The sequence below is a fragment of the Miscanthus floridulus genome, chromosome 18 (genome assembly GCF_019320115.1).
Source record: "Miscanthus floridulus cultivar M001 chromosome 18, ASM1932011v1, whole genome shotgun sequence".
Classification (NCBI taxonomy): domain Eukaryota; kingdom Viridiplantae; phylum Streptophyta; class Magnoliopsida; order Poales; family Poaceae; genus Miscanthus; species Miscanthus floridulus.
The window spans coordinates 75,913,345-75,983,685 of NC_089597.1; the positions used below are offsets into that span (position 1 = coordinate 75,913,345).

A 70,341-nucleotide genomic window follows, 5' to 3' on the forward strand; every position below is an offset into this window, starting at 1 on the left:
CGATAGTTTGTGAATTTCCTGATGTTTTTCATGAGGATTCACCCGGTCTATCACCAGATAGGGATGTTCAGTTTAACATAGAGTTAAAGCCTAGAACAGCTCCAATCTCTCAGAGAGCTTATAGGATGCCTCCCAAGAAATTAGCCGAGTTGAAGACTCAGTTGCAAGAGTTGATTGAGAAAGGATTTATTCAACCTAGTTCATCACCTTGGGGATGCCTTGCAATTTTTGTGAAGAAGAAAGATGAGACCCTGAGGTTATGTGTTGACTATCATCCATTGAATGAAGTGACCATTAAGAATAAGTATCCCTTACCTCGGATAGACTTACTTTTTGATCAACTGGCTGGAGCCAAAGTTTTCTCCAAGATTGATTTAAGGTCAGGCTATCACCAAATCAAGATTAAGCCTAAAGATATTCCCAAAATGGCATTTACCATGAGATATAGATTATATGAATACTTGGTAATGTCTTTTGGTTTGACAAATGCCCTAGCTCATTTTATGTATCTGATGAATTCAGTGTTCATGCCTGAGCTACACAAGTTTATGGTGGTGTTTATTGATGACATCCTAGTTTATTCCAAGAACAAGAAGGAACACGCGGAACATCTCAGAATTGTCCTAACCCACTTAAGAGAACATCAACTATATGCCAAGTTCAGTAAGTGTGACTTCTGGCTTAAGGAAGTACAATTTCTTGGACATGTCTTATCAGCTGAAGGAGTTGCTGTTAATCCAAGCAAAGTTAAGGATGTGCTTGATTGGAAACCGCCAACCACTATCCATCAGGTTCGAAGTTTTCTGGGAATGGCAGGGTATTACCGTTGTTTTATTCTAGATTTCTCTAGAGTATCCAAGTCCATCACTAGGTTGTTGAAGAACCAAGCCAAGTTTGTCTGGTCATCTGAATGTGAAGAAGCTTTCCAGACTTTGAAGAGACTGTTAACCACTGCACCAGTATTAGCCCAACCTAATATCGAGAAGTCATTTGACGTTTATTGTGATGCTTCTGGTATTGGCATTGGATGTGTATTGATGCAAGAAGGCCGAGTCATTGTCTATGCTTCCAGACAACTTAAGCCACATGAAGAGCACTATCCCACTCATGATTTAGAGTTAGCAGTAGTTGTCCATGCTCTGAAGATTTGGCGGCATTACCTGTTTGGTAATACATGCCATATTTACACAGATCACAAGAGTTTAAAGTATATCTTTACTCAATCGGATTTGAACATGTGACAAAGAAGGTGGCTAGAATTGATTAAGGATTATGACTTGGAAGTACATTACCATCCTGGTAAAGCAAATGTAGTTGCAGATGCCCTCAGTCAAAAGAGCCAATGCAATTGACTGACACTAAGAACCATGAGTTTGACTTTATGCCAAGAGATGGAAAAGTTGAGTATAGAGGTAATTCAACAAGGTAGTTTAGCCAATATAACTATTGAAGCCACTATTTGAGATCAGATTATTGCTGCTCAAAAAGAAAACAAGGGTATAGCCCATATCAAAGAAAGAATCAAGAATGGGAAAGCGGAATGCTTCAAAGTAGATGATGAAGGTGTGTTATGGTTCAAGAATCGCTTAGTGGTACCCAAGGTTCCGGAGTTGCGATAGTCAATTCTTGAAGAAGCACATGCTACTAGGCTATCTATTTATCTAGGAAGTAATAAGATGTACCATAACTTGAAACAAAGGTTTTGGTGGACCAAAATGAAGATAGAAATTGCCCAGTATATAGCCAAGTGTGATACTTGTCAAAAGGTCAAAGCTATACATTTGAGATCTGCTGGAGAGTTACAACCATTACCTATTCCAGCTTGGAAGTGGGAGGATATTAGTATGGACTTTATTGTTGGTCTACCCAAGACATCGAAAGGTTTTGATTCAATATGGGTCATTATAGATCGACTAACCAAGTCAGCACATTTTCTTCTAGTCCGGAGTATATATCCCACTATCCGATATGCTAAGATGTATCTAGACAGAATTGTGAGTTTACATGGGGTACCAAAGACCATAGTGTCAGATCGAGGTACACAGTTTGTCTCCAGCTTTTGGAAACACTTGCATACTTCGTTAGGTACCAAACTACTGTATAGTACAGCTTATCATCCACAAACTGATGATCATATTGAAAGGGTCAATTAAGTACTTGAAGATATGTTAAGGTGTTGTGTCCTTAACTATTCCAAGAAGTGGGATGAATGTCTACCTTTGGCTGAGTTCTCATACAACAATAGTTATCAGAAGAGCATTAGAATGGCTCCATTTGAAGCACTCTATGGTCGTAGATGCAGAACATCACTGAGTTGGTCTGAGCCTAGGGAGAGAAGATTCTTTGGAGTTGACCTTATGAAAAAAATAGAAGACAAGGTTAAGCAAATACAAAGTAATTTGAAGATAGCTCAGTCCCGACAAAAGAGTTATGCAGATAAACGACGTAGACCATTGGTGTTTAATAGGGGAGATTTTGTATATCTGAAGGTATCACCAATGAAGGGAGTTAACCGTTTTGGTGTAAAAGGCGAGTTGGCACCTTGATATATTGGGCCATTTCAAATTTTAGAGAGGTATGGAAAAGTGGCTTATCGCTTGAAACTACCAGAATATCTCTCAGCCGTGCATGATGTGTTTCATATTTCTCAATTAAAGAAGTGTCTTTGAGTGCCTAAGCAGAATGTTGAGGTTGAAGGAGTGGAACTTGAACCTGATTTGACTTATTCTGAATATCCTATCCGAGTTCTAGATTAGAAAGATCGTGTCACACGAAGAAGGACCATCAAGTTTTACAAGATACAATGGAATCAACATTCTAAAGAAGAAGCTACTTGGGAATCCAAAGATTACTTGTTAGAAAAATTTCCAGAGTTTCTTGCGTCATTATAGAGTAACGTTAGTTGAGCTCGATTATTGCAAGTTGTGTTTTGTAAAGGGACCTTAGCTATTTTATGGATAGATTTTGTATGTGTTCTCACGACACATTTCCTTTTCCATTACTTACCCTATGGCTTTGAATCTCGGGGTGAGATTTCTTTTAGGGGGAAGGATTATAACACCTCAGGTGTTTAAATATTAAAACCTGCCATGTCATCATATGCATACACTAAAACAAGTATATCTTTATGTGGTATGTGTTGAATTGTATTGTTTGATTCAAGTTTGAAATTTGGTTTGGATTTGAATTTTCAAGAAAACCCTGATTTTCAGCATTTAAATCCTACCCTAAAAAATCATTTCAAAATCTAAGCATATTTTGGGGTTGAGCCTAAAAGAAAAAGTGTAGAGCTTGACAAGTTATACAAAGTTTGTTTTTGGAGTTTTCCAAGTTGTTATGAAAATTTTGAAGTAATTTGAAAAGCTGTATTTTGTTAAATGTCCCCTATTTGAATTCAAAAGTTCATTTCAAAATGTAGACTGAATTAGGGGGTGGTTATAAATGCAAAGTTGTAGAACTTTGGATTTTGAGCAACTTTTATTTTTGGAGATTTTTGAGTTGTTATACAAATTTGGGAGTAATTTGAATTTTGAAATTGATGGCAATTCTGTAAATAAGTTGAACAGTGTCACGACCACCGCCCCACCGCCGGCGTTGCTTCTCCGGCCTTCCAGTCATGTCTGTGGCCACTCTCGGCTTCGCGCTAGCATGAGCTGGTCACTATGTGTCGACTCCTCGCTCTCTTGGCCGTGCTATAAAGATCAGACGCCGTCGTCAACCTTCATTTCACTACTCTATTTTTCTCGTTGCCTTGCTCATCTCCAACGAGCCCTCATCGTCAAACTAGCGCCTGTGCCGTCATAGCAAAGTGCTCAATAGTTTCACCTACTCCTTGTGCATCCATCCAGCCAGCTTGGGTCGTCTGATTTCACTGGGAATCGTCGCTAGCCACTTTTCTTCCTCACGGTCGGCAACCTCTCCGTCGTGGCTGCGTTGTCGTGGCCAGCGCCCTTCGGTGAGCCGTTACCCTTGATCAGTGTACCTATGGCTTTGTCTCGATGCCATGGTGCTTAATCCCTTATTGCTTGGTCGTTTTGCCCACTATAGTGCCCAGAACACCGTCACCGACGAGCTTTGCTCCGCCGTGGCCGCTGTCAACGTCGAACCGCATCACCGTTACTTCTCCGGTCTCGCTCTTTGCTCCAACATGTTCGTGGTGAGCTACTAAACCTTCCCATGCCTTTTGTTTCACTGATTTTGGCTACATTTCGCCGGTGTTGTGTCGCCGAGCCACCGCGTCCGCCATGGCGGGCGTTGAGCTAGTATAGGGCCGTAATTGGTGCAAGTAGGGACGTTAGTCAATGCGCCTAGTCATGGTGATTGTTTTGGTACTTTGGTCGTCGCTGTTGGTCTCACCGTTGGCGAGTTTCCGCCGGTCAGTGTCGTCGCCATCGTGGTCAAAGCGGGAGGTTAGGGATGACAGGTGGGACCTGATGTTAGTGACTCATCGTTCAAAATGAATTTTCTGTTTTTCAGAATTGAATGAATAGTATCTATTTTTGTTATTTTTGTGTAGATTTAATTAGAGCTCCAAAAATTATGAAAAGTTTTGTGTGACCTCTCTATGATGAATACTATTTAGGAAAAATATGAAATATTATTTTTCAGCACTTTTGAATGTGATAAAAATTGCTCAATTAATTAATAAATGGATTTCCATGATTTTTCTAGGCTTAATTAATTATCCAAAAATTATGAAAATGGTTTTGCCAGTTAGCTATCATGTGATGAACATTGACAAAAATTTTGAGCTCAATTGGAATAAGTTGATTTATTTCATAATTTTGAATTAAATGATTAATTCATAAAAGCAAATAGTAACCTTTATTCATTTAGGTTTTGTTTGAAATTTTGGATTGAGTGATGACCTTGGGTCATTAGTTGATAATGATCCTTGGAAATTGAATTAGGTGTTACAAAAAGGTTTAGTTAGTTTAACTTGTAACTGTACCGCGAAGGAAAGTTGTATTCGAATTGTTAATTTTGCATACATCATCAAGCATCATGTTTCGTATCCCGCATCGTGTTAAACATGGCATTGTTATTATGTGTAGTGAACGAAGGTGAACATGTGGTAGTTAATCAAGTTATGGAAGGAGTTGATCCGCCTGTTGAGGTCGGGTTGGATAATTGTGGGGTGACTCTGGATCCTAACTTTTTCGTCAACGAAGGCAAGCCCCGGATGCATTTAACCCTACCTTGTGTTTTACAAATTTTATCGCTTTTGCTTTTCTATACTGCATTAAGTGATTAGGAGTCAAGTGGGAACCTAATTGGTGCATTACCAACCTTGTTTTTCCATATCTACCTTGATTACCTGTTTTATTCGTAAATGTCTAGATTTGCTTAGTCATGCTTAGTCAGGTGATTACCTGTCACCTGAGAATTTTAAATGGATCTTTGGTTACTTATGTTATCATGAGTTATGAGCATGGAAGTAATAAATCTAGACCAGGCAGACTCAGTGTGTGAGAGCCACAAGACATGGAGGTCTTATGAGCGGCTTCTTTCCGCCTGTGTCGATTAAGGTCCGTCCGTTGTTGAACTATGTGAGATGAGACTTTGTAGTACTAACCACATACTCCGGTAAGCCTTAACTCGGCTATTCTATTATGAGAATGACTACTCGCACACTAGGAGTGGAGAGATGGCGGGAATAGCGTGTACCCACGTGTCAATGGGCTGGATTGGTGGAGTATTGTATTCTCAAGTGGCGTGGACCTGTTCTTGTTTTAGAAGATCCGAGGGTAGGTTGGTATATGTAGGTCGGGGACCTGCATATGTCGTGTGGTCTGGAATCCCCAGCTAGGTTAATAATCGGTTCGAATCGTCATTGCTCCTCGGTTATGGAGACTCAACTCTCTATTCATCATCATAGTTAATAACTGAAACTTGAGCTGGACTTGAGAAAGAGTTTGATATGAAGTTCATGATCTCATTACGGATCATGGCAAATTCATATATGGTTCTTATGAAGTTTAAATGTTGAAATACTAAAATTTTGTTAAAGAGCTTTTACGCAAAAGAACTTTGAGTATTCCTAGAGCCATACCTTGAATCCTAGAGCCTGCATTCCTGAGTCTTCTCAATTTTATTTCGGTTAAGTCTTGTTGAGTACTTTTGTACTCAGGGTTCATTGACCCTTGTTGCAGGTGAGCCTCATGTGCAGGTCTATTTTGGGCCTTGCTGCATGACTGTTGTTCCTATCGATGATGATAAGTAAATGTGCGATCCTTGGGCAGGATGCTTATTTTGTGTGTTATGTTTATGTTAATTATGCCACTCCACTACTACTATGGTTTGTAATAATTATCGAACTTAGTTTGTAAGGTTTGAAACAACTGGTTTGTAAACTATGTTATTGTAAGACTTTCGCTATTTTACTCTGATGTATATATTTGAATAAATGTTGTAATACTGCAATGACTCTGTAATGTGATCCTTCTCAGAAATTGTGGATGATTCGGGGTTCCCCAAGGACACCCAACAGACTTCTTAAGTTATGAGGAACATATGCATAGTTGTCAAAGGTCGTTGGATAGTGACAAGTGCATGTGGGTCCTATAATTGAGGAGGTTGTGCCACATTCAACCTCAACATTCTGCTCAGGCACTCGGAGACACTTCTTCAATTGAGAAACATGGAACACATCATGTACAGCTAAGAGATGTTTGGGTAATTTCAAGTGATATGCTACTTTTCCATACCTCTCTAAAATTTGAAATGGTCCAATATAACGAGGTGCCAACCTGCCTTTAACACCAAAACGAGTAACTCCCTTCATTGGTGATACCTTAAGATATACAAAATCTCCCTTGTTAAACACCAATGGTCTAAGTCATTTATCTGCATAACTCTTTTGTCGGGACTGAGCTATCTTCAAATTACTTTGTATTTGCTTAACCTTGTCTTCTGTTTCTTTCACAAGGTCAACTCCAAAACCTTCTTTCCCTAGGTTCAGACCAACTCAGCGATGTTCTGCATCTATGACCATAAAGTGCTTCAAACGGAGCCATTCTAATGCTCTCTTGATAACTATTATTATATGAGAACTCAGCCAAAGGCAAACATTCATCCCACTTATTGGAATAGTTAAGAACACATCTTAACATATCTTCAAGTATTTGATTTACTCTTTTAGTCTGACCATCAGTCTGTGGATGATAAGCTGTACTATACAGGAGTTTGGTACCCAACGAAGCATGCAAGTGTTTCCAAAAGCTAGAGACAAATTGTGTACCCCTATCTGACACTATGGTCTTTGGTACCCCATGTAAACTCACAATTCTGGCTAAATACATCTTGGCATATCGGATAGTGAGATATGTACTCTAGACTGGAACAAAATGTGCTGACTTAGTTAGTCGATCTACAATAACCCATATTGAATTAAAACCTTTAGATGTCTTGGGTAGACCAACGATAAAGTCCATACTAATATCCTCCCACTTCCAAGCTAGAATAGGTAATGGCTCTAACTCTCCAGCAGACCTCAAATGTATAGCTTTCACCTTTTGACAAGTATCACACTTTGCTATATACCGGGGAATTTCTATCTTCATTTTGGTCCCCCAAAACCTCTGTTTTAAGTCATGGTGCACCTTATTACTTCCCGGATGAATAGATAACCTAGTAGCATGTGCCTCTTCAAGAATTGACTATCGCAACTCAAGAACCTTTGGTACCACTAAGCGATTCTTGAACCATAACACACCTTCATCATCTACTTTGAAGCATTCCACTTTCCCATTCCTGATTCTTTCTTTGATATGGGCTATACCCTTGTTTTCTTTTTGAGTAGCAATAATCTAGTCTCGAATAGTGGCTTCAACAGTTATATTAGTCAAACTACCTTGTTGAATTACCTCTATACTCAACTTTTCCATCTCTTGGCATAAAGTCAAATCCATTGTTTTTACTACTAGACAATTGCAATGACTCTTTCGACTGAGGGCATCTGCAACCACATTTGCTTTACTAGGATGGTAATGTACCTCCAAGTCATAATCTTTAATCAATTCTAACCATCTTCTCTATCGCTTGTTCAATTCCAATTGAGTAAAGATATACTTTAAACTCTTGTGATCTGTAAAAATATGGCATGTATTACCAAGCAGGTAATGCCGCTAAATCTTCAGAGCATGGACAACTGCTGCTAACTCCAAATCATGAGTTGGATAATGTTCTTCATGTTGCTTGAGTTGTCTAGAAGCATAGGCAATGACTCGGCCCTCTTGCATCAATACACATCCAATACCAATACCAGAAGCATCACAATAAATGTCAAACAACTTCTTGATATCTGGTTGTGCTAATACTGGTGCAGTGGTTAACAATCTCTTCAAAGTCTGGAAAGCTTCTTCACAATCAGATGACCAGACAAACTTGGCTTGGTTCTTCAACAACCCAGTGATGGACTTGGATACTCTAGAGAAATCTAGAATAAAACAACGGTAATACCCCACCATTCCTAGAAAACTCCGAACCTGATGAACAGTGGTTGGCAATTTCTAATCAAGCACATCCTTAACTTTGCTTAGATCAACAGCAACTCCTTTAGCTAACAAGACATGTCCAAGAAACTGTACTTCCTTAAGCCAGAAGTCACACTTATTGAGCTTGGCATATAGTTGATGTTCTCTCAAGCAGGTCAGGACAATTCTGAGATGTTCCGCATGTTCTTTCTTGTTCTTGGAATATACTAGAATGTCATCAATAAACACCACTACAAACTTGTCTAGCTCAGGCATGAATATTGAATTCATCATATACATGAAATGAGCTAGAGCAATTGTCAAACCAAAAGACATTACCAAGTATTCATATAATCCATATCTTGTGCTAAATGCCGTTTTGGGAATATCTTCAGGCTTAATCTTGATTTGGTGATAGCCTGACCTTAAATCAATCTTGGAGAAAACTTTGGCTCCAGCCAGTTGATCGAAAAGCAAGTCTATCCAAGGTAAGGGATACTTATTCTTAATTATCACTTCATTCAATGGATGATAGTCAACACACAACCTCAGGGTCTCATCTTTCTTCTTCACAAAAATTGCAGGACATCCCCAAGGTGATAAACTAGGTTGGATAAATCCTTTATTAATCAACTCTTGCAACTGAGTCTTCAACTTGGCTAATTCCTTGGGAGACATCCTATAAGCTCTCCGAGAGATTGGAGCTATTCTAGGTTTTAACTCTATGTTAAACTGAATATCCCTATCAGGTGGTAGACCGGGTAAATCCTCAGGAAAAACATCAGGGAATTCACAAACTACCAGGATATCTCTAATCTCCTTGATAGAAGTTGCACAAACTCTTTCCACTAATCTTTGCCCTTCTGAGCATTCTGATTGTTGTTCTTGTTCTATGCTTGACTCTGTTGTTGATTGGCAGGAGCCTTCTGAGAATTTGAATTATACTGTTTGGGATACAAACATTCCCTAGAGAAATGACTGGATCTTCCACAATTGTAACATGGATAACTATGACCCTAGGACGTTGGAGCATGGACTCCAGGAGCATTTGTCTATTGTGGATTCTGGTAAGTTGTGGTAGGATAGACATTTGATTGTTGCCTGGCTTGGAACTACGGTGGACGATAAGGAGGACGATAATGATTGACTAGATGATAGATTATCTTTTGCCTCTTTTGATTTCCACCAAAAGATCTAGATGGCACACTCTTTTTCTTCTTGATCTCCTTATGCTGCCGATACTTTTCCTCTGAAGCAATAGCAATATTCACTACCTCATGATAAGTGACATTGGTACAGGTAGTCATCATTGTCTGCAGTTTGGTATTCAGACCTCACATAAACCATTTCTTTTTCTTAGCATCTATGTTGACATGTTCGGATGCATACAGTGACAGATGATTAAACTTTCCCACATACTGCATAACTGTTTGATCCCCTTGCTTCAAAGCAAGGAACTCATTCAGCTTCATGGCCATCACTCCTTCTGGAATATAATGGGCTCAGAAGGCAGTATGGAACTCATCCCAAGTTATTGGAATGCTAGCTGGTTGCATAGCCACTAGGTTTGCCCACCAAGCACCTGTTGCACCTTTAAGTTGTTGGGCGGCAAACACAAGTTTCTGCATCTCCATGCATGGAATAAGATCAAATTTTTTGCTCCATGGTCTAAAGCCAATCATCAGTCTCTAGTGGTTCATCAGCCTTGGTGAACACTGGTGGTCTTGTATCTATAAAATCGACATACATAGCCTCCTGCCTGTTATGATTGCGACCATGGTTTCCTTGCACCATATTCTAATTACTCTAAGCTATCTCCCGAAGCAATCGAGCATTTTCAACAGTCACATTGACAAGGGCGGCGATAGCATCAGCCAGATTTGGTGGAACTGGTGGCGGATTAGGAATACCGTCTTTATCTTGTGAAGTACTAGGAATATGCAAACCCCACGTACGACGCATCTATTCATAACAAACCAAACTTTACTCACAAGCCTTTATTAAATGATAAAAGAGCTTACTACAACGCATTACATTGGTTCACTTATTTAAGCACAAGCCCACACCTAAACAAGACTACTTAGCTTAACTAGATCTCACTATTTTACAACTCTACTCTTCTCCTCGACCACATCAAACCTCGTGATCGGTATCCATTCCGGAAACATTTCTGCCTTCATTATCACTTTCATCGACCATCACTAATTCTTTTGGATCTTCTTCTTCTTCCACTTCAAGTTCATCATTATCAGCAATGATGACACCAGGGTCCATTCCATCTGCTTGAGGTTCATGATTTGGATCCAGGAGATTGCTCAGCCTATGGACTTCTTCATGCAGATTAGTATTATGTTCTTCTAAATCTTTTACATAAAATTCTAGCTCATGCGCCCTAGCTCTAGCTACATCTTCCCTATGCCAAGCCTCATTCCTTCCTTCCACCATACAAACTAACATACGTTCGTAGTTCTTGTGAGCGGTGGTGAGACACCTCAATTTATTCCATAACTCGCCCACATGGATAGCATCCACAGCCCTATCTCTAGTAGCATGTGCTAACTCTATTGTAAGCCTCTGTATCTCTGCCGAGGTATCAGGCCTAGAGCTGCTACTGCTTGCACCGTCATTCCTAGGGGCAAGCTGGTGACGAGGAACTCCTTTGGGTCCAATGGACTTACGGGGCGTTACCTTGGTACGAGCCATACTGTAGGAAGCAAGATTAATCCAAATAAGACAATCTGATACAAGTCTTAACAGCAACTAGGATGAATTACACTATTTAACCTAGACTCACTACTTAACTCCAGACTAAGAGGGAAAGTAAGTAACAAGTGGATTAATCATGATGCATGAATCGTTCTTACGAACAAAAACATCAAAGCTTATAAAGCACATAAACAACAGTTGTTTTTATATAGGGCATAATAAGATTACTAATCCACCACACAAAGCCTTTTTAATCAAATAAGGAATGGTGAGAATGAAATAAGATAAGCCAGAAGCAATTTGGACTAAATTAACAAGTTATATAAATTTGTCCCAAATCATTTTGAAGTTTTTGTAAAACAATACAACAAAGACTTTGTAACGATCGCTCTGATAAAATTCTATGGCAGAACCTCCTAAATTATAGGACCCACATGCACATGTCACTGTCCAACAACCTCTGACGACTATGCATATGTTCCTGGTAACTTAAGAAGACTGTCGGGTGTCCTCGAAGAACCCTGAATCATCCACGATTTCTGAGCAGGATCCCATTATAAAGTCATTGCAGTATTACAATATTTATTCAAATATCTACACCAGAGTAAATTAGCGGAAGTCTTACAATAACTTAGTTTACAAACCAGTTGTTTTTAAACCTTACAAACTAAGTTCAATAATTATTACAAACCATAGTAGTAGTGGAGTGGCATTAGTAACATAATACAAACACACAATATAAGTATCCTGCCCAAGGATCACACATTCACTTATTGTCATCAACCTGAACAACAGTCATGTAGCACGGTCCAAAATAGACCTGCTCATGAGGCTCACCTACAATAAGGGTCAACGAACCCTGAGTAGAAAAGTACTCAACAAGACTTACCCAAAATCAAACTAAGAAGACTCAGGAATGTAGGCTCAGGGATTCAAGGTATGGCGTTAGCAATAAACAAAGTTCTTTTGCGTAAAAGCTCTCTAACAAGATTCTATAAATCAACATTTTTATCATTTTAAAAGATCATATACAAAGCTGATATGATCCGTGATGAGATCATGAAACTTCATATCCAACACTTTCTTACACCTTACTCAAGTTCTAGTTATTAAACTACGATGATGAACAGAGAGTTGAGTCTCCATAACTGAGGAGCAACGACGATTCAAACCGATTAAACACCCAGTTGGGGATTCCAGACCACATGACATATGCAGGTCCCCGACCTACATATACCAACCTACCCTTAGTTCCCCTAAAACAAGAATGGGTCTGCGCCACCCGAGAATACAGTACTCCACCAATCCAGCCCATTGCCACGTGGGTACATGCTATTCCCACCATCTATCCACTCCTAGTGCGCGAGTAGCCATTCTTGTAATAGAATCACCAAGTTAAGGCTTACCGGAGTATGTGGTTAGTACTACAAAGTCTCATCTCACACAATTCAACAACGGACGGTTCTTAATCGACACAGGCAAAAAGAACCCGCTCACAAGACCTCCATGTCTTGTGGCTCTCACACACCGAGTCCGCCCGGTCTAGATTTATTACTCCACATGCTCATAACACATGATAACATAAGTAACCAAACGTAACCAAAGATCCATTTAAAATTCGTAGGTGATAGGTAATCACCCGACTTTTATCAGTCTAAGCATGGCTAAGCATGACTAGGCATTTACAAAGTAAAACTGGTAACAAGGTAGATATGAAAAAATAAGGTTGGTAATGCACCAATTAGGTTTCCACTTGACTCCTAATCACTTAATGCAGTATATAAAAGCAAAAGCGATATAAATTTGTAAAACATCAGGTAGGTTTAAATGCATCCGGGGCTTGCCTTGGTTGGCAGAAAAGTCAGGTTCCGGAGTCGTCCCACAGATATTAGATCTGACCTCAACAGACGGATAAACCTCCTCCGCAACTTGATTAACTACCACGTGCCCACCTTCGTTCACTACACGTAGTAACAATGCCATGTTTAACATGATGCGAGATACAAAAAATATGATGCTCGATGATGGATGCAAAATTAACAACTTGAATACAACTTTCCTTCGCGGTACACTTACAAGTCAAGACTAACTAAACCTTTTTTATAACACTTATTTCAATTGCCAAGGATCATTACCAACTAATGACCCAAGGTCATCACTCAATCCAAAATTTCAAACAAAACCTACATCATTAAAGGTTACTATTTGCTTTTATGAATTAATTCTTTAATTAAAAATTATGAAATAAATCAACTTGTTCCAATTGAGCTCAAAATTTTTGTAAAGGTTCATCACATGATAAATAAGTGGCAAAACAATTTTCATAATTTTTGGATAATTATTTAAGCCTAGAAAAATCATGGAAACTCATTTATTAATTAATTGAGCAATTTTTATCACATTCAAAAAGTATATAAAATCAATAGTTCATATTTTTCTTCAATAATATACATCATAGAGAGGTCACACAAAAATTTTCATAATTTTTGGAGCTCTAATTAATTCTATACAAAAATAACAAAAGCATACACTATTCATTCATTTCTGAAAAAGAAAAATTTCCATTTTGAAACCCACGGTCACTGACAGCGCGACCCCACATGTCATCCCCGACCTCCGCGCTGACCACGGCTATGACGGCGCTGACCGGCGATTTCTCGCCGCCAATGAGACCAACGGCGATGGTAAAGGTACCACTGTGATCACCACGACAAGGCGCATCTACTGGTGTCATAGATTGCATCGATAATAGCTCAAACCGAGCTCGACGCCAGCCATGGTGGCGACGACAGCATGGCTATGCTACATTGGCGAAACAAAGCTAGTAGCAGTTAAACAAAGTGCATGGAAAGGTTCAGCAGCTCACCCCAAACTCGATGGAGCAAAGAGTGGAACCGGAGAAGCAACTGAGACGCCGGTCGTCGGTCACAGCGGCCACGGCGGAGCAAGCAACGATGACGGCGATGTCCCGGTGACTACGGTGGACAAAATGGTCAATCAACCAGGCACGAAGCACCACAGCATCATGGCAAAGCTGAAACAAGGCTTCACAAGGTCAGAGGCTCACCGTAGAGCGCTAGCCACGACGGCGCTCACTTGACGGAGATTCTGCCGGCCACGAGGAAGAAAGGCAGCTAGCAGCGTTCCTCAGCGAAATCAAGCGACCAAGGCTAGTTGGCTGGGTGCGCAAGGAATAGGTGAAGCTAGGATAGGCTTTGCCGAGACGGTAACGGCGCTAGGTCGACGGCGAAAGCTCGACGGAGCGATGGCGGTGGCGACAGGAAAAATAGAGGAAGGAGAAAGAAGAACGGCGACGACGCCTGGGCTTTATAGGGCGGCAAAGACGCAAGGAGACGACATGCAGCAGCCTGCTCATGCCAGCGCGAAGCCAGAGAAGGCCATGGGCGTGCCTGGAAGCCGAAGAAAGGCCGCCGGCGGTGACAGCTGCCCGATGGCACTGTTTGCCATAATTACATAATTGCCACTCGATTTGAATTCCAAATTACTCCCAAATTTACGTAACAACTCAAAAATCTCCAGAAATAAAAGTTGTTCCAAATTCAAAATTCTACAACTTTGCTTTTATAACCATACCCAAATTCGGTCTACATTTTGAAATGCAAGTTTAAGATCAAAAGGGGACACTTTAAATACATTTCGCCTTTTCAAATTACTTCAAAATTTATATAACAACTTTGAAAACTCCAAAAACCAACTTTGTACAACTCGACAAGCTCTACACTTTTGCTTTTAGGCTCAACCCCAAAATGTGCTTAGATTTTGAATTTGGTTTTCAGGGTCGGATTTAACTACTGAAAATCAGGGTTTTCGGAAATTCAATTCAATACAAAGAATTTTTAACTCAATTCAAGCCATACAAGTCAACACATATAACATAAAGGTAAACTTGTTTTAGTGAATGCACATCAAAATTTTCACTAATACGAAATGATGTACAATGCATATAATGACATGGCAGGTTTTAGTATTTAAAACATCCGAGGTGTTACAAACGAAGAAAGAGAAAAAGCAAACAAGCAAGCTCTCCAACACCTACACTAACAAGGTGGACAAGAAGGCCTCCACACCATACTTGTTAAAGAAGAAGAAAAATGACAAGGTGGTGGCCATCAAGGTGAATAAGCAAGCCAACAATGGGGTCAAACACTTTTGGGTGCCAAAGGAAATTATTTCCAACATGAAGAGCACCAAGAAGGTTTAGATCTCGAAAGGGAAGTGAGAAGTCCGATGGTCATCGGGGAATTTGGAGACTTGGCAAAGTATGGGTACATTTCATGGGGTGCATCATGATGGACAAAATCATTGCCAAGTGGGTTAGTGAATACTATGGACCCAAATTCCCCTTCCCATGTTAGGTAACTAGATGTTATTACTTTCAATTGGTACCTCCTTCAAGTGGTATTTCTTACAAATTGGCATCTTGTAGCATCTAGTTACTTTTTATGCCTATGTTTGCATTTGCATGCTTATATCTTTTGTCATGCATACACTAAGTATATCTTATGGTAGGCTTGCTCGGTTTTATTCTTAACCCTTAGAGCAAACCTACATGGTTTAAATTTATTTAGGAGCACGGCACATAGCTTGCATTATAATTGTTCATCTAATATGTGCCAAAGTCCAAATTATAGATAATCTCTCCTGAATATCATCTTCGAAAATGATTCTCACATTCATGTGATGTCATCTTTTAGGTGGTATTATTGATTCTAAATCAATGTGCATGTTTCCTACAAGCATCCCATACTTGTGTGCACAAATTTAGGGGGAGGTTACTCTACAAGTTGGATGCTTTGAGACTAACACCTTTTCAAGCTTGTCATGTGTAGTAGTCTCATTGCAAGGAAAATGGAGTCCCCGGAGTTAAGCATCACACTTCAAATATCCACCACCTATTACAAGTGGTAGAAATCAAATTGGTTTTTACATGTGGTATTTCTAAATCGATATCATCATGTTGATTTCATTTTGATATTTATATGCTTTCTCCATGCATTATATAGATTAAATTCCCTTGAGCAATAATTTGTCAAATATGCATATACTTTGTCTTCTACCATATGTATGCATATATTTAGGGGGAGCTTAATCTATATAATGTGAGAGTCAAATTTTGTGACCTATTCCACTCTACACACAAAGATTCACAAAGTTTAACCCTCCCTTGTGCTACTAATATCTTTCTTTTTGGTGTTTGATTCTAAAGGGGGAGAATTTAGAGGACCAAAAGCAAGCATTAATTTGTAGGGCCATAAGCTAGATAATCTACAAGTGGTAATGGTCCGAGAAAGGGAGGATAGTGGATTATGGATTAGTCTATGTAATGAGAATTTGTAGGAAACAAGGCTTAAATCCATAATACAACATGGGGACATTTTGCAAGGGCAAGATAAGTTTTTATGTAGTATCTTTTAGTTTTACAAGTAGTATCTTTTAGCATCATATAATCTTGCCCCTTGCATTGCATCCTAGCAAATAGGTAGTTTTCAAATTTCAAATTTTTTATTATTTGCTTGCTTTGGTCATGTTGTCATCAGTCACCAAAAAAGGGGAGATCGTAAGGAAAATGGACCCTAGGCCTATTTACTTTGGATTTTGGTGTTTGATGACCAACACAACCAAATTGGACTAATGAATTTGCATGTGATTGTTTTGTAGTTCAATAGGGTGCAAGACATGACTTGGACGATGGCGACGTGATGATCCGATGATCAACACCATAAGCAAGACCTTAGAAGCACAAGAGAAGACCCAAGATAACAAGCAAAGTCCAAGCATGAAGATAGAAACCAAGCCGTACGCAAGATCATGAAGAAACGAGCTCACAGAGGTGACCGGACGATGGACCGGATGCTGGAGGAAAGTGATCGAACACTTCGATCAAGAGGCTCGGCAACAGGCATGATCGGACACTGGCAGCAGATCGACGAACGCAGGACAACAGAGTCCGGTCGAGTACAGAGAGGTTCCAGAGCGGCGAAGACGCTGGCAGCGTCTAATCAGTGGATCGCGGCTCCAACGGTCGGGACGACTGGACGCATCCAGTCAGGACGTGAACAGCATTCAGTCAGTAGCAGAAAAGCGGAATTTTGTCCCCAACGGCTACTTTCTCAGTGGGGCTTATAAATACATCCCCCAACCGGCCAAATGATAAGAGTGGAGCTGAGGAAACATATCAAGGGTGTTGATACACCATTTTAGTGATCTCCACTTGCATAGTGCTTAGTAATTCATTAGGTGATTAGCGTAGGTGCTTTACGAAGTGCTTAGGTTGATTAGACCACCACTTATGCGCTTGCTCTAGGTTTAGACCTAGTGTTTAGTGAGGTTTGCATACCTCTTACCACTCGATGCTTGCGCGCACCATTGTTGTACATTAGAGGGGCTTGTAGTCTTGTGAGATCACACCAACCGCGTTTGTGGTGTGGCCGCCACCGTGTACCAGAGGGAACAAGGCCCACGGCGCCGGAAGCTTGATAGTAAAGACGGCGGGGAGCATCCGGGAGAGGCTTGCCGGAAGGCACATGGGGAAGGTCCGAGGCTATCCACAGAGTTACCCGACCGGGAGCTTGGCCCTTGCGAGGGATTCCTTGCGAGGGGCTCCAACGAGGACTAGGGGAAAGCTTACGTGCTTCTTAATACCTCGGTAAAAATACCGGAGTCGTTGATGGGAGTTTGCATATCTCTACCTTGCTATTTAGCTTCCGCATTTACATTGATCGTATTACTTCTTTTGTGATAGAGATAACAACACACTAGCAAAACCATAGTTGCACATTTAGATAGTTTATCTATTGCATAGGTTTTGGTAGGTTTAGAAAAAGAGGCCATAGTTTAGAGTTAGAATTTTAAGTTGCCTAATTCAACCCCCCCCCCCCCTCTTAGGCGTTACGGCCCCCTTCAATATCAAAGCATGGCACCCAAGTTAATTTGGTTAACCTATTGCAGGGTATTTAGCTTATTGCGAACTAATTAAATTTAGTATCACCAAAGGTACTAGGGCTACTATGGTTTAATTAACATAGCAATCCAACTAACCATAACATTAACCAAGTATTTCACAAGACACATATAGCATAAAGCATTTACCAACAAGTTTGCGCAACTAGAGAGCATGCACAAGTAACATGCAGACAGATGAACAACACAGGTTGCATCAAGCACACATTGAGTTGGCACACATAAATACATCACACAACCAGCAAATTGAAGGTGATTAAGTGTTTTACTTTCATGTTAGACATCTTATGTACACCAAGTCATAACAAGCACAACAAGATTCTTAACAAAAGACACATAGGGATCATGTGGAACAACATGCATGCTAGACCATTTATATTTGTTAATTTATTGAACACATTACATGACAAGCTCATAAGATAGTTCAGGTATATAAGTTACTTCATTGAGGCATGAACTAAAACTAACAAACATTCAAACAAGAGCAAGTTAAGGAAATCAATTTCCAAGCACATGCAATTTCTGGACAGCATCACAACAGTTACTTGTTTAAACCATAACTACACTTCTAGACATCTAATGAAGGTGTTCTTAGACTTTATGGAAAGCTCATCAAATTGCCTACAACTTTGTTATTAAGATTAAAAGCTGATTCACGAGTGTGCAGGGTTGAAAACTACAAGAAAGCAGAACTACACAAACAAGGACAGAAAACTGATATGAACTTCGGAGATACATATTTGGAGTTAGTTTTAATTATTTAATCAAACTAACAAATATGCCGTGCGTTGCAACAGGAGAAAAAACTATCAGATGTTTATGTGAATCGATGACAGAAATGGTACATATCGATATAGGTTCACCCTTTATATGACGGTCTAGCCCCAATCTGTAATCTTCTAGATCTCCTATGGCGCTCACGAGGAGTGTTGTTTATATGAAACTACTCTATCTTAGTTACAATGATGCATAAATCTTTTGCATATTCAAGAAAAATATGTTCACCTTTTTTATAAAATTTAAAAGCTACTTAATAATCAATGTATGTATAGAAACCAAAATATCTTCTAATTTAGGACGAATAGAGTATAACTTACTTTATAATAACTATGACATCATAGTATAAGTTAATGTTGCCAATAATACGACAATATCCTATTAAACCTAATCAAATTAAATACAATCATGATATTTTTTTTGTTCCATTGCAAAGAATAGAAATATTTAGACGTAAATATACTGTAACTTTAATTATCAAACTATCTATGTGCTGCTACGGTTAAATCTCGAGTTTCATTGCTTTCTTTCAGATCGCATAAATATATAGTTTTAACATCTAGTTAAAGTCAGTAAAGAGTTAATTGCTAACATGTCATGAATTGGTCTAATATTTAAACTTGATTAGACAACGAATTGCTCAAGATTTTAGTTTGCGCTTTATTAGTTAGACCATCAACCTGAGCCTTCGCCTCGTCCACATCGATGGGACCATGCCGTGTCGAACCCACCTGCTCTCGTGCCACGCCTCGTTGGACCCAGCCACCGCTGCCACCATCAGCTCTGCTCAACCCATGTGTTTCTAAAGAAAGATCAATGGTTCAAAACATAATTTTATACACATTTGTTTTTAACTTTTATTTATGGAAAAACCACCGGTGCGTAGAGGAGAAACAAAAACAGAAAGAAGGGGGGAAAGAAAATAGAAACGGACAGACGGAAAGGAAAAAAGGATCAAAGAAGAAAAACAGAAAATAGATACACACGTAATGGAAAGAAGAACCAAAAGTGAATAAAAATATAGATGGGAACTGACGGAAAAAAAGGAGAATTAGAGAAACAGAATTGGATTAAAGAAAAAGAAAACGACAGAAACAAAGTAGAAACGGACACAAAATTAGAGAATCGGAAAAAAACGACTAAAGCTAAGTAGAAAAGAAAACTGGACAAACACCAGCAGTGTCCGAGTGGAAAAAGATGACCGGAGTTCAGAACAAAAACAATCAAGTGGGTCCGGGCCAAAAACAAAATGCCAAGATCATCAATTTCTTTTCTTCTTTTCGTGTTTCGTTGGGTTTGGTCTGTTAATACATGCGTCAATTTTCTTTTCTTCCAACCCGTGTTGTGTCCGATTTTCTATTGGCTTCAGAAACAATTTTTCACATCTGATTTCCACCATCCTCGTAAGGAGGGCAGACAAGGAGCATAGGATTAGGGTTCTTTCTCAGGCAAGACTTAAAGGATCTATTTGATAAGGATTTGTATCCGTACCTATCAAGGTTACCTCAACAAGGCCTACGTAGAGAGATGAACAAAAATAGTTTTCATATTTACGGAACTAGTTAAAGAATGCCATACAAAAAATAGGTACTAATGAACGGTGGAAATTTTACCTTTTATTATTAGTATAGATATAGATATAGATATAAATATAGATATAGATATAGACTAGGCTAAGGGTCTTTTTAGATCGCTTCCTCTAAACTTTAGAGCTCTAAAAACTTTGGAGTATTTAGCTCAGTTTTGAGATATAAAGATTTAATGTGAGGTGAGGTAAAGTTTAGAGTTTACTTTAGACTATATATTTGGAGACTTTAGCTATAAAGTTGAGATGAGGTCTAAAGTTTAGAGGAGCGGATTCAAATAGGCGCTAAGTCTCATTGTTCAGGCCTCGAAAACCAGAAAAAAATTTGTATGCGGCGGTGTATAGCTTCCAACATCACATAAGGGCACCCGCAATAACAAGAGCTAGTTGCTAGCTCTAAGTCAACATGTTCAATAATGTTAACTTTTAGTAATGACTCTTAGTATGATTAGGTCCACGTAACATTATCATATGATTTTAAAATGTGGGTAAGAGTCTAGCTCTTGATTAAGAATTAACTTTTTTTCTCTTCTATAAAAAAGAATATTTAGACTAGCTGAAAAGTCAATCGTTGGAGCTGTCCTAATCTTCGTCCACTCCGTGCATATAGGATTGAGCCCATTTACAGTACTTGAAATTGCCTCGCGTTGCCTCCCATTGCCTCCATAAAATATTAATTATCATCATAAAGGGTATGTTGGTCATTTCATGTGTCTATCACTACTCGCCGCGCCCCCTCCCCGATCCGTGCCCGACGCCGTCGTCCCGACTCGCCCTCACACTCGGCATCGCCCGACGCCCCGACCTTGCATGCGCTGTCGCGTTCAACAAAGCCGCCACCGCCGCCGCTGCCGCCCTCGCACGGCGCCGCGCCGGCCTGCCATCGCCCACACTGCCCTGCTCTTACCCTAGCGACCGCTGCCCTGCTCTCTCCCTCCCTCTAGCCGCCGCCGGAGCCTCGTCGCGATGGCGGCCCAGCCGCGCCGCTGCCCCCGCCCCCAGCGCGAGGGCCGCGGTGGTCGCCTCCGTCGCCGCCTTCATCGAGTCCGCCGGATTCCCACGCGCCCTCGCCGCCCTCCAGTCCGAGGCCAGCCTCGAGGTACCAACTCCCCTGTAATCCGATCACATGATGAAACCTCGAATCAATTTGGTTTGTGTTCACTCTGATTCCATTCACTACACTTTGACTAATAATAGAAAGTGTTATATATTACCGAAGTATGTTTCATGATAAATGCAGACATGCAGTAACATCAACCTCATGTTATCAATCTATATAACTATTTGGTCAATGATGGCCAAAGCTAAAAAAAGTTTGACCTTGGACAGAGATAAATGGACTTATATTTGGGATCGGAAGGAGTAAACAATTTTCATAGTCAACAGGGTGCCATGAAACAGTAACTAAGCAGACTTAGAAATAAGAAGCTAACAGGTAACAAGTCAAATGCAAACTTATGTTTCAGCAAGGGAAAATAGTTTGTCTTAGTAAAAGGCGCGTGTGTTTTTCTAAGAGCTTAGGAGTGTGGGTGTGTGTTGTAAGGGCTCTTGCCTCCTTTTCTTCTTAATACAAAGATACGCAGCTCTCCCGCGAGTTCAAGAAAAAAAAATAGACTTTCAGCCAGGGAAAATAGACGGAGTGAGTGACTGACCTTGGAGTGCTTGTAGTATCACCCTAGGATTGATGGAATCAGCTGGAGCATTCAGCCTTTCAATCAGATCTAGACATTTCCTAAACAACACTCTCCCTTTTGCATCCTCACTTAAACGGAATATCTTACAAACAAACTCAAGCTCACGTAACAAGGCATCCCTATCCCAACCAGGAGCACATTGTTGGAAGACATCCTTAACCCAACCAAGAAGCTCTGAGGTTCTCTGGCAAGCCCGGCACCTAAAAAGCATTTTAGCATGACCAATGCTGCTTTTCACTGATTGTCCCATTCCTATCTGGCCGTTGTGAATTGCACAATCTGTATGTGTCCAGTGAGAGCAGAAATCACAACCAATCCAACGGCATGTATTGACCTCAAAATCAAACTTGTTGCAGATCACACACATGCACAGGTTGCAAAAGCCATTCCTGCTAGCACACACATTGCATCTGCACTCCTCAGCTGGGAGAGCACTCTGGCAAGCAATGTTCCGGCACCTCTTGTACAAGAAGACCTCCACCAAGCGATTGTGTGGAATGGTAACGCTGGGGTGCAGAAAGGCCTCTATCCCAGTCTTGATTGCAACAAGGATCTCAAGCTGAACATGGTGCGCCACTGAAAGCATGGATGGTGTCAAATCATCCCTGTCCTGCACAAGCTTCTGCAAGTACAAGAACTCCTCGATGTGGTGAGAACCTCCAGTGCCCTCCAGAATCGACCTGAGCTCATTCTTGACCTCCTCCAGGTGCTCCTCCGGCATCACCTTCATCTTCTCTGCGACCAGATCAACCCTCTCCCGTGCAACCTCCCGCAGAAGCATCCCACCCACACGGGAGGAGGGTCCGCGGATAATCTGCAGCTTGGATACACCATTCGCCACCTCCTTCTCCTTCTCTGCCGCCTTACTCACGACACCACTGGCAACTACCCCACCGTTGCTCTGGTTCGGCTCAGCAGGCCATGTGTCCTTGGAATTGGCGCTCACAGTGGTGGAGTCATGTCCTGGGTCTGAGTTTGAACCAGGCTCCTGCACGTTATGTAATTAGCATAGCTATTGCTTTTCCTCCAGTTGTGGATTCACTTGGTGTTAGTGAAGCTTATTGATGTTTTAGTTATGTGATTATCTTTCCCTCTTGTCGGGGTTGTCTTGTATTATTTTTGGATATAATAGGTCACTGCTCATGCACCTTGGCTAGTTTCTATTACACCTTGGTGGAGCTTGTTTCTGTTACACCTTGGCTGGTTCCAAGTTTCTAAATGCATATAAACATAGGCTGTTGTTTTAGAACATGGCAGGTTGCTGAAATTTGAAACTTCAAGTGCAAAGTGAATTTCAATAATGAAAACCTGTGCATCCTAATGAAAGCTTCATTTTTCAGGAGGAAATGTCGGATGATGATTCTTTGCTGGAGTATAGTGAAATTGTTATGAAGATGTTTGGCAGTGAGGACGACGGATTTGAGTTTTATAACAACTACGCTTATGAGAAAGGATTTAGTGTGAGAAAGGAATACTGCGAATGGGACAACGTCCATAATGAGAGGACCCTTCGGAAGTTTGTTTGCAGCTGTGAAGATTTCCACGCAGAGAAGGAGGTGAGGAGGGAGATCAAGAAGCAGAGGCTGCGGAATATCACTCGTTGTGGATGCCGTGCTCAACTTGTTATTGCACAGGATCCGAACACAGAGCAGTGGTATGTGAAGGATTTCATCGACGAGCACAACCAGTACTGCGAATGGGACAACGTCCATAATGAGAGGACCCTTCGGAAGTTTGTTTACAATATTTATCAGTATTGTATTCGGTGCAAACTTGAAACATGAAAGCACAACATATATGATTTAATTCCCAAAGTTTATCTTTTCGCTTTTCCTGCATGTCCTGAGAAGTAGAACAATAACATGTTGATTAATAGATCAATTGCAGTGTGTAGCATATACAGCTAAAAGCAGCTGTTCATAAGTGTCTCTACCATATAGGGATCATCAATTAGCAAGCAACATTTTCACTAAGACTGAACTGAAGGAGATGAGCTGACTTGAAAACTGTTGTGGTAGTGCCTAAGGTTTTTACGGAACAAGGTAGTGGGCAACAAAAATATATATGATGAACTAATAATAGTTTAATTACCAAATTAATTCCTGAGATGTGTAACATGTTTGCCCATTAGTAGCTTGTTTGAAATTTGAACAAAATCAAATGTTTCTGGAAATTTCAACAAAACATTTCATGGATTGTTCAACAGACATTAGGAAGCAAAAAAGGTACCAGTATTTGTTAAGCAAAAAACCACATCAAAGGACAAATGATGCTTGAGGGATCAAGTAATCATAAGGAAGCTTGCTAGTGAGCCCAGACTCACAATTGCTCTACTGTTCTGCACAGGCTAGCCTACCTATTAGCTAACCTGGACATCAGCACATGTTCTAAAACAACAACCTTATGTTTGTATGCATTTAGGAACTAGGAACCAGCCAAGGTGTGACAGAAACAAGCTCCACCATAGAGATATTATAAACATTTCAGCTTTAGGCAAACTTTATACAACACCTGCAAACCAAATTGCAGAGAGCAACCAATCTTGCAATAGTACAATATACTATGCAAACATTTATTAAAAAATTCAAATAAATTCATTTATAGCTGCAGTGGATCTTCTACGGGAGATCCATTTGATATGTGAATTTAGCAAAATAAGGAACAACCAAATGGGACTGCTGGACAATTGGACATATTGATTGAATAAACCACAGGATCAAAATGGCTATGAACACAAGTGAGTGGACATGTAACACAATGTTCTGGACAATCCCATTACATGAAATTGAAAGAATGTCAATCAACAGATTGCTCACCTCGCAATGAAGGTCGTGGAAGGGTTCTCGTGGCCGGCGACACGGTGAAGGCGGAGATCAGCGGCGGCGGCGGCGGGTCGACCTCCTGGCAGCGGCTATGGTGGCGCGCGGGCTAGGGCTAGGTCTCCTGGCGGTCCCTTTAGGGATGAAAAGTGGCGGCGCGGAGCTCTGAGCCTACTCTTTATAAGGGGCGGGCACGGGGAACCTCGGGGGGCACGTTCGAGGGGATCGGGCGGCGGTGGCTACACCCGGTTGATGTGGCGCGGCGGGGCACGTTCGAAGGAGGGGAGGGGTAGTGGGCTTTGGCCCAGAGGCAAAATAGAGGGGAGTAGGGGAGAACCGCTCTATGTCCATCTCCAGGGAAGGAGGCGACACTGTGCGTGGACCCGCTGACACGCGAGCCCCGCAGGTCAGCGGCAGGGGCGCGGGCACAGGGTGCTGGGCCTGTTATTGCTGATGGGCTGCTGCCTGCTAGGCTTCGGCCCAAGCGAGGGAAAGGGCTTCTGATGAATCAGATTTTGAAATATTCCTAACATTTCTGAGTTTTGAAATACAGCTTTGAACATGATTTTGAAATAAACTTTTAAAAACTCTATTTATTTTATAAATACATCAAAAATTTGATTCGAAGTTACGTCGAATTTTATAAATTCAATTTTCACAACACTAAAAATTTATGCAAAGGCATGAATGCAACATCCCTCAATTTAAAATTTTTAAATTTATTTAAAGTTCCCATTTTGCACATTTTGAAATACTAAACCTCTAACTAAATATTGGAAAATTTTAGTAAATTCAAAAGATCAATTATTTTTTCAATGAAAACTATTCACAACCCAAAATAGAAATTCGACGTCCTATGGTCAATGCGACTTTGATAGGGTATGCTAGACTAGTGGACTCCTTGTCCTTAAACAAAATTTGACTGTACTTTTTGAAAAGCAAAAGTTAGCTTGCACGTACTGACTGAGTGGAGTAAAAGGCCTAACGTGAAAGGAAGTGAATCGATCACTCTCATCTCTCGCCAGAGTGAACCACTAGCCATAATATGCTACGAAACTAAGCCGCCACTGTCACGTGTCGTCCGAGTGGACTAACAGGCTAATAACACATTATCAAAGTCAACCGACCACTCTCATGTATCGTCTGAGTACGTAGACTAGTACTCGTAGCCTATTTTGAGCCTAGTTAGAACTATGTGTTGTCTATTTTGTAATTTGTAATAAGGCCTAACGTAGGGTTGCAATGAAAAGTTAGTTTGCACGTACTGACTGAGTGGAGTAAAAGGCCTAAAGTGAATGGAAGTGAATCAATCACTCTCATGTCTCGACAGAGTGAACCACTAGCCTTAACATGATACAAACTAATCCGTCACTATCACGTGTCATCCGAGTGGACTAACAGGCTAATAGCACGATAACAAAGTCAACCGATCACTCTCATGTCTCCTCTGAGTAGCTAGACTAGTGCTCATAGGACGACAAGTACTGAACCTACATTCTCATGGCTCATTTGATCAGTGGACTAATAGACCGTTAACCTAACATGATAGGAAGTGAACCGATCACTCCTATGTGTCATCCCAGTGCACTTATAGGTTGAACCGATCACTCTATCCACGTGTTTTTTATGTGTGAATCCGAGTTTCTTTATTTTAAGGTCCGGCTTTATATTACAAATCAGTACTAGAAGATACAAAAAAAATTCAATTACAAAATAAATGGTTTGAAAAAAAGGTTTTCAAGAGGGACTTCAATTACAAAATAGATGGTTTGAAAAAAAAATTGGTGCTAAGGGCCAGCAACGGCTAGGTCTAGCTCGACCTCCAAGGGAGCCCAACCAGGCCGCGCCAGCCCAATTAGCACAGGTAACAAACGTTTAAGACCATAGGCAGTGTAGTACAGGTGTTTGAAGTGGCTAGTTTGCCTGCGCTTTTAAGCTGTGCTTTTGATTGATATGCAAGCGAGGTGGGACTAAACCAAGCATGTAGTTGACTTCCTTCTCCACTGCTCTCGCACTCCCCTCTATTTTCGTTCTGGGCCACAGCCCACTACCCGGCCCAGCAAACCAACCGCAGCCCTCCCTCTCTCCTTTCCACTGCCACATGGGGCCGGGTGGTCATTACCTTGTCCGAACTCCCGTTCCTCAGTTGACCGAGCTAGACGCCCTCGTCTAATCCGCCATCGCCGGCGTTACCGAGCTTCTCCCTCCCCGCGTCCACCGCCCCCCCTTAGATGCACTTCCCAGATCCCACACCCACTGGCTGCCAGGCCCAGGCTGCCGCCATCACGGAGGCCCTCCTACCGTCCCCTCCTCCTGCTATGCTGCTTCGCCGCCGCTGCTCCTCGCCTTCGCCCCGTGGGGCTACGTCCCCTTCCCTGCCCTGGTGCGTGCCACCGCCGCCTCCCCAATGATGAACCTGACGCCCATGCAGCCCCGTATCCACACTAGAGAAACCCACATGCCCTCGTGCCTCCGCCTCCGACCAGCGGGAATCAGAAGCACCACCTCCAATCCGAGCTCATGCAGGCAAATCAACGGGGCCCCGAAGCGGGCGAATCGAGCTCTGGAGTCGACGAGCTGGGCGAATCCGGCGGTGGTCGTGGGGAGCTGTGCCACCGCGAGATCTTCCCCGGAGCCAGAGGTGGCGTCTGGAGCTCTTGACATCAAGGGCATTGGTGAGTTCACTGATATTTTTCATGGGTAAAACTGTTTGGTTGTGTATGTCTTGATTTTGGAAGTAGTTAGTAGTAACTGTTTGGTATTGTGCCTGATTTTGGAAGTAGTTAGTAGTAACTGTTTGTGTATGTCTTGATAAGACATGTGGTTTCAGTTCCCTCTAATAATCCACAAATCAAATGTCACATGCCATGATGCAAACACAGAAGCTCCCTTCTATATCCAATCGGCTCATATGTTGTAGGTACACTACAATTTGTAGTGCGCATAGACAGACATCAAGCATCGTGTCTGAAGGTGAGACATTTGGAGAAAAATAAAGCAGGCTAACTTCAGTGACCATGAGTGTTTGGCCATGTTTATCCACCAGTTTGCATTTCTCCAACTGTCACTTTCAGTGCCTGATCTGAGAGCCTCATGAAAACCAACAAAGATGAGTGCAAAGGAAACTAAGTAAGTATCCACGGTTGGGAGACAAGCTGTTGCTTTCAGCAGGAGTGCATAGTATTTCAAAATGAGCAAAATGGGAACTTTAGATAAATTTAAAAATTTTAAATTGAGGGATGTTGCATTCATGCCTTTGCATAAATTTGTATTGTTGTCAAAATTGAATTTATAAAATTCTACGTAAGTTCGAATCAAATTTTTGATCTATTTATAAAATAATTAGATTTTGTTAAATTTTATTTCAAAATCAAGTTCAAAGCTGTATTTCAAAACTCAAAAATTATTAGGAATATTTAAAAACCTGATTCGTCAAAAGCCCTTTCCCTCTCTTGGCCCGAAGCCCAGCAAGCAGTAGCCCATCAGCAACAACAGGCCAGCCCCGCAACAACAGGCGACGTGGCCCAGCGCCCTGTGCCCGCGCCCCTGTCGCTGACCTGCAGGGCCCGCATGTCAGCGGGTCCATGCACAGTGTCGCCTCCTTCCCTGGAGACGGACACAGAGCGGTTCTCCCCTACTCCCCTCTATTTTGCCTCTGGGCCAAAGCCCACTACCCCTCCCCTCCATCGAACGTGCCCCGCCATGCCGCATCAACCGGGCATAGCCACTGCCGCCCGATCCCCTCGATCGTGGCCCCCAAGGTTCCCCGCGCCCACCCCTATAAACAGTATGTCCAGAGCACCGCGCCACCACCTTAGAACCCTAAAGGGGCCGCTCAGAGCCGTAGCCTTAGCCCTAGCCCTAGCCCGCCGCCGGCTGGAGCTCGACGCGCCGCCGCCGCTGATCTCCGCCTTCACTGCGTCTCCGGCCACATCCACGCTGTCTAGAGATGAATCCAGGAAAATCATCGGCTGAGAAGAAGATGAAGATGGGAAAATCCACGGCTCTGAAGAAGAGCGCCGAAAGGTGCTTGGCCCCTGACTGCGTGAACTATGTGAACGGAGTCTCTCCATGCCTCTCCCCGAGAGGGAGAGACGGCTTCAGCTGCTGCAACTGCTGGAACTGGAATCGCGGTCGTCGCAATGCTTGCGTGAACGGAGGATGTGATCTTCCTATCAAAAGGCCCAGGTCACCCAACGAGGTATGTCTGTGGAATGATGAATTTTTAGAGATCTATTTGTAGTTGAATTGGAAACACCTATGCCTGTTTGTTTCTATGCAATCGAGTCCATAGCTCATGCTTGCATATTTCTATGCAAATTTTTTTCAAGTGCTAATGAGTGTTTGGTCTGATTCCACGAGGGATAGATGCATTGGCTCTTTTATATGATCCATTATATTTCAGGTGTGCAATCATGAATTCTGCCCTGACGACGGCCGATGTAATAAGTATTTGTGCCGCAACTGCAAGAACAATGTCTCTCCATGCCTAAATCCTGTCGGTGGCATCGACGACCTGTTGGCATGGTGCTGCAACTGCTGGAGCCATGAGATCCGTAGATGCTTGAATGGGTGTCAGGACTGGAGTGATGAGGAGGACGTGTCAGACCACCAGGTATCTTCTTGCACGGATGCATGTAATTTGTACTACACAACCCACTTCATTTGACATGTATTATTTTTGGCATGTATTATTTTTGACAGATTCCATACTTACACGATGACACAGCCCTTAATTGAAAATTAGTCTTACTGAGTATGGGCTGTCAATAGACAAAAGAAGGTTGATGCCATGAAAAACAGCCTCGAGCACCAAGGAAAGATGATAGACGACATGTCTAAGATTATCGGGGATCTCAGAAGGAAGGTCGAAGCCAACCTTGGCAAGATTTAAAAACCATGCCAATATATTGTAGTTCGAATAGAGTGATTTCTTGAACTATTTTGCCAAGTCAACACTATGTATTTTTTACTTGAATTACCAATGAGATCATATTAGCCTGAGATCGTATCAGCCTGAGATCTTATCAATATCATCTGAAGCTTATGGTCTTCTTTATGTGAATTCAGTGCTAATAATCCTTTGCCAAATTATCTTATGCTTATGGTCTCCTTTATTATGTGAAGAGCTGTAAGAACGTAGAAGTTAAATGAGTAGAGCTCCGGCACTGAATTTTTCTTTCTATTGTTGTTTGAACCGACCATAGACTCGGCCAGTGTGATGTCTGAACTGAATGATGGTTCTGATTCTTCTGAATATCTGCACTTCCTTGCTTCCAGAGTATAGCATTGATGATTTTGGCCCCTAAGCGCAGCACACGAATAGCCAGGGCTGTTTGCATGAGTCACTGATCGGTTCTAGAGTGAAGTTGATAGGGTAAACTAGACCATTAGTGCATTGAAATTGACACGAGCCATGAAATTGAAATTGACGCGTAAATTGATGCCAGGCCACTGCGGCGATACTGGCAATAACAGGAAATATTTGCAATACTGGCAATATCAGGAAATATTTGCTTTTGATACGCCATATGAGTTGTTCACAGCAATGCCAGGTCATCATCCTTAGCTTCCCAAATAGAAATTAGCAACAAAAATGACTTTTACATAAGCATTTTGATTCCTGACCTCAATTCAAGGATAACCTAACATAGTATACATAGAGATAACACAAGTTCAGAAGCCGTTGCTAATTAAAGGATAACATAAGCATCTTGGAGCTCTAACGTTCGCTATCTTTGTAGTCATCTCTCGAGTCGTGAAAAGCGTAGATCAACTACTTCACATCTTCTGCCTCATCACTTTCCAAACCCTTTAGTAGCAAGAGACAGTCAGGCAGTGCTGTCAGCACAAATCAAATATCAGCAGAGATGTTGCAATCCTAAAGAAACAAGATCAGTAAGATCAGTTTAAATAAGTCGACATGCAGTCGCACATATCCACGATCAGTTCAAATGTTTATGTAGATGCAGCCACTATGCACAAGGCAGGATGCAAAGTATCTGAACTAGTTCTGAATATATGAGACACAAACTAGCTTCAAGGTTAATCTCAGAGTCAGAAGCACAAGTAGGATGCACTAAAATGCAGTAGTTACTTATATGCTTTTATAACAAAATTACAGTGGATAGTGGTGTAGTGCAGGGTATACCCATTTTGGCTGCTGAATTGCATATTTGCTCTGATATCTTATCAGAGAATGAAGACGAGACATCTTGAAGCTCCAGCGCCTCGTGGCACTTCTCTCTCCACCACCTTTCAATCCTCAGGCTAACACTCCTAAGCACGCTGAGAGCCTTATCTGGATACCTCCCCATGGTTGACTCACCAGAAAGCATGAGAGCATCTGCACGCTGGCGGACTGCCTCAGAAACATCAGCAACCTCAGCCCTAGTAGGTGTAGGATACTCGATCATTGATTCCAGAAGCTGAGAAGCAACAATGACTGGCTTGTTGAGATGTCTGCACATTCTAACTATTCTCTTCTGTATGGAAGGGACCTGTTCCAGGGGGATTTGTGCCCCCAAGTCCCCTCTGGCTACCATTATTCCATCTGATGCACGGATAATCTCCTCCAGGTTCTTCAGAGCATCAATGCTCTCAATTTTTGCAATGACCCCTATATCACTGGGACAAACAATGAAACAATTACAATTTAGACAACCAAGTAATAACTTGTAAATAAAATTAAAACATCACGTGTATGGTATCTAACTTCTAAGCCATTAAGTGTGATGGTCACTCGGCACATTTAAACCAGGGCATATAGACCTGCTACAGTTTTCAGTGTCCACAACCAAACTGCTAGTATGCAAATTATCAACCAAACCATTTAAAACAAAAAAGGCAGATTCCACACTAACCACACTAATGTACACAAACTCAAGAATTCGTTAAATACATGCACCGATACTTATCAAGTTATCATCCAGAACCAAGCTCATGACTAGTAAAGCACTACCTTTCTGTTTTGGAAAAAAGGATAATCAATATGTTACTATTAAACTCAGCTACATCCTACATGTGACGAGGTGACAACTTTCAAAACATAATCCTACTTACCTTCCACGGCTCCATGCAGAAATGTAACTCTTCAAATGATTAATTACTTCAGCAGACTTGACAAATGATACGGCGATGAAATCAACACCTTCAGCAATTCCAAAATCTATGTCAATCCAATCCTGCAAAGATGAGGTCATAAGTATAATTATTATCTCCAAGTAGTGCCCAAGCCTTTATTAGCTACTGATTGATTGCACTATATAAGAGAAGAATATTTCACTCAATTGTACAGTCACTTCTTATCTTATTCTAGACTAGAAGTCTATAAGATAAAAGTTCCAGAGTGATCCAACCCTTCACATTCTTGAAACTAATTTTAGCCATTAGGAAAAAGATCAGACAACCCAAGGGGTCAATATGGAATGGCATAAATTTACAATTCGGTCTGAGCTGAATATCTACATTGAATGTTGAGCATAAAGTATGAGCAGCAAATTCCAAATCAAAGCAAGTGTTTTTTCACTATATAAATTACCTTTGATGAAATTGTAGGAAGCATAGCGTTCCTCTCTCGCACTAATGTGTTGAATGACATGTCAATCCTGCCCAATGTTACAAATGCTCCAACCAAGCCACCAGAAATTCTGCAAACTATAAAAGTCAAAGTTGAACCGGCTGACATAACTATAGTTGTATTAGTCGCTCTTCATACTTATTTTCACAAAACTCAAAATTACACATGATGGCTGTGTCAAACTAAAAACCTAAGTCCAAGAACATTTAATTCAAGCTCATATCTGCAAATGAGATTTGTCAATAAATAATTCACTAACTAAAGAGAGCATACTTGACAGTTTCTAACCTAGTATACGAAAACCATCAATCCTGTAAGACCATACCCCTTTTGCCAATTGGGAACAAGCACTGTATGCTATGATGAACACACAATTGCAAGTGATTTGTATGAACTACTCTAGTAGTTACAATATTCTCTGAACTAAGAATCAAAAGACATGAACTTGCAGCAGCGAGAAACCAACCTGGGTAACGCCTACGCCGGGTAAAGTGCGCGAGAAGCGCGCAATGAGGTCAGCCGCGAGGGGTGCGCCGCCGCAGTTCACCGCCAAGAGCGTGGCCACGTGGGCGGCAGTGCCCGCGTCCGCTTCCTTGGCGGTGCGCACGATGGCCAGCAGCGCCGGCGGCGCCAGCGCGAGGCGCATGACGCCGAACCTGCCCATCGCAGATAGCACTGCGGCGGTGTCGAACCTGCCCCTAGTCGTGTGCAGCACGCCAGCACTAGCGTCGGTGTCGGCGCCGGCGCCTCCTCCTCATGGCGCGCTTGGATCTAGGTTTCATGGCCCCCATCCTCTCCTACCTCCTCTTGCTCCACCATGGACGAACGCCGAGGGCGGCGCCCGAGCGGAGTACGGCGAGGAGGAGGGCGACGCCCGAGCGGATGACGGCGAGGAGGAACGAGGGGTAGGGGTGGCCCGTTGCCCTACGCCCGGCCTCCTCCCATCGGCGGCGGCGGCGGCTCGCAGGACGGCGGCGGTGGAACCCTAGAAGAAGTAAACGACATATTCATTTAACTAACTATACTAATTGTATTATCCATCCTAACTATATTACTCAAAACATTATTTTTGCATTTATAGAGTTACCGTTTTACCCTTTATCAAAAAAAACTACGAGAATGGAATTACCGCCCAGTCCTAATCCCCACATTTGCGGAGGTAATGGAAGGCGATTTTTGCGCATATAGCCCACCGATCATAGACACAGCAATCACCTCTCGTTGCCTCCATCCCATTGCCTCCCGTTGCCTCCTACCTTTGTTGCCGTCGGATTGGCCGCTCTTGGTCGATGTCAGCCATCGAATTTTTCCTCAATTATTGTAAAAAATTTCTATAGGATTACATGAGCTTAATGGGCTAGGTTTATATAGATGGACAAAAAATAAAGCAGCACCATGATACGAAAGCAATCAGCGGTGCCGCACGCTGGCCTGCGTTGCGACGGTGGCCGCATAATTTTATTTTCCCTCGAAGCCACCCTTCGTCATATAAATCCTTCTGTGTACACGTAGCAGGTCGATAACGAGGAGCGGCGACACGTCGTGAGTCGTGACGGCCGTTTCTTTCGCGCCGTATTCTAGAGATCTCCATCCAGCACTCGCTCTATCTTCTTGCCCCCACGAAGAAAAGGCGGCGAGAGCATAAGCAAAAACCACACAGCTTGCACTTTAGGAGACCGACAGATAGAGAGTAAGGGGAAAGGTTCGCTTCCTCTCATAGCTTGTTTTCTTTGGGTGCCATGGCCGATCCGGCGGAGGAGAACGTTGGCTCGCCGCCAACGACCGCGGCGGCCCCAGCCGAGGGCTCCTCGGACCCGCCCCTGCAGCCTGCTGGTGACGGCGCCTCAACGGAGATGGTGTCTGCCCCGGCGCCGGAGGTAAGGTCCCGGGGATTCAGGCTTCTTGGAGAGGACACCTCCGTGCACAAGGCCCTTGGGGGCGGTAAAAGTACGGATTTCTTTCTTCCTTTTCTCGCTTCTGTGCTGGTTTTCTTTCTGTGCTTCAATTCAATCGTACTGGTGTCGATTCTTCAAAAAAAAAAAAAAAATCAATCGTATGGTGTTAGCTTGGAGTTCTGGTTTCTTATTGACAACAGGAGTTGTGGTTTGTTTCTTTCTGGTTATTGTTGACCACAGATGAGATAACGCACGGGATGAACTTGATTATTTATTCAGAGTTTTTTTTTTGCGAAAATTATTCAAATCAATTTGTGCAGGATATTAGGTGTGTCAAATTTTGTTCAAAAATAATAACGGGTGTGCTATCGATTATTTTATTGTGTTAGATGTCCTGTGCTGCCCTTGGTTTTTTGGAGGTTAGATGCTTAACTGAACTTGTTTTTCTAAGATAAAAGAATTTTATTCGGTCCTCTGCAAGAGTTTTGCACTAGGCGGCTAGAAGATCAAAATTACTCGGCTTCGTGTACAAACGGATTGCTTTGCTTTGATAAAAATATGCTCAGGAAACGTCTCCTCCCCTGAAACCGTCTGCCTTGGGTTTACTTAATTTGTGGACTGGGAAGTGGGAATGGTTGTTCCTTCGTGGTGTTAGCATCCCTTAGATCTAATTCACAGCTGTGGAGCATGCTGTCAGGGTTTAGACTAGTTATTAATAAACTAGTAGCTTATGCATGTTTCAGGCTTCAGCTAAGCTTTCCAGATCAGAAATATGTTCTAAGAAAAGCTAATAATTTGCGACTGCAAAGAAACGTACCTTCAAAATTGCTGATTTAAAGAATATTGATATTAGTTTCACCCCAGGAAAATGCTGCCAAAAATAAAATATGCAACTAGAATCTTTAGATTCATTGTTTATTGGACTCATGTCGTGGGGCAGCCGGGGACCGGCTGCATGCAGCCAGGACGGTATCCCAGGCGGTGCCGGCTGTAATCAATGGCAATTAGAGTCTGGGGAAGAGATTAGAGTTAATGAGATATTAGAGTGGATAGGGAGGATAATCATTGCCAAGAGGAAGGCCGCGCAAAGTCGGCGTGGAGGGAGACTAAGAATATTTGGGGGTAACGCAATGATGGTGAGAAGTATAAAAGCGCAAGTTGGCCTTTTCATTAGAAACGATGCCTTTTGTTTTGTCCATTTTCCCTAGGGACACAATGTTACACTCGAGAAGATGTTAATGGCTTTTGACAGGTGGTTACAGCAATAGAATTGTATAAGTGAATCTACACTTGAATCATATAGCTTCTGACTCCTCTTTTTTAATCATTTACAGTTAAAAATCTAGATAATCTGCTTTGATAACAAATTTTAATTTTTAACATGCTACCATACACAGTGATGTTTGAAAATGTGCTTCTATTTTCTAGTTCTAGTGTAATGATAAGTGAATTCTTTGTGAATGATCACTTGCTATGGTAAATTTTTAGTTTGTTCCTATATAAGAGTATTATATGGCTGAAACTATGGATGCAACGATTAGAACAGGAGCAGGTCAAACTCAGTGTACTGAAGGAGATGCACAATACCAGTTACAAGTGTATCTAGATATTTTTGTGTCATCCTCAGAAATACTATTTTTCTTTCTTTTCATTTGAAAGGGGAAATATATTGGCTGAAGTTTATTGGAACACACGTGGGGCAGGAATGTTTCAATGTCAGGCAGCTGGAAAATGCTCATGAACTGCATACTGAGCTGGGTACCTGAAAACTTGGCACATCATTCTTGTTATTCGTACAGGCATAGGCTTACTAAGGGACCATGTACCTGAAAAAAAACAAAATGGCTGTAGCTAGTGAAGTTCATGATATATCAAGACTAGGACAAGAGGAGGTTAGCCTTATGGTAATGGAAGAGATGGACAATAATAATTTGCTGCGTGACTATGACTTATTGCTAATGTAAAGGGGAAAATGGTATATGGTGCTAAAGATAGGTGGATCAGGAGTGGAACGGGAATGTCGATGCTTGATAGTCATTGGAGAAGAAAAATGAATTTAAGATGGATACTAAAGTTCGAGTGGAAATCTCCACAATTTTATATGCAAGCCTTAATGCCAGGCCAGAAGGTTAATTGTTGTTTGATCAAGAGTTCAAATATTTTCCAACATACAATTTAATTTTTCTCCTTCTGTGCCAGGTGGCCATGGTCATAGTGCAAGATAGATTAATGGGACAAAAAGAGAGGGAAAAACACTTTCAATAAATAATCAATGTAGATTATTTTTTATGTGGATCTTTATGTGTCTTATTAAGTATTCTTCCTCTGACTAATGGTATGAAATTGATGTATGAATACATCTTTAAATCATGAGTCAACCTCAATTGAGTGGAAGACCTGCCATTTAGCTTAGGTCATTGCTGTTATCTTTTTGTTCTAATTCTGCTCCTTGTGGAAAACTTTCTGCAGCTGCTGATGTCCTATTATGGAAAGACAAGAAAACTTCTGCTGTTGTAATAGGGGGTGCAACTGTCATCTGGGTTCTGTTCGAAGTGCTTGATTACCATCTCCTGACTCTGATATCCCATGTACTGATTGGTGTGCTTGCTGTCTTATTCCTCTGGTCCAAAGCTACCACCTTTATCAAGAAGTGAGTATTGAGACATAGGATGATCCTCACATATTCCATTTAAGGCAGAAATCCATCTTATTTATGTCAATGTGTTGCCTCTGCAGGAGTCCACCAGATATTCCAGTAGTGCAGATACCTGAGGATCTTATTGTGAATGTTTCACGAGCATTATGCAATGACATCAACAGAGCACTTCACTTATTCCATGAGATTGCAATGGGGCATGATCTGAAGAAGTTTTTGTTTGTATGTTTATGCTCTTATAACAGCTAAACACTTGATTTTCATCTCATGCTTGTCACTGATTTGAGATTGTTCAACTTCTTTTGCATGTTAACTTAGGTGATCGTGGGGCTGTGGGTTAACTCTGTATTTGGAAGCAGCTGTGACCTCCTCACCTTGATATACATTGGTAACTCTCTTCGAACATACACAGTACTCCTTCTGTTCCAAAACATAAGACGTTTTAGCTTTTCTAGATTGCTTTTAATAATTACCTAGACATAGTGTGTGTACCTAAGTTCATAACAAAAGTTACGTATCTAGAAAAAACAAAACATCTTATAATTTATAATGGAGGGAGTACTTGTTTTGTAATTTCTCATCATACTGTAAGCTGCTAGACTGATCAATTGAATCAAACAGCCGTCCTGTTGCTCCACACGGTGCCAATATTGTACGACAAGTACCAGGACAAGGTGGACCATTTCGCTGGAAGGGCACACACCGAGGCCCTCAAGCAGTATGAGGTGCTGGATGCCAAGGTCCTGAGCAAAATCCCCAGGGGTCCGGTCAAATCCAAGAAGCAGAACTAGGATAAACCGCAGATTATGAATGCTGATATCCTTTTGCGTGAATATCGATCGGGCTTGTGGTTTGCATGGTATATGTAATCTCGGTCTGATGGTTCAGCTTGGTTCTTTTGCTACTTTGTGTTGATTGTGAGTGGATGCTGCTCACTGTCTTCGTGATGCCCGTTGATGTTATTCTAGTCCTATGTATGTCACTGTACGTGACAGAGATGTTGGGATGCTACGTTTATGCTACTGCTGTAGCTTGTAAATTTCAGTGGTAAATAAATAAATCCTTGTTGCTCAGCACCATGCGACCCTTGCTTTTCTGTGGTGCTGGACAAATGATGTACATACTTCATTACGGATGGACTGACGTACCGTTGGCAACACACAACCGGAACGGGAGAGCACGAGCGTATAGGGTGTTCGTCGAATGCCGTTGGAACTTGGAAGATGTGAAGCTTCTCTCGAAAACTAGAAAACCAAACTAGAGAACCAGATGCAAAGTTCTTTTTCTAGCTTGCAATGCATGGGACGTGCTGGACTACGAATCAGGACAACATTTCTTGTTTCCTTTGTGACCAAGGACGGGCGATGGATTGGATAAAAGCGCTGGGAATCATAGGAGCAATTCGTATTGGTTTTAAGCCGAGAAAAAGGGACTATCGGAGGATGTGTCGAGCCGTGGCTAGGGAACAGAATTGGCTTGATCGACCCGGCGTTGGGTAGCTGACTCGATCACAAAAGTAAGGCTAATAAGCCACAATGGTCAGCCTAAGAGTCTATCTCACTTGGTTAGATTCTTTGTGGTGGAACCCTGCTCACTCGGATTTAAAGTTCTCGACTTAGTATGAGTGCTTGTATTTTTTTGGATTTATTCCAGGATTTAACGGCATTGTGCTTTCAGTAGTAGGCGGCATTACCGTCGACAGCGAGGCGTCTGTGGTGTCTTTGTCAATCTCGAGATCATAACAATCTTTAATAAATACAATATCAGGCTGTTGGTTAAGAAGAATTAGAATGTTCTATCACAATTTGATTGAAAGTTGCTCCCTTCATTCGAAATTGTATTCTTTGGTCCTAAATCATACTATAATAATTCTAATTATGTTTTAGTTTAAATTATAGTCCACTTTTGTTTTGTCTTCGAGCTAAACTTTAGTACCTTGGACCAACACTTCAGAAATATATTAACATGTTGTAGTTCAAATAAATACTTCCTGCGTTCTAAATTATAAGACGTTTTGGCTTTTGTAGATTCATAGCTTTTGCTACACTCCTAAATATATATTATGCCTAACATCTTATAATTTGGGACAGAGAAAGTACATGATTAAAATATATTTTATGGAGATTTCATAAAACCGTGTATCTTTTTATTAAAATTTTTAACTAAATACAAAGCTAATATAATCGAGAATTTAGTAAAATTATAAAGATTTCATAAAACCGTGTATCTTTTTATTGAAATTTTTAACTAAATACAAAGCTAATATAATCGAGAATTTAGTAAAATTCTAAGATATATTGACGTGTGATAGTTTTGATAAATACATGATCAAATATATTTTACGAAGAATTTGATGAATTTGTGTGTTTTTAAACAAAATTTTAACTTACTAGTAGAGCTAAGTTGAACTATGGTTCGAAGAATTTGGAACAGAAGAAGTAGTAGTAAAATTGTTATTAAAATTGTTATGAGGTCCTAGTTTGCCTCTGCGAACCAGCATTCGGCGCCGCTGTGACCTGGTCATAGTGCCATGACAATGAGCTGCGGCGTGCTACCGCGCATCCACGGCACTGACTGACCCAGGCCCAGGAAAAAGAGAATGGTTGGTGAAGATTAGAGGGACTGTGTCTAGCCCGCCAGCCATCCTTCTGCTCTAGCCCACCTGCATGGTGGTGTTCCCCTTTGGATTCTCGCTCCCTCTCTTCTGCGTTCGTTTCTTCCCGATCCAACAAGCCTTCTTCACTTGATGCTGTTCGGTCACGGCGGTTGAATTCGCGAGATTCAGGTAAGTGCGTGCTCGTCTTCTTTTGGCTGAGTTCTCCTGAACATGGATTCGAAATCCACGAGAACGCATTTGATTAGAAACAAATATATCCGGCACTTTGTCCGGTGGTGAGCCTAACTGCAGCGCACGCCACCTGTTTGATAGAATGCCTCCTTCGTGATTCCACCTCATCCCTGCTCGTCTGAGTACGTCATTTGTTTCCTAACAGCTATGCCAACGAAGATCTCCACAAGACAGTCTCTGCGGTTTGCTTTGCCTTCAAACAATGGTAATTGGTAAACATTAAACTTTTTCTGATACACGAGTTGTTCAGGCTAGTTTGCCTGCGCTTTTAAGCTGTGCTTTTGATTGATATGCAAGCGAGGTGGGACTAAACCAAGCATGTAGTTGACTTCCTTCTCCACTGCTCTCGCACTCCCCTCTATTTTCGTTCTGGGCCACAGCCCACTACCCGGCCCAGCAAACCAACCGCAGCCCTCCCTCTCTCCTTTCCACTGCCACATGGGGCCGGGTGGTCATTACCTTGTCCGAACTCCCGTTCCTCAGTTGACCGAGCTAGACGCCCTCGTCTAATCCGCCATCGCCGGCGTTACCGAGCTTCTCCCTCCCCGCGTCCACCGCCCCCCCTTAGATGCACTTCCCAGATCCCACACCCACTGGCTGCCAGGCCCAGGCTGCCGCCATCACGGAGGCCCTCCTACCGTCCCCTCCTCCTGCTATGCTGCTTCGCCGCCGCTGCTCCTCGCCTTCGCCCCGTGGGGCTACGTCCCCTTCCCTGCCCTGGTGCGTGCCACCGCCGCCTCCCCAATGATGAACCTGACGCCCATGCAGCCCCGTATCCACACTAGAGAAACCCACATGCCCTCGTGCCTCCGCCTCCGACCAGCGGGAATCAGAAGCACCACCTCCAATCCGAGCTCATGCAGGCAAATCAACGGGGCCCCGAAGCGGGCGAATCGAGCTCTGGAGTCGACGAGCTGGGCGAATCCGGCGGTGGTCGTGGGGAGCTGTGCCACCGCGAGATCTTCCCCGGAGCCAGAGGTGGCGTCTGGAGCTCTTGACATCAAGGGCATTGGTGAGTTCACTGATATTTTTCATGGGTAAAACTGTTTGGTTGTGTATGTCTTGATTTTGGAAGTAGTTAGTAGTAACTGTTTGGTATTGTGCCTGATTTTGGAAGTAGTTAGTAGTAACTGTTTGTGTATGTCTTGATAAGACATGTGGTTTCAGTTCCCTCTAATAATCCACAAATCAAATGTCACATGCCATGATGCAAACACAGAAGCTCCCTTCTATATCCAATCGGCTCATATGTTGTAGGTACACTACAATTTGTAGTGCGCATAGACAGACATCAAGCATCGTGTCTGAAGGTGAGACATTTGGAGAAAAATAAAGCAGGCTAACTTCAGTGACCATGAGTGTTTGGCCATGTTTATCCACCAGTTTGCATTTCTCCAACTGTCACTTTCAGTGCCTGATCTGAGAGCCTCATGAAAACCAACAAAGATGAGTGCAAAGGAAACTAAGTAAGTATCCACGGTTGGGAGACAAGCTGTTGCTTTCAGCAGGAGTGCATAGTATTTCAAAATGAGCAAAATGGGAACTTTAGATAAATTTAAAAATTTTAAATTGAGGGATGTTGCATTCATGCCTTTGCATAAATTTGTATTGTTGTCAAAATTGAATTTATAAAATTCTACGTAAGTTCGAATCAAATTTTTGATCTATTTATAAAATAATTAGATTTTGTTAAATTTTATTTCAAAATCAAGTTCAAAGCTGTATTTCAAAACTCAAAAATTATTAGGAATATTTAAAAACCTGATTCGTCAAAAGCCCTTTCCCTCTCTTGGCCCGAAGCCCAGCAAGCAGTAGCCCATCAGCAACAACAGGCCAGCCCCGCAACAACAGGCGACGTGGCCCAGCGCCCTGTGCCCGCGCCCCTGTCGCTGACCTGCAGGGCCCGCATGTCAGCGGGTCCATGCACAGTGTCGCCTCCTTCCCTGGAGACGGACACAGAGCGGTTCTCCCCTACTCCCCTCTATTTTGCCTCTGGGCCAAAGCCCACTACCCCTCCCCTCCATCGAACGTGCCCCGCCATGCCGCATCAACCGGGCATAGCCACTGCCGCCCGATCCCCTCGATCGTGGCCCCCAAGGTTCCCCGCGCCCACCCCTATAAACAGTATGTCCAGAGCACCGCGCCACCACCTTAGAACCCTAAAGGGGCCGCTCAGAGCCGTAGCCTTAGCCCTAGCCCTAGCCCGCCGCCGGCTGGAGCTCGACGCGCCGCCGCCGCTGATCTCCGCCTTCACTGCGTCTCCGGCCACATCCACGCTGTCTAGAGATGAATCCAGGAAAATCATCGGCTGAGAAGAAGATGAAGATGGGAAAATCCACGGCTCTGAAGAAGAGCGCCGAAAGGTGCTTGGCCCCTGACTGCGTGAACTATGTGAACGGAGTCTCTCCATGCCTCTCCCCGAGAGGGAGAGACGGCTTCAGCTGCTGCAACTGCTGGAACTGGAATCGCGGTCGTCGCAATGCTTGCGTGAACGGAGGATGTGATCTTCCTATCAAAAGGCCCAGGTCACCCAACGAGGTATGTCTGTGGAATGATGAATTTTTAGAGATCTATTTGTAGTTGAATTGGAAACACCTATGCCTGTTTGTTTCTATGCAATCGAGTCCATAGCTCATGCTTGCATATTTCTATGCAAATTTTTTTCAAGTGCTAATGAGTGTTTGGTCTGATTCCACGAGGGATAGATGCATTGGCTCTTTTATATGATCCATTATATTTCAGGTGTGCAATCATGAATTCTGCCCTGACGACGGCCGATGTAATAAGTATTTGTGCCGCAACTGCAAGAACAATGTCTCTCCATGCCTAAATCCTGTCGGTGGCATCGACGACCTGTTGGCATGGTGCTGCAACTGCTGGAGCCATGAGATCCGTAGATGCTTGAATGGGTGTCAGGACTGGAGTGATGAGGAGGACGTGTCAGACCACCAGGTATCTTCTTGCACGGATGCATGTAATTTGTACTACACAACCCACTTCATTTGACATGTATTATTTTTGGCATGTATTATTTTTGACAGATTCCATACTTACACGATGACACAGCCCTTAATTGAAAATTAGTCTTACTGAGTATGGGCTGTCAATAGACAAAAGAAGGTTGATGCCATGAAAAACAGCCTCGAGCACCAAGGAAAGATGATAGACGACATGTCTAAGATTATCGGGGATCTCAGAAGGAAGGTCGAAGCCAACCTTGGCAAGATTTAAAAACCATGCCAATATATTGTAGTTCGAATAGAGTGATTTCTTGAACTATTTTGCCAAGTCAACACTATGTATTTTTTACTTGAATTACCAATGAGATCATATTAGCCTGAGATCGTATCAGCCTGAGATCTTATCAATATCATCTGAAGCTTATGGTCTTCTTTATGTGAATTCAGTGCTAATAATCCTTTGCCAAATTATCTTATGCTTATGGTCTCCTTTATTATGTGAAGAGCTGTAAGAACGTAGAAGTTAAATGAGTAGAGCTCCGGCACTGAATTTTTCTTTCTATTGTTGTTTGAACCGACCATAGACTCGGCCAGTGTGATGTCTGAACTGAATGATGGTTCTGATTCTTCTGAATATCTGCACTTCCTTGCTTCCAGAGTATAGCATTGATGATTTTGGCCCCTAAGCGCAGCACACGAATAGCCAGGGCTGTTTGCATGAGTCACTGATCGGTTCTAGAGTGAAGTTGATAGGGTAAACTAGACCATTAGTGCATTGAAATTGACACGAGCCATGAAATTGAAATTGACGCGTAAATTGATGCCAGGCCACTGCGGCGATACTGGCAATAACAGGAAATATTTGCAATACTGGCAATATCAGGAAATATTTGCTTTTGATACGCCATATGAGTTGTTCACAGCAATGCCAGGTCATCATCCTTAGCTTCCCAAATAGAAATTAGCAACAAAAATGACTTTTACATAAGCATTTTGATTCCTGACCTCAATTCAAGGATAACCTAACATAGTATACATAGAGATAACACAAGTTCAGAAGCCGTTGCTAATTAAAGGATAACATAAGCATCTTGGAGCTCTAACGTTCGCTATCTTTGTAGTCATCTCTCGAGTCGTGAAAAGCGTAGATCAACTACTTCACATCTTCTGCCTCATCACTTTCCAAACCCTTTAGTAGCAAGAGACAGTCAGGCAGTGCTGTCAGCACAAATCAAATATCAGCAGAGATGTTGCAATCCTAAAGAAACAAGATCAGTAAGATCAGTTTAAATAAGTCGACATGCAGTCGCACATATCCACGATCAGTTCAAATGTTTATGTAGATGCAGCCACTATGCACAAGGCAGGATGCAAAGTATCTGAACTAGTTCTGAATATATGAGACACAAACTAGCTTCAAGGTTAATCTCAGAGTCAGAAGCACAAGTAGGATGCACTAAAATGCAGTAGTTACTTATATGCTTTTATAACAAAATTACAGTGGATAGTGGTGTAGTGCAGGGTATACCCATTTTGGCTGCTGAATTGCATATTTGCTCTGATATCTTATCAGAGAATGAAGACGAGACATCTTGAAGCTCCAGCGCCTCGTGGCACTTCTCTCTCCACCACCTTTCAATCCTCAGGCTAACACTCCTAAGCACGCTGAGAGCCTTATCTGGATACCTCCCCATGGTTGACTCACCAGAAAGCATGAGAGCATCTGCACGCTGGCGGACTGCCTCAGAAACATCAGCAACCTCAGCCCTAGTAGGTGTAGGATACTCGATCATTGATTCCAGAAGCTGAGAAGCAACAATGACTGGCTTGTTGAGATGTCTGCACATTCTAACTATTCTCTTCTGTATGGAAGGGACCTGTTCCAGGGGGATTTGTGCCCCCAAGTCCCCTCTGGCTACCATTATTCCATCTGATGCACGGATAATCTCCTCCAGGTTCTTCAGAGCATCAATGCTCTCAATTTTTGCAATGACCCCTATATCACTGGGACAAACAATGAAACAATTACAATTTAGACAACCAAGTAATAACTTGTAAATAAAATTAAAACATCACGTGTATGGTATCTAACTTCTAAGCCATTAAGTGTGATGGTCACTCGGCACATTTAAACCAGGGCATATAGACCTGCTACAGTTTTCAGTGTCCACAACCAAACTGCTAGTATGCAAATTATCAACCAAACCATTTAAAACAAAAAAGGCAGATTCCACACTAACCACACTAATGTACACAAACTCAAGAATTCGTTAAATACATGCACCGATACTTATCAAGTTATCATCCAGAACCAAGCTCATGACTAGTAAAGCACTACCTTTCTGTTTTGGAAAAAAGGATAATCAATATGTTACTATTAAACTCAGCTACATCCTACATGTGACGAGGTGACAACTTTCAAAACATAATCCTACTTACCTTCCACGGCTCCATGCAGAAATGTAACTCTTCAAATGATTAATTACTTCAGCAGACTTGACAAATGATACGGCGATGAAATCAACACCTTCAGCAATTCCAAAATCTATGTCAATCCAATCCTGCAAAGATGAGGTCATAAGTATAATTATTATCTCCAAGTAGTGCCCAAGCCTTTATTAGCTACTGATTGATTGCACTATATAAGAGAAGAATATTTCACTCAATTGTACAGTCACTTCTTATCTTATTCTAGACTAGAAGTCTATAAGATAAAAGTTCCAGAGTGATCCAACCCTTCACATTCTTGAAACTAATTTTAGCCATTAGGAAAAAGATCAGACAACCCAAGGGGTCAATATGGAATGGCATAAATTTACAATTCGGTCTGAGCTGAATATCTACATTGAATGTTGAGCATAAAGTATGAGCAGCAAATTCCAAATCAAAGCAAGTGTTTTTTCACTATATAAATTACCTTTGATGAAATTGTAGGAAGCATAGCGTTCCTCTCTCGCACTAATGTGTTGAATGACATGTCAATCCTGCCCAATGTTACAAATGCTCCAACCAAGCCACCAGAAATTCTGCAAACTATAAAAGTCAAAGTTGAACCGGCTGACATAACTATAGTTGTATTAGTCGCTCTTCATACTTATTTTCACAAAACTCAAAATTACACATGATGGCTGTGTCAAACTAAAAACCTAAGTCCAAGAACATTTAATTCAAGCTCATATCTGCAAATGAGATTTGTCAATAAATAATTCACTAACTAAAGAGAGCATACTTGACAGTTTCTAACCTAGTATACGAAAACCATCAATCCTGTAAGACCATACCCCTTTTGCCAATTGGGAACAAGCACTGTATGCTATGATGAACACACAATTGCAAGTGATTTGTATGAACTACTCTAGTAGTTACAATATTCTCTGAACTAAGAATCAAAAGACATGAACTTGCAGCAGCGAGAAACCAACCTGGGTAACGCCTACGCCGGGTAAAGTGCGCGAGAAGCGCGCAATGAGGTCAGCCGCGAGGGGTGCGCCGCCGCAGTTCACCGCCAAGAGCGTGGCCACGTGGGCGGCAGTGCCCGCGTCCGCTTCCTTGGCGGTGCGCACGATGGCCAGCAGCGCCGGCGGCGCCAGCGCGAGGCGCATGACGCCGAACCTGCCCATCGCAGATAGCACTGCGGCGGTGTCGAACCTGCCCCTAGTCGTGTGCAGCACGCCAGCACTAGCGTCGGTGTCGGCGCCGGCGCCTCCTCCTCATGGCGCGCTTGGATCTAGGTTTCATGGCCCCCATCCTCTCCTACCTCCTCTTGCTCCACCATGGACGAACGCCGAGGGCGGCGCCCGAGCGGAGTACGGCGAGGAGGAGGGCGACGCCCGAGCGGATGACGGCGAGGAGGAACGAGGGGTAGGGGTGGCCCGTTGCCCTACGCCCGGCCTCCTCCCATCGGCGGCGGCGGCGGCTCGCAGGACGGCGGCGGTGGAACCCTAGAAGAAGTAAACGACATATTCATTTAACTAACTATACTAATTGTATTATCCATCCTAACTATATTACTCAAAACATTATTTTTGCATTTATAGAGTTACCGTTTTACCCTTTATCAAAAAAAACTACGAGAATGGAATTACCGCCCAGTCCTAATCCCCACATTTGCGGAGGTAATGGAAGGCGATTTTTGCGCATATAGCCCACCGATCATAGACACAGCAATCACCTCTCGTTGCCTCCATCCCATTGCCTCCCGTTGCCTCCTACCTTTGTTGCCGTCGGATTGGCCGCTCTTGGTCGATGTCAGCCATCGAATTTTTCCTCAATTATTGTAAAAAATTTCTATAGGATTACATGAGCTTAATGGGCTAGGTTTATATAGATGGACAAAAAATAAAGCAGCACCATGATACGAAAGCAATCAGCGGTGCCGCACGCTGGCCTGCGTTGCGACGGTGGCCGCATAATTTTATTTTCCCTCGAAGCCACCCTTCGTCATATAAATCCTTCTGTGTACACGTAGCAGGTCGATAACGAGGAGCGGCGACACGTCGTGAGTCGTGACGGCCGTTTCTTTCGCGCCGTATTCTAGAGATCTCCATCCAGCACTCGCTCTATCTTCTTGCCCCCACGAAGAAAAGGCGGCGAGAGCATAAGCAAAAACCACACAGCTTGCACTTTAGGAGACCGACAGATAGAGAGTAAGGGGAAAGGTTCGCTTCCTCTCATAGCTTGTTTTCTTTGGGTGCCATGGCCGATCCGGCGGAGGAGAACGTTGGCTCGCCGCCAACGACCGCGGCGGCCCCAGCCGAGGGCTCCTCGGACCCGCCCCTGCAGCCTGCTGGTGACGGCGCCTCAACGGAGATGGTGTCTGCCCCGGCGCCGGAGGTAAGGTCCCGGGGATTCAGGCTTCTTGGAGAGGACACCTCCGTGCACAAGGCCCTTGGGGGCGGTAAAAGTACGGATTTCTTTCTTCCTTTTCTCGCTTCTGTGCTGGTTTTCTTTCTGTGCTTCAATTCAATCGTACTGGTGTCGATTCTTCAAAAAAAAAAAAAAAATCAATCGTATGGTGTTAGCTTGGAGTTCTGGTTTCTTATTGACAACAGGAGTTGTGGTTTGTTTCTTTCTGGTTATTGTTGACCACAGATGAGATAACGCACGGGATGAACTTGATTATTTATTCAGAGTTTTTTTTTTGCGAAAATTATTCAAATCAATTTGTGCAGGATATTAGGTGTGTCAAATTTTGTTCAAAAATAATAACGGGTGTGCTATCGATTATTTTATTGTGTTAGATGTCCTGTGCTGCCCTTGGTTTTTTGGAGGTTAGATGCTTAACTGAACTTGTTTTTCTAAGATAAAAGAATTTTATTCGGTCCTCTGCAAGAGTTTTGCACTAGGCGGCTAGAAGATCAAAATTACTCGGCTTCGTGTACAAACGGATTGCTTTGCTTTGATAAAAATATGCTCAGGAAACGTCTCCTCCCCTGAAACCGTCTGCCTTGGGTTTACTTAATTTGTGGACTGGGAAGTGGGAATGGTTGTTCCTTCGTGGTGTTAGCATCCCTTAGATCTAATTCACAGCTGTGGAGCATGCTGTCAGGGTTTAGACTAGTTATTAATAAACTAGTAGCTTATGCATGTTTCAGGCTTCAGCTAAGCTTTCCAGATCAGAAATATGTTCTAAGAAAAGCTAATAATTTGCGACTGCAAAGAAACGTACCTTCAAAATTGCTGATTTAAAGAATATTGATATTAGTTTCACCCCAGGAAAATGCTGCCAAAAATAAAATATGCAACTAGAATCTTTAGATTCATTGTTTATTGGACTCATGTCGTGGGGCAGCCGGGGACCGGCTGCATGCAGCCAGGACGGTATCCCAGGCGGTGCCGGCTGTAATCAATGGCAATTAGAGTCTGGGGAAGAGATTAGAGTTAATGAGATATTAGAGTGGATAGGGAGGATAATCATTGCCAAGAGGAAGGCCGCGCAAAGTCGGCGTGGAGGGAGACTAAGAATATTTGGGGGTAACGCAATGATGGTGAGAAGTATAAAAGCGCAAGTTGGCCTTTTCATTAGAAACGATGCCTTTTGTTTTGTCCATTTTCCCTAGGGACACAATGTTACACTCGAGAAGATGTTAATGGCTTTTGACAGGTGGTTACAGCAATAGAATTGTATAAGTGAATCTACACTTGAATCATATAGCTTCTGACTCCTCTTTTTTAATCATTTACAGTTAAAAATCTAGATAATCTGCTTTGATAACAAATTTTAATTTTTAACATGCTACCATACACAGTGATGTTTGAAAATGTGCTTCTATTTTCTAGTTCTAGTGTAATGATAAGTGAATTCTTTGTGAATGATCACTTGCTATGGTAAATTTTTAGTTTGTTCCTATATAAGAGTATTATATGGCTGAAACTATGGATGCAACGATTAGAACAGGAGCAGGTCAAACTCAGTGTACTGAAGGAGATGCACAATACCAGTTACAAGTGTATCTAGATATTTTTGTGTCATCCTCAGAAATACTATTTTTCTTTCTTTTCATTTGAAAGGGGAAATATATTGGCTGAAGTTTATTGGAACACACGTGGGGCAGGAATGTTTCAATGTCAGGCAGCTGGAAAATGCTCATGAACTGCATACTGAGCTGGGTACCTGAAAACTTGGCACATCATTCTTGTTATTCGTACAGGCATAGGCTTACTAAGGGACCATGTACCTGAAAAAAAACAAAATGGCTGTAGCTAGTGAAGTTCATGATATATCAAGACTAGGACAAGAGGAGGTTAGCCTTATGGTAATGGAAGAGATGGACAATAATAATTTGCTGCGTGACTATGACTTATTGCTAATGTAAAGGGGAAAATGGTATATGGTGCTAAAGATAGGTGGATCAGGAGTGGAACGGGAATGTCGATGCTTGATAGTCATTGGAGAAGAAAAATGAATTTAAGATGGATACTAAAGTTCGAGTGGAAATCTCCACAATTTTATATGCAAGCCTTAATGCCAGGCCAGAAGGTTAATTGTTGTTTGATCAAGAGTTCAAATATTTTCCAACATACAATTTAATTTTTCTCCTTCTGTGCCAGGTGGCCATGGTCATAGTGCAAGATAGATTAATGGGACAAAAAGAGAGGGAAAAACACTTTCAATAAATAATCAATGTAGATTATTTTTTATGTGGATCTTTATGTGTCTTATTAAGTATTCTTCCTCTGACTAATGGTATGAAATTGATGTATGAATACATCTTTAAATCATGAGTCAACCTCAATTGAGTGGAAGACCTGCCATTTAGCTTAGGTCATTGCTGTTATCTTTTTGTTCTAATTCTGCTCCTTGTGGAAAACTTTCTGCAGCTGCTGATGTCCTATTATGGAAAGACAAGAAAACTTCTGCTGTTGTAATAGGGGGTGCAACTGTCATCTGGGTTCTGTTCGAAGTGCTTGATTACCATCTCCTGACTCTGATATCCCATGTACTGATTGGTGTGCTTGCTGTCTTATTCCTCTGGTCCAAAGCTACCACCTTTATCAAGAAGTGAGTATTGAGACATAGGATGATCCTCACATATTCCATTTAAGGCAGAAATCCATCTTATTTATGTCAATGTGTTGCCTCTGCAGGAGTCCACCAGATATTCCAGTAGTGCAGATACCTGAGGATCTTATTGTGAATGTTTCACGAGCATTATGCAATGACATCAACAGAGCACTTCACTTATTCCATGAGATTGCAATGGGGCATGATCTGAAGAAGTTTTTGTTTGTATGTTTATGCTCTTATAACAGCTAAACACTTGATTTTCATCTCATGCTTGTCACTGATTTGAGATTGTTCAACTTCTTTTGCATGTTAACTTAGGTGATCGTGGGGCTGTGGGTTAACTCTGTATTTGGAAGCAGCTGTGACCTCCTCACCTTGATATACATTGGTAACTCTCTTCGAACATACACAGTACTCCTTCTGTTCCAAAACATAAGACGTTTTAGCTTTTCTAGATTGCTTTTAATAATTACCTAGACATAGTGTGTGTACCTAAGTTCATAACAAAAGTTACGTATCTAGAAAAAACAAAACATCTTATAATTTATAATGGAGGGAGTACTTGTTTTGTAATTTCTCATCATACTGTAAGCTGCTAGACTGATCAATTGAATCAAACAGCCGTCCTGTTGCTCCACACGGTGCCAATATTGTACGACAAGTACCAGGACAAGGTGGACCATTTCGCTGGAAGGGCACACACCGAGGCCCTCAAGCAGTATGAGGTGCTGGATGCCAAGGTCCTGAGCAAAATCCCCAGGGGTCCGGTCAAATCCAAGAAGCAGAACTAGGATAAACCGCAGATTATGAATGCTGATATCCTTTTGCGTGAATATCGATCGGGCTTGTGGTTTGCATGGTATATGTAATCTCGGTCTGATGGTTCAGCTTGGTTCTTTTGCTACTTTGTGTTGATTGTGAGTGGATGCTGCTCACTGTCTTCGTGATGCCCGTTGATGTTATTCTAGTCCTATGTATGTCACTGTACGTGACAGAGATGTTGGGATGCTACGTTTATGCTACTGCTGTAGCTTGTAAATTTCAGTGGTAAATAAATAAATCCTTGTTGCTCAGCACCATGCGACCCTTGCTTTTCTGTGGTGCTGGACAAATGATGTACATACTTCATTACGGATGGACTGACGTACCGTTGGCAACACACAACCGGAACGGGAGAGCACGAGCGTATAGGGTGTTCGTCGAATGCCGTTGGAACTTGGAAGATGTGAAGCTTCTCTCGAAAACTAGAAAACCAAACTAGAGAACCAGATGCAAAGTTCTTTTTCTAGCTTGCAATGCATGGGACGTGCTGGACTACGAATCAGGACAACATTTCTTGTTTCCTTTGTGACCAAGGACGGGCGATGGATTGGATAAAAGCGCTGGGAATCATAGGAGCAATTCGTATTGGTTTTAAGCCGAGAAAAAGGGACTATCGGAGGATGTGTCGAGCCGTGGCTAGGGAACAGAATTGGCTTGATCGACCCGGCGTTGGGTAGCTGACTCGATCACAAAAGTAAGGCTAATAAGCCACAATGGTCAGCCTAAGAGTCTATCTCACTTGGTTAGATTCTTTGTGGTGGAACCCTGCTCACTCGGATTTAAAGTTCTCGACTTAGTATGAGTGCTTGTATTTTTTTGGATTTATTCCAGGATTTAACGGCATTGTGCTTTCAGTAGTAGGCGGCATTACCGTCGACAGCGAGGCGTCTGTGGTGTCTTTGTCAATCTCGAGATCATAACAATCTTTAATAAATACAATATCAGGCTGTTGGTTAAGAAGAATTAGAATGTTCTATCACAATTTGATTGAAAGTTGCTCCCTTCATTCGAAATTGTATTCTTTGGTCCTAAATCATACTATAATAATTCTAATTATGTTTTAGTTTAAATTATAGTCCACTTTTGTTTTGTCTTCGAGCTAAACTTTAGTACCTTGGACCAACACTTCAGAAATATATTAACATGTTGTAGTTCAAATAAATACTTCCTGCGTTCTAAATTATAAGACGTTTTGGCTTTTGTAGATTCATAGCTTTTGCTACACTCCTAAATATATATTATGCCTAACATCTTATAATTTGGGACAGAGAAAGTACATGATTAAAATATATTTTATGGAGATTTCATAAAACCGTGTATCTTTTTATTAAAATTTTTAACTAAATACAAAGCTAATATAATCGAGAATTTAGTAAAATTATAAAGATTTCATAAAACCGTGTATCTTTTTATTGAAATTTTTAACTAAATACAAAGCTAATATAATCGAGAATTTAGTAAAATTCTAAGATATATTGACGTGTGATAGTTTTGATAAATACATGATCAAATATATTTTACGAAGAATTTGATGAATTTGTGTGTTTTTAAACAAAATTTTAACTTACTAGTAGAGCTAAGTTGAACTATGGTTCGAAGAATTTGGAACAGAAGAAGTAGTAGTAAAATTGTTATTAAAATTGTTATGAGGTCCTAGTTTGCCTCTGCGAACCAGCATTCGGCGCCGCTGTGACCTGGTCATAGTGCCATGACAATGAGCTGCGGCGTGCTACCGCGCATCCACGGCACTGACTGACCCAGGCCCAGGAAAAAGAGAATGGTTGGTGAAGATTAGAGGGACTGTGTCTAGCCCGCCAGCCATCCTTCTGCTCTAGCCCACCTGCATGGTGGTGTTCCCCTTTGGATTCTCGCTCCCTCTCTTCTGCGTTCGTTTCTTCCCGATCCAACAAGCCTTCTTCACTTGATGCTGTTCGGTCACGGCGGTTGAATTCGCGAGATTCAGGTAAGTGCGTGCTCGTCTTCTTTTGGCTGAGTTCTCCTGAACATGGATTCGAAATCCACGAGAACGCATTTGATTAGAAACAAATATATCCGGCACTTTGTCCGGTGGTGAGCCTAACTGCAGCGCACGCCACCTGTTTGATAGAATGCCTCCTTCGTGATTCCACCTCATCCCTGCTCGTCTGAGTACGTCATTTGTTTCCTAACAGCTATGCCAACGAAGATCTCCACAAGACAGTCTCTGCGGTTTGCTTTGCCTTCAAACAATGGTAATTGGTAAACATTAAACTTTTTCTGATACACGAGTTGTTCATGCTGCGTCTCCTTGTGTATGGTCTGCTGAATTTCTTTTCTTCAATCTTCAGTAGTTGTTTATTCAAGAATGCAAGAAATCTCGTCCTTCGGATGACAACAAACCTTATCTTTTTCCGTTAATTAGAATATGTGAAAAGAAAATCGTTCACACAAAAAGTTGGGTGATTTTGATATTCTTAGGATTTTTGTATGAGGGGATACGTAAGATTAATCCAATGCTATAAGCTCTTGATACTTTGGTAAAGAGTACAGCCAAATAGGTTTTGATTAATCTTAACTACAAACTTGCTGTTTCTTTCGAGTTTGATACTTCTCTGTTTCTGATTCTGGAAACCAGAAATGTTGAGCACATTTGAATATCCTAATGATACAAGGTATTCTTAGTTATTGAAACTCAATACCTTTTACAGCACGTCCAATATCGACTGCAGTAAGAATGACATGTTTTGCTAAGAAGCAACCTATTGCTGCCATGCCCTTATCATCTAGTTTGGAGGACAAAAGGTATGAGCCTGTAGTCAAAATGTGTGGCATTACATCTGCCATCGATGCTGAGATGGCTGTGAAGGCTGGAGCTAAATTAATTGGGATGATTCTTTGGCCCAACTCCAAACGCTCTGTTCCATTGTCTGAAGCCAAAGAGATATCCACACTGGCCAAATCTTATGGGGCTGAATCAGTGGGTGTGTTTGTGGATGACGATTATAGTAGTATCTTGAGAGCATCTGATTCATGCAACCTCGATCTTATCCAGGTATATCTTCCCTTACTATATTCTACTCTCTGTAACAGAAGGAGGTACAATCTAATTTTACTGACGCATTGCTTGTAGCTTCATGGAGATAGCTCCCGAGAACTACTTCCTCAGCTTTGGAAAAACAGCAGGATTATATATGTGCTAAATGCTGATGAGGATGGTAAACTTATCAATGCTCCTCCAAGTGAGGAATATGTTCTTGATTGGTTTTTGGTGGACAGTGCAAAAGGTGGAAGGTACAAAATTCTGCTTACATGGTTGGTCTGTTGTCTAATGTCTCGATGTTTGCTCTTGGACTAGCTAATGATTGATATTCTAAAAAGCTGTTCTTCATCTGACTAAATTTAACATTGGCAGTGTTTTAGTTTTGATTTTACCTATTTGTGAATATCACAGGCCCTTTTCCTTGATAACATTTTGTAGTTAAAATTTGTTGGTTGTGGAGAAAGCTGGAACTGATAAAATCTATTCGTATGCATTTACAGTGGCAAAGGGTTCAACTGGGAAAAATTCCAAATGCCAACTGTTAAAAGCAAGAACGGCTGGTTATTAGCAGGAGGCCTTCATGCAGATAACGTTCTCCAAGCCGTTTGTGCTCTGAAGCCAAATGGCCTGGATGTTAGCAGTGGGATATGTTATCCTGACGGTCTACGGAAAGACCCGAAGAGAATGTGTTCCTTCATGAGCAATGTAAAAACTTTGAATCTCCTCTAAAATACTAGTACTTTATGGGTCATAGTTTCTTGGTGCTGTATGTGGAAACTGAATAAATGGCAATCCTAATAAAAAATAAAAATAAATGACCATTACAGGTAAGCTGTCCAGAACAGAGGCATTGTTGATCTTTGGAATCAACCTGTAAAATTCCAGCAATTTCTATGTTTGAGCAGCTATATCATTTTTCAGCTTATCGTTAAGGCAGTTCGCCATATTTCTGTTTACTAATGTGTTGAATGAGGCATTTGATTGCAATGTGAAGAGACAACTGAGTTTTTGTTTTGAAATTGTCCGTTCATTAGCAATTTAATGCTAGCTCTGGAGGGCATGGGCCCCTCACTAGGAGAAAATTTTCAAATTTAGAATACTGGAGTACTCCCTTCATGTTTCTAAAGGAAGTCATTTTGAGGTTGACATTTTAAACTTGACTACAAATAAATTCTTTTAGATTGAGTTTGAAGTTATGAAAAGTGATGTAAGTAGATTCATCTTGAAATGTAGTTTTATAAAAGTATATATTAACTATATTTTATAAATATTTTATAGCAAAATTAGCAGTCAAAGTTTTTTTTGAGACTCTGTCAATATCCTAAAACAACTTCCTTTTAGGGACACAGATGGAGTACTATCTTTTTTTTTAGAATTACACAGTACAACATAAACGTCCACTCACCCCTATCAACACATGTACACAAACCCTGCCCTTGTGAGCATCTTCGAAGGATTGAGCCGGTATATCTCGAGATTCATGAAGTCACTACAAGCACCTCGCTGCCGATGGGGACGTTGTCTACCACTGAAAGCATAGCGCTGTTAAATCCTGTAATAAATCTAGGAAAATGCGAACACCCATGCCATGTTGAGGATTTAAACCTGGGTGGGTAGGTTCTACCACAAGAAATGTCACCAACTGATACAATTCTAGGTTTTGGCTGGAGTCAAACTAACATAAAGTTTGACTAGTTTATGAAAAAACCTGATATTCATTTAGTATGATAAGTATTAATATCTTTTTATATAAATTTAGTAAAAACTTAAAATAGTTAGAGTTGCTTCGTTTTTAGGATAGAGTGAGTACTTGATACCACATTTCAGATGGAGTTGGAGCGACAGGACTGAGGTGCCATAAGATATATGCTTCTAAATTTAATGGCTTGATCACATATAAAAGCCTGCACAAATTCTGTGTACATGGGCAGTAAGTTTTTTTATGTGTTTGTACTTCCTAAGTACAATGTTTTACTCACTCCGCCCCAAAAGAATGACATTATAGGATGTGCGCTGGTCTAACTATCTTAAGACTAAGTTTGTAGAAAATATTAGCAACATTTGTATCTCTAAAAAATTTGTTATAAAAATATATTCAATGATTTATCTAATGACATTAATTATGCACCATAAATATTAATCTTATATTTTTCTTATATATATTTGGTCAAAGTCGAAAATGTTTGACCATTCAGGAAATGAAAATGACATTCTTTATGGGACTGAGGAAGTACACTCTAGGTTTCAACACTACAAACTACACATGTCGACTAGAATATCGTCGGTAGTCCTCCGAGAGGTATCCCACTGAAGGTAGCATTGATCAGCAGAGATGCGTGTAATCAAGAACAAGAAGGCAATAGAGACACAAGAGTTAGACAGGTTTGGGTCGTCAGCGCGACGTAATACCCTACTCATGTGGTCTGTTGGATTTGTATTGGCTATGATATGATGTTGCGTGTGTTTTAAGGGGGTCCCTGCCCGCCTTATATAGTCTGGGGGGCAGGGTTACAAATCTGTTAGATCTAGGAGATAACCGGAAAGTAATAACATATTACATGACTCATAGGATCGAACAGTATCCTAACAGATCTCGTATTATCTTCAGGATATCGCCCTTGATGTCTTGCGGTGCACAGCCGAGCAGTGCTGTGCACCGTAAGTCTTCGTCTTGTGGGCTGGACCGCCTCTGGGAGCGCAACCCATGTAGTTTGCCGTGGGTATCCGAGGTCATACCCCCCACAGCTAGTCCGCGAGCGCCTTGTATCCGTTGTGCAACGCCATCTTGAGCTTGTCCGAGCAAGTATGAACAGAGCCGAGCCATCAGACTCATAGTCCGACCACCATAATGAGTCGTCGAGCAATTGTGAATCGTCGCCGAGAAGAGTATCCCAAGTAAGGCTTGCTAGAAGGATGTAAGGAGCTCAAGTTCAAAATCGAAAATTTCCTCGTAGTAGGACCAAGTGTGCCCACTTAGAGTCCGACCACGAGAAAGAGAGATAGTCTTCTTCAACTTCAGGAGGCGTGGAGTCTTCCAGATTAAAGCAAACACACTCACCGCAAGGTGAAGTGGCACACTTAGTCTCCGAGCCTGATAGTAGGTGACGCAGTCACGTGGTGCTAGGGTCCAAAGTAGAAGAAAATCAGAAGACCAGCCGAGCAGGACAGCCAGTCCCCAGGCGGAGCCCTAAAATGAGAAATGCACATTCACCACAAGGTGAAGTGTGCCCACTAGTCCCTAGCCTGACAGTAGGTGACGTGGTGCCAGGGTTCAGAAACAATAGTAACTAGAAGAAAATCCCCAGTGTGGTGAGGAACCAAGTTGTAGTGATGACGTAGTCCCCGAGCAACAAGTGGAAATCTCAGAGAAATCAAATCGTGGGAGAAAAAACCAGAGTAATGGATGTACAGTAGAAATTACTGAGCCTTGATGGAATTGTGGAGAAGTCGACGAATATTCGGTGTGTAGTTCCAAGTTGCAGGCAAAAAATGGGCGATATGGGCTGCAAATGCGCGTTAGCCCAGATAACGGCCCACCACACTACTTTAGGGGAACTCGGAAAGGCGCAAATCGTGGTGCGGTTTCCCAAAAACCCTTGAATGCGAAAAGTGGGTACTGATTTCTTTATAACTACGCCGCCGCACTCCTGCGCTCCCACCTTTGCCACTTCGCCACTTCGTCTTCCTCCTCAGCCCTCATGCTCCCCGACTTCGCATTCACATGCCCTTCCGCTGCCAGTCCCAATCCAGATCTGAGAGATGACGCCTAAGAGGGGAGGTGGTAACCTGAAGAAGGCGACCGCCGAAGCAAGCCATGACAAGGAATGGGTGTCGTCGCTCATGGGGGCTGATGAAACTCAATGGCATGGTGGTGGCGGGCGTTCTTCCTGACCTGTGTCACCGCTGGATGGCGTTCGGCCGACGGTGAGCCCTACCCGATGTCGCATACTGATGAAGTGGTAGTTTTCGAAGATTATTTCTGGCGTGGATTAGGACGTCATGTTCATCCTTTCTTGTGCGATCTGTTGGAGTATTGGGGAGTAAGCTTGTGCAATCTACATCCAAATACTATGTTGCATATTGTTGTCTTTATCCACTTCTGCGAGGAGTATCTTGGCAGTTTGCCCCACTTCAACCTCTTTCGACACCTGTTCTAGCTGAAGAAGAAGGGCAGGGATGGTTCCAGAGTGGTCGACGGTGTGTATCTGCAGCTCCACGACGGGATGACTGGTGAGTACATTATTGTGCCGCTGAACACCTCGCTAAAGGGGTGGAATGCTAGGTGGTTCTACATGAAGCAAAGCCATCCTGCCATCAGATGCGACGTCGACCAGGTTCCGGAGAACTAGAGGAGCTGGTTGGAGAAGCCGACCAATGCTGATACGGATCAGGTGAAGGAGCTCCTTGAGCTGATGAGGGGCATGAAGATGAACAAAGTGGTGGTTGCGGTGAGCTTCATAGTACGCCACATCCAGCCCTGCAAGGAGAGGGCCCACGTCGGCTTTGACTTCATGGGAGACACTATCGGCACCCAGGAGAGGACGGAGAGGCTGACGAAGGAGGCTGTGCTACACCGGGCCACTGAGCTATTCGTTCCAAACATGTCGTACAACATGCTTGGGCAGCCAAAAGCCTTCAACTATATGAACTCACCTCCATAGGTAAGAATCTTGATTGTTGGTCCTGGTGTGTTTTTTATCCTATGTCGTGCTGAGCAGTGAACTGATTCGCTTGTAGAAAGATCCATTTATAGGAATGGGCGGCGTACTTCTCGGGCGTGCGGAGGAGCGATTGACCAAAGGCAGTAGACGCTAGGCCGACCACTCAGCTGGAGGAAGGTGCCGCTAGCGCTTCGTCCAAATCGGAAGATGAAGTTGCTAGTCGGAAGGAGGGTCTCCCCCCGATATTGAAGAAAGTCCGGGGAAAGGGCGACGAGAGATGAGCCAGCCTGAAAGAAGAGGAAAACGGTGGGTGGGCTCTCCGCAAGCCCGGCAGCATCTCGCTTGGCGGTGATCAGACCACTCAGACGTAGAGTGCAGCGATGTCTGAGTGGTCAGACAACGACAGGGGCTCTAGTAGCTCCTCCTTCGAGCACTAAGGCGCCACCACACAACACGCGCATGGAGGTGCAGCCAAGGAGGGAGGGAGTCTTCGGGGAGGCAACACCAGTTCAAAACTGTCTGCTGGGAAGCTGACGTGTAAGTATCCCTGCCTTGGAGATGGTTGTTGTCCAATCTTTATAGTTGCAGTGATTGATGAGCTAATCTGATGCAGAACGAGGTGCACGGAGGATCTGAATCCTTCCATACAGTCTGGCGAGTAGCCAAGGGCTATTCCTGGCGTGGAGACCATGCCGGCAGACTCCATCCTAGAGTCCTCAGGCGCTCGGTGGTTTGCGGAGGAGTCAACCAGCACTGCTGATGGAGTTGGCGGCGGAAAACTGGTTGGTGACGACGAGAGCTGCCGAATCTTCGGAGGTGGGAGCGGGAGCTACCGGCATCATGCCAGAGCATGAGGTGCAGAGGCCGGCAGCACCAGAGGAGCAAGCGGCAGTGCCTTGAGATGTCGCCGGGTGTGGTCGGTCGCTGCGTGTGGCCATCGAGTCCCCAGGGAGTGCCACTGGCTGTGGAGGAATAGGACACGGTCGAGTAGATTGAGCGTGAAGAATCACAACCTCAAGCTGTCCGGATCCTTCGCAAATGGGGGGATGAAGTGGTGGTCGTGGAAGAGGAGGACACCTCTAGGGAGGTGAAGAGGCTACGGTCCACCCTTTCCACAGCTATGAAGTAGACCGAGGTCAGTATTGCATCGGCAATGTCGGTCCTTGGCGTTGGAGACCTAGGGGCCCTTTATAAACTTGGAGCTTTGCAAGGCATAGCATGAACTATCGTACAATGGCAGCAGCTGATCAAGAGGATGGAGCCCCTTGCCAAGGAGAATGCGAAGCTGAGGAGGTGATGAAAATGATGGAGAAAAATGTCTAGAGGGCCCAACGCGAAACAGATCTTGCCGAATCAAACGCTAGGGACCTAGAGTACCAAAAGGGCACCTTATCCGAGCAGCTAACGACTATCTCCGAGCAGCTGACAAGCATCTCTGAGCAAGCTAGAGTGCAACTCTGAGCAGCTAAGAAGCATCTTCGAGCAGAGGAAAGGTACGGCGGATCAACTGAATTTGTTCTGTATTGCCGAATGGTCTTATTGTTGCTGACGACTATTTTGTTTGTAGAGCAAGAAGCGGAGCTCAGCTAGTTACGTCAAGTCATCGGTCAACTCCAAGAGGAGGAGGAGAAGGTGTCTGGGTGAGCGGAGAAACTGGCCGAGGAGCTGAAAGGTGAGTAGTTCATGGTCGGAGTTGTTGCTGAAGTGATTTCTTTGTTTGACAGATCGTTTTGGTGCTTGCAGAATACCGCCAAAGGACCAAGGCATAGTTCGATGTGCTGGAGCTAGAGGCCAGAACCCAAAGAGGGAAACTTGACACCATGGTAGCCGGAGTCAAGCTTGTGCTCAACTATATTGACATGGAGCTAGGTCCTCAGCTCGATGACAGGCCACTATGTCCGGACACCATCATCGATAGGTGCAAAGCGGTGTGGGCGAACTTCAAGAGCTTCAACTGAGACACCACTATCTCCGTCGTGACCCATGCCCTAGCGGTGGTCTGGTCTCATTACCCTTGCCATCGATCTTCGAGTGATAGGGGCCGGATTCGCTAGAGGTATGGGTGCGACAAAGTAGCAGCAGTTGGAAGATGAGGTGGAGGACGTGGCGAAGAGGCTGGCCGGTGATGTGGATCTGTTTGGTGAGGCAGATGGTGAGGGCCAAGCTCAATGACCTGAGTAGAGGGAAACTTGTATGTAACAGCTGGAGAGGAGAGTTAAATGCGCAAGGGCATAAACAAACATTTATGTATTTGTATAAATGTTGTAAGTAGACATTGCATGCATGTTTATGCATCTTGCTAACACTTTTGGTGAAAAATAGATGTATTGTTAACCCTAACGCAATTATACTTGGTATAAGTAGCGTCCGAGTAGTTAGTTTGTTACTAGGCTCTTGGCCTTGGCTAGCCCGTATTCCAGTAACATTGAACGTGGAGCCCATGCACGTGTAGGAGGAACGGACGTGACCGAAGAACCGCAGCCGACCACCCATAACGCAGAGTGTGGAGCCCGTAGCACAGTGTAGGGAGAGATCGGAGACTAGGGTTTTCTTCAAAGAACATAGAGCGGAACGTGTGCTGCTCGATGGTTGGCGAAATATCTTAGAGATGTTTTAGTATAGAGAAATGTGGCGGAGCATTTATGAAGATCACGTATAATTGTTGGAGTTTGTTAAGGAGTAGCTTAGAGCTGGTGACCGCAAATGGAGATTAAACCGTAGTAGAGAAATAATGGAGATAAATTATGGCTACAAAAACTTCATTCAGTATGGAGTGGAGAGTACATATCTAGAGCGTTTCAAGGATAGAAATGTATAATGTGCTTGATGTGTCATGAATTGGGGATATCGATTCCATCCAAGTCACATAGCCGGTAAGACCCTGGTCGGATAACCTCTTTGACCATTAAGGCCCTTCCCAGGGGGAGGAGAGTTTGTGCATCCCTTCAGTTTTCTACTTTCTACTGGAGAACGAGGTCACCGACTGCAAATGAATGACCTTTGATGTTGTGATTGTAGTATCTTTGCAAGCCTTCTAGGTATTTGGCTGTGCGGATGCAAGTGATTAGGCATTCTTCTTTGGCCCATCGACGTCCTCTATCCGAACAGCTATGGCTTGCTCTTCATTTTAATGTTCCACCCTAGGTGCTCGGAAGGCAATGTACCGCAGGAAGTACGACCTCTGAGTCATAGACCAAAAAGTATGGAGACACACCGGTGCTGCGACTAGCTTGAGTGCGCAGACCCTAGGCCACAGCTAGGAGCTCTTTGAGCCATCTGTCCGGATGCTTTTCCTCTTTCTAATATAGCCTCTTTTTGAGGTCATCGAGGATCATGCTGTTCTCCCATTCAACCTGGGCGTTGGCTCTAGGATGGGCAATAAAGACGTATTTGATGGAGATGCATTGGTCTTCATAGAAGTCCCAAAAATGATGACCAGTGAATGTAGTTTTGAGGTCGGTGATAATGCTGTTTGGGAGACTGAATCTATGGATGATATCTTCAAAGAGCTCGACTGCTTTCTTTGTAGTGGCCGAAACAAGCGGCTTGTATTTGATCCACTTGGAGAACTTGTCAATGGTGATGTATACATATCGAAAACCGCCTGGCGCAGGCTTGTAAGGCCCAATCATGTCTAGTCCCTAGCATGCGAAAGGCCAAGAAGCTAGGATGGTCTACAATTCCTACGCCGACACGTGAATTTGCTTGACGAAAAATTGGCATCGTTCACAACGTCGGATGAGGTCTTCTACGTCGGTGATGGCCATGGGCCAATAAAAACTAGCTCAGAAATCTTTGCTGACCAGGTTTCTCGAGGCCGCGTGATTGCCTAGGAACCAGAGTGAATTTCAAGAAGTAGTTTGACTCCCTCTTCTTAGGTGATGTATTTCTATAGTATCCCTTCCATAGCACTTTTTCTCATCAAGTTCCTGTCCACCAGCACATAATGCTTGCTACGGCGAATGAGGCGTTCAGTTTCAGTCTTATCGGTGGGTACCTCGGCGTTGGTGAGGTACTTGACGAATGGTTCCTTCCAATCCACGGCCGGCGAAGGTACTACAAGTACCAGCTGCTCGGCGGGGGGGGGGGATTTCTTAAACTTCATTCTCTTCCTTAATAGACAGCGCAAAGAGGTCTTGAACGAAGACCCTAGGCAGAATCGTGGCGGGAGAAGACCCTATCTTGGATAGGTGGTCGGTGAGCCGATTTTGATCTCATACTACGTGGTGGTACTCGATACCGTAAAACTTTCCGTTGAATTTCCTAATCTTGACGCAGTATGCGTCCATCTTCTCGCTGGAGTAGGTCCAATCTTTGTTGACTTGGTTGATGACCAGCGCGGACTCTCCATATACCATAAGGCGTTTGACACCAAGCTCGATGGCTATACAAAGTCCATGGAGACATGCTTCATACTCCACGACGTTGTTGGAGGCTGGAAAATGAATTCAGAGAACGTATCGAAGCTTGTCCTTGATCAGAGTAATGAATAAAATGCCAGCACCGGCACCGCTGAGGGCATCATTGAAGTACATCACCCAGTGCTTGGGGCAAGCAGCGGGGATGGGCTCTTGGATCTCGGTCCACTCAGCGACAAAGTCAGCCAACGCCTGTGACTTAATAGTAGGCCTACTTCTAAATTCGATGGAGTAAGTGCCGAGCTCGACAGCCCACTTGATGATGCGGTCATTGGCCTCTTTGTTGCGGAGGATGTCCCCTAGAGGGAACTCGGTGATGACGGCGATCTTGTAGTACTTGAAATAATGGCGGAGCTTGCACGATGTGACCAGAATGGCGTATAGCAGCTTCTGAACTTGAGGGTAACGAGTTTTTGACTCATTAAGAACCTCGCTGATGAAGTAGACCGGACATTGTACCTTATAGGCATGTTTGGCTTCCTCATGCTTGACGATGATAGCTGTGCTAACGATGCAAGAAGTGGCGGCGACATAGATCAATACAGTTTCGTCTAGCTGAGGCGCCATCATGATTAGAGGATTTGTTAGAAACAACTTGAGCTGCTCAAAAGTTGTATCAGCCTCTTCTGACCAGGAGAAGTGCTCGAAGGCCTTAATTAGTTTGAAGAACGGTAGTCCCTTCTCACCGAGGCATGATATAAAGCGGCTAAGAGCAGCCATGCACCCTGTGAGCTTCTGTATATCCTTTACGCAGGTTGGCCGTTTCATGTTGGTGATGGCAGAGACCTTGTTGGGGTTGGGTTCGATACCGTAGGTGCTGACGATGTAGCCCAAGAGTATGTCAGATGGAACTCCAAAGATGCACTTTGAAGGGTTCAACTTCCATCTGTATCTTTTCAGGTTGGTGAATGTTTCTTCGAGGTCGGTGATAAGATTGTCGATGGTTTTGGATTTGACGACCACATCGTTGATGTAAGCTTCGACGTTGCGGCCTATCTGTTGGTCAAGGCACATCTGGATGGCCCTTTGGTAGGTCGCCCCAGTGTTCTTGAGTCTGAAGGACATGGTGGTATAGCAATACGCACCGAAGGGCGTGATGAACGATGTCTTGATCTGGTTGTCCTCTTTGAGGGATATCTAGTGATAGCCGGAGTAATAGTCGAGGAATGAGAGGAGTTCATAGCCAGCGGTTGAGTCTACAACCTCGTCTATTCGAGGCAAACCGAAGGGGTCTTTAGGGCAGTGCTTGTTGAGATCAGTGTAATCAACACACATTCTTCATTCTTTATTCTTTTTTTGAACAAGAATAGGGTTTGCTAACCACTCAGGATGATACACTTCTTTCATAAATTCGACAGCTAGGAGTTGTTTTATTTCTACCCAGATAGCGTCCTTCTTATCTGGCATGAATCATCGAAGTTTCTGCTTGATTGGTTTGGTGGTCGGCGAGACATTCAAGGAGTGCTCGATCTTCTCCTACGGTACCCCCGGCATGTCTGCAGGTTTCCAAGCAAAGATGTCGGCATTAGCATGTAGGAAGGAGACGAGTGTGCTTTCCTATTTGGGGTCAAGGTGAGCCCCAATATTGATGGTCTTGGTGGGGTCATCGAGGCTGAGGCCGACCTCTTTCATTTCCTTGGACTTGGCAGAGGCATAAGGAGGCTCCAGCGCTGGGATCTCCAAGTCATCGGCGGGCACCGTCTTGGCATCAGTGACCACGCTAGCCATCTGGATGGAGAGGTCGGTGGCTTCAGTGAGGGCGAGACTCTCTGTCTCGCAAGCGTAGGCGATGGAGAGGTTGGCCCCTAGGGCCAGAACTCCTGTAGGGGAAGACATCTTCAACACCAGATAGGCATAGTGCAGTATTGTAGCATCCGGTTTTAAGGACAAAACCAGATACACACCATATGTGAGCCTAGGAAGTCAAATCTCACATATAGCTACAAATAAGGGTAATATCAAAAGACAATGCTTAAATACATAGCGTATTAGTATAAAGATTATAACCTTAGAGTATAGACAGTGGAAAGACAAATCCGATTTTTAGGCGAAGACTTCACTTCCATAGGGACAACTGACTGATTGATCACAAGCCTAATTCCTCCAAACTAGCAATCTGGTACCCATCTGGGATTTTTCCAAAGATTTAAAACATAAAGCAAGCGTAAGTACATGTCATACTCAACAAGGCTGACACTGGTTAACTATGATTAGCTTTTAATGAGTCATGATTTTAGCAATTGAGTAGCAATAAGTTTATCACAAGCCCATAAACACATGATTAGGTAAACATGAATAATGAATAGCATAAACAATTAACCATTAGTGAGCATCTTCATCATCCATATCATTAGTGTTCATCATCTATTCTGTAAATGTTCCAAGGCCGCTCGTGACCGTGAGCACAGCTGATATACCAGTTTTACACTCTGCAGAGGTTGTACACTTTCACTGTGAGTCGTGATTTACCCTTTCGCCCGAGGTCACGAGTCTCTTGACCCACTGCCAAGGAAGGTCGGCAGGGTTCACTATGAAGCCTTTCAAAGGTTCGTCTAACAAGTTAGAGCCATTAGATTCACTCGGCAAAATAGACATAGAGCCCCCCTTCCCGATGGCACAATGACGCGTAGCCTATACTCAAGGGGATAGAGGCCGCACTATACCCGATTCGTTAAGCCATTCTTACGCCAATAAAGGTAACCACTAACAAGCTAGAAAAGGTCCTCATACTGAGCTAAAGCCAGAGCCATATAGCCCTCATAGTTGTACTGTAAGTCCCGGATAATCACTTACAGATAAGTCCTTAGGGAGAAGAATCTAGAGCACCATAAAAATAACCTAATGCTCTAGCCCCCTTGTTTCATGTTGCTAAAAAGCATCTTTTAATGTTTATTGCATATACCATTAGTTAAGTTACAAGATCATGGTTGTAGTTGAGCACTAGCATCATACTATCTAATGCAATACCCCATAGGTATCAAGGCACAAGGTACAAAGTATTAGGAAATCCTTAGTGGTAGTCAAGGTAAGCACATGCAGTATGCATTAAATGATTAAAGGTGTATAGGACAACAAGGAAGATCCCATGCTATACTTGCCTTAAACTTTGATCCTTCTTCAAGTCCAAAACCTCAAAGATCTGCTTCTTGATTCACCACGTATAGCTCACTGACCGGACAAGATCATAAAGCACCACACAAGCATCCATGCAATCATACATGAAGCAAACAATGGATCTAAATTAGAACAGTACACCAAACATAAAATCAAGATAAAAAGTTTATAAAACGAATCTACGTCTCGCTACGAACACACAGACGCAAAAAGCACTCTAATCGGAGCTACGGTGAAACAGATACATCTACCGAAAGATTTGCTCATAGGAGAAAATATAAAACTATTAGCTTCATGTGTTTTAATTATATAAAAAGCATATATAACATATTTTATAGATAATATAATTTAAGTCAAGTTTAGATTGGAATTATAAAACTAAAGGGAAACAAATCATATTTCATTTATAAAATCTAGTTGCATAACTGTTTTTCAAGATATGATTTAAACCATGAAATTTTAGAAATAATGATATGATAAACACTGTTACTAACACAAAGATCTCGTCGCTATGAATCTAACGTAACTTGAATGGGTCAAAATGGAGCTAAAACACAGAAGATATGAAATAAACAAGATTTCTTTTATTAAAATAATAGATTAAATCTAACCTCGAATTTTAAAAGTTGAAAACATATCTAACAATAGTATGAACATGTAGATTATGAAATTATGAACCTAACGCAAGTTGAACGGGTCAAATCAGAGTTCAAACAGAGAAGTTATGGCTAAAACAAAATTAGTGGCAAAAATATAATAGGTAAAAACGTATTTTTAAACTCAACCGATTAAAATACGCTTTTAAAAGAAGAAGATGTATTCTATCTAATACGTAATGGACCGTGGGTTCTATTATTGAAAAACACAGGGACTCTTTAGCAAAACGGCCACACGAAAGGGTATCTTTGCTTTTGGGCCGTCGGATTAGAGATGGACGACTGTGATTGGATCGGGCGGGTGAAAGGCGAAAGTCGTCGGCCAAAATAGGGAATCGCGGCGGCGCGCCATGGCCGGCAAAGGGAGCTCGGCGGCGAACCTCAAAAACAAGCTACCGACCACGGGAAAATAAACGGGGAGCACGGGAGAAGAGAGGAGGAGATGGCGAATGCACCTAGGGGAGCTTTGGTGGCGCAGAGCAAGAGGAGACGACGCTGTGCTTGGCTGGTCGATGGCGGACGGAGGCGCTAGGTGGCGGCATGGCTACAACGCTCGGGTGATGGTGGCTACGGCTCTAGAGCTGGGGATTGGAAGCGGTGGGCGCGGTCATCCGCTATTTAAGGCCCTGGAGCCTTGTGAGGCACGACAAGCGGAGGGAGACGAAGGCGGCGCGGACTCAAACGACGGTAGACTCTGGTGGGCTATGTGAGGGAGAAGGTGGTGCTGACAGGGTGGCCCCACCTATCGGTGTAGAAGAGAGGGAGAACACATGGGCATGGCTGGACCTGGCCTTCGGCTGGGCCGCACGATGGAGCAAGGGAACGCGGGCGTGAGCGGGCCGGTGCGGGGAAAACGGGCCAGCGCGAGAGAGGGGAAAGAGTGGGCCTACGCGAGCTACTGGGCTGCGGAAGGCAGAGCTGGGCCGTGGAAAGAAAGAGAAAAGCAGGCCTTCGGGCCTAATAAGAGAAACGGAGAATTTTAATTCCTTTGCCATTTCTTTTCCTATTTCAAAACCTCATTCAAATATGATCCAAATCAAGTTTGAATAGGATTTCAAATACACTTTTTAACTTAATTAAAAATAAGAAATTTTGGTAAGTTCTCAAAAATAAATTTTACAACCTTTTTAAATTCATTTATTTCCCAATTCTCTTTTCTTTCCTTTTCTTTTTCTTCAAAGCCATTTTTTAATTTCATTTACAAAAGAAATTTAAACCATTTTAAATTTTCAATCAAAACCACTCAACCAAATAAATCAAATGCAAGGGCATGTATGCACAAACATGTTTCTAAACCTTAGAATAAATTTTAATTTAATGAAAAATTTTATTTTCCTATATTTCATGAGCACAAAATACATAATTAAATCCTTTTAAACCTATTTTCAAAAGAGACAAATTTTGTGGTGTTACAGGTATGGCCATAAACTTGGCCAGAGCTGGCTGACCAAGTATGGTGTGGTAGGCGGTGTTGAAGTCGGCGACATAGAAGTTGATGTGCTCGACGTGGTAGTTTCTAGCCGTGCTGAATTATATCGGGAGGGTGATCTCTCCAAGCAGTTTGGATGCCCTGCCAGGTACCACACCCCAGAAGGAGGAGTCGAAGGGTGTGAGGTCTTCTATTCCAAGACCTAGCTCCTTTAGGGCTCCAGCGAAGAGGAGGTTCAGAGCACTACCGCCAACGATGAGTACCTTCCTGAAAAGCACTTTCCTAACAGTTGCATCAAGAACAAGGGAGAAACACCCTATGTAAGGCATGTCTGCCCACTGGTTGGCCCTGCTGAAGGTGATAGGGACCTCAGACTAGGGGCGATAGCTGGAGTTGGACATGGCATTTTCTACGTTGATAGCGAGCCCTCGGCGGGCGGTGAGCTTTCGATCTCTTTTACTCTCGGCGGCGGCGAGGCCCTCGAAGATTGTGGCGGCCACTTTGTTGTGATCCTAGAAGGCATTGTTGTTGTCCCTTGGTGGTCGGTAGCCTCTGGCTCCGTTGTCATTGTCATCACCCGGCTTTTTGGCTTGGAAGTCCTTAGCCAAGCTGAGACAGTCCTTCAACTTATGCTTGCTGTTCTTATGGAGAGGACACGGGCCATCGAGGATCTTCTTGTACTGCTCGTCGTAGTTGCGCTTGGCGCGAGGTTCGTCAACGGTGGCGACAATGTGGTCTGGTCAGCGGCGGCGATATTGACCAGCTCTGGACCCTTCCGCCCGATCACGGCCACTGTCCTGACGGCGGCCGTGGTCGTCCTAGCGGCGGTCACTATGGCATCGGTCGTCGGGACACTCGTCGCTGTGGTGAGTTGGGCAGTGAGTGCCCACATCCTCGTTGAAGCGTACTTCGGCCTCTTTGGCATCGGTGTACTGATCGACGGTCATGATCATCTCGCCAATCCCCTTTGACGGCTTACGATTGAACTTGGTGCGGAGGTCACGGTGATGGAGTCCTCGGACAAAGGCGGTGATGACTTCCGCTTCCATGATGTTGGGAATATAGTTCCTCATCTCAGAAAAATGTCTGATGTAGCTATGGAGGAGCTCAGACGATTTCAGATAGATGCGGTTGAGATCATGCTTGGTGCCCGGCCGAGTAATAACAGATTACATGAATCATGGGATCAAACGTATCCTAACAGATCTTATAGTATCTTCAGGATATCGCCTTAATGTCTTGCGGTGCACACCAAACAGTGCCGTGCATCGTAGGCCTTTGTCTTGTGGGCTGGACCGCCCCTGGGAGCGCAGCCCATGTAGTTTGCCGTGGGTATCCAGGGTCATCCCCACAACACATGTCAACTTATTAATGTTTTCCAAGAAGGCAACCTGAATCTTTCTATATTATACATTGCCGTGCTAACTCTTGTCTCTAAGACCGATGATGTTGAGCATATGAAGAATTTTAGCTTATTAGCTTGTTGATGAATTGAAGTTTTAGGATCTTCACAAAGCTTTTAGCCATGAGATTGGGGCTTGTTAGAGTATCTCCAGGAGTTCTGTAAAACAACTCTTATTTTGATTTTTTAGCAAAAAGAGAAAAAAGTGCCCTCCAATGGTTTAGTAAAAAAGCTCCTTAAAAATAAAAAGTTGCTAAATAATATCCTCTACAACCAAGAAAGTGCTTTCACCAGGGATGTATTATTTTAAAAAGTGTGGTCGTAGCTCATGAGTTTGTA

General features: G+C 42.9%; 6 protein-coding genes across 6 annotated transcripts; 3 read left to right on the forward strand and 3 right to left on the reverse strand.

Moving 5' to 3' along the window:
• Window positions 1-22,140: 22,140 nt before the first annotated feature.
• Window positions 22,141-28,608, reverse strand: LOC136524035 (OBERON-like protein). Its single transcript, XM_066517520.1, has 3 exons — window positions 28,594-28,608; window positions 27,585-27,684; window positions 22,141-23,213 (listed from the first exon to the last, which is right to left on the reverse strand). The coding sequence occupies exons 1-3, from the start codon at window positions 28,606-28,608 to the stop codon at window positions 22,141-22,143; spliced, it is 1,188 nt and encodes a 395-aa protein (XP_066373617.1).
• A 1,810-nt stretch (window positions 28,609-30,418) lies between these two features.
• Window positions 30,419-33,261, reverse strand: LOC136524036 (pyruvate kinase isozyme A, chloroplastic-like). Its single transcript, XM_066517521.1, has 7 exons — window positions 33,082-33,261; window positions 32,941-32,972; window positions 32,806-32,838; window positions 32,577-32,685; window positions 32,099-32,220; window positions 31,188-31,663; window positions 30,419-30,501 (listed from the first exon to the last, which is right to left on the reverse strand). Exons 1-7 carry the CDS (start codon window positions 33,259-33,261, stop codon window positions 30,419-30,421), a joined length of 1,035 nt encoding a protein of 344 aa, XP_066373618.1.
• Window positions 33,262-34,153: 892 nt separating this feature from the next.
• On the forward strand, window positions 34,154-38,242 carry LOC136520737 (reticulon-like protein B2). The gene is made up of 5 exons (XM_066514384.1): window positions 34,154-34,562; window positions 36,980-37,160; window positions 37,247-37,388; window positions 37,485-37,554; window positions 37,788-38,242. The coding sequence occupies exons 1-5, from the start codon at window positions 34,355-34,357 to the stop codon at window positions 37,955-37,957; spliced, it is 771 nt and encodes a 256-aa protein (XP_066370481.1). The 5' UTR covers window positions 34,154-34,354; the 3' UTR covers window positions 37,958-38,242.
• A 5,491-nt stretch (window positions 38,243-43,733) lies between these two features.
• On the reverse strand, window positions 43,734-46,576 carry LOC136524037 (pyruvate kinase isozyme A, chloroplastic-like). The gene is made up of 7 exons (XM_066517522.1): window positions 46,397-46,576; window positions 46,256-46,287; window positions 46,121-46,153; window positions 45,892-46,000; window positions 45,414-45,535; window positions 44,503-44,978; window positions 43,734-43,816 (listed from the first exon to the last, which is right to left on the reverse strand). Exons 1-7 carry the CDS (start codon window positions 46,574-46,576, stop codon window positions 43,734-43,736), a joined length of 1,035 nt encoding a protein of 344 aa, XP_066373619.1.
• An 892-nt stretch (window positions 46,577-47,468) lies between these two features.
• LOC136520753 (reticulon-like protein B2) lies at window positions 47,469-51,557 on the forward strand. Its single transcript, XM_066514407.1, has 5 exons — window positions 47,469-47,877; window positions 50,295-50,475; window positions 50,562-50,703; window positions 50,800-50,869; window positions 51,103-51,557. The coding sequence occupies exons 1-5, from the start codon at window positions 47,670-47,672 to the stop codon at window positions 51,270-51,272; spliced, it is 771 nt and encodes a 256-aa protein (XP_066370504.1). The 5' UTR covers window positions 47,469-47,669; the 3' UTR covers window positions 51,273-51,557.
• Window positions 51,558-52,995: 1,438 nt separating this feature from the next.
• On the forward strand, window positions 52,996-55,210 carry LOC136522190 (N-(5'-phosphoribosyl)anthranilate isomerase 1, chloroplastic-like). Its single transcript, XM_066515981.1, has 5 exons — window positions 52,996-53,266; window positions 53,475-53,534; window positions 53,991-54,334; window positions 54,413-54,573; window positions 54,823-55,210. The coding sequence occupies exons 2-5, from the start codon at window positions 53,477-53,479 to the stop codon at window positions 55,049-55,051; spliced, it is 792 nt and encodes a 263-aa protein (XP_066372078.1). The 5' UTR covers window positions 52,996-53,266; window positions 53,475-53,476; the 3' UTR covers window positions 55,052-55,210.
• The last annotated feature ends 15,131 nt before the right edge of the window (window positions 55,211-70,341 follow it).

What these genes read in the sequence shown, in the direction of transcription:
- LOC136524035 (XM_066517520.1), bottom strand. An exon ending in TCCAGAGCTCGATTCGCCCG is followed by an intron (nt 23,214 to 27,584) that starts CTTCGGGGCCCC and finishes GCTAATTACATA; the next exon opens with ACGTGCAGGAGCCTGGTTCA.
- LOC136524036 (XM_066517521.1), bottom strand. Translation starts at nt 33,261, where the DNA reads ATGCGCCTCGCGCTGGCGCCGCCGGCGCTGCTGGCCATCGTGCGCACC. An exon ending in TCTGCATGGAGCCGTGGAAG is followed by an intron (nt 31,664 to 32,098) that starts GTAAGTAGGATT and finishes TGTTTGTCCCAG; the next exon opens with TGATATAGGGGTCATTGCAA. An exon ending in CAATTCAGCAGCCAAAATGG is followed by an intron (nt 30,502 to 31,187) that starts GTATACCCTGCA and finishes TGTTATTGCCAG; the next exon opens with TATCGCCGCAGTGGCCTGGC.
- LOC136520737 (XM_066514384.1), top strand. Translation starts at nt 34,355, where the DNA reads ATGGCCGATCCGGCGGAGGAGAACGTTGGCTCGCCGCCAACGACCGCG. An exon ending in GGCCCTTGGGGGCGGTAAAA is followed by an intron (nt 34,563 to 36,979) that starts GTACGGATTTCT and finishes AACTTTCTGCAG; the next exon opens with CTGCTGATGTCCTATTATGG. An exon ending in GCTACCACCTTTATCAAGAA is followed by an intron (nt 37,161 to 37,246) that starts GTGAGTATTGAG and finishes TTGCCTCTGCAG; the next exon opens with GAGTCCACCAGATATTCCAG.
- LOC136524037 (XM_066517522.1), bottom strand. Translation starts at nt 46,576, where the DNA reads ATGCGCCTCGCGCTGGCGCCGCCGGCGCTGCTGGCCATCGTGCGCACC. An exon ending in GTTCCCAATTGGCAAAAGGG is followed by an intron (nt 46,154 to 46,255) that starts GTATGGTCTTAC and finishes TCTCATTTGCAG; the next exon opens with ATATGAGCTTGAATTAAATG. An exon ending in TTCCTACAATTTCATCAAAG is followed by an intron (nt 45,536 to 45,891) that starts GTAATTTATATA and finishes TCATCTTTGCAG; the next exon opens with GATTGGATTGACATAGATTT.
- LOC136520753 (XM_066514407.1), top strand. Translation starts at nt 47,670, where the DNA reads ATGGCCGATCCGGCGGAGGAGAACGTTGGCTCGCCGCCAACGACCGCG. An exon ending in GCTACCACCTTTATCAAGAA is followed by an intron (nt 50,476 to 50,561) that starts GTGAGTATTGAG and finishes TTGCCTCTGCAG; the next exon opens with GAGTCCACCAGATATTCCAG. An exon ending in ATCTGAAGAAGTTTTTGTTT is followed by an intron (nt 50,704 to 50,799) that starts GTATGTTTATGC and finishes ATGTTAACTTAG; the next exon opens with GTGATCGTGGGGCTGTGGGT.
- LOC136522190 (XM_066515981.1), top strand. Translation starts at nt 53,477, where the DNA reads ATGCCAACGAAGATCTCCACAAGACAGTCTCTGCGGTTTGCTTTGCCT. An exon ending in TGCTTTGCCTTCAAACAATG is followed by an intron (nt 53,535 to 53,990) that starts GTAATTGGTAAA and finishes TACCTTTTACAG; the next exon opens with CACGTCCAATATCGACTGCA. An exon ending in GCAACCTCGATCTTATCCAG is followed by an intron (nt 54,335 to 54,412) that starts GTATATCTTCCC and finishes CATTGCTTGTAG; the next exon opens with CTTCATGGAGATAGCTCCCG.